The 72,089-nt window shown below is 43.3% G+C and overlaps 1 protein-coding gene across 1 annotated transcript; it reads right to left on the bottom strand.

Moving 5' to 3' along the window:
- Positions 1 to 26,155: 26,155 nt before the first annotated feature.
- Positions 26,156 to 28,249, bottom strand: LOC115473220 (histone H1.0-B). The gene has a single exon (XM_030208003.1). It carries the CDS (start codon positions 27,871 to 27,873, stop codon positions 27,280 to 27,282), a length of 594 nt encoding a protein of 197 aa, XP_030063863.1. The 5' UTR covers positions 27,874 to 28,249; the 3' UTR covers positions 26,156 to 27,279.
- Positions 28,250 to 72,089: the final 43,840 nt, after the last annotated feature.

Here is a 72,089-nt window from a genome sequence, read left to right as displayed (position 1 = left end):
CCTCATTGAAATTTGGCCATGTAAATTTGTATTCTACTGTATAGTAATATTATTTGAAATAATGGACTGCATATGTGTGGTCCATCTGTAAAAAGTCAATAGCTGCTCCTGTTGGATATGCAGTGCCTTAAAAGGTGGAGGACAAAATATATATTTTTTTAATTTTTACTTATTTGACATATTTTTAATGTATTTGAAAGCGTCCCATATGTAGATATAAATATGAAATAAAAAAAAGACAGCTTCAAAAATTATTGTAGCTGGTGGAAACAGCACTAATAAAGGCTGTATGTTTTGCTCATTTTTCTACACACAGCATAACATACAGCCTTTATTAGTGCTATTTCCACCAGCTACAATAATTTTTGAAGCTGTCTTAGTGGTATTCAGTTTTGATTTCATGATACTTATATCTACATATGGAACGCTTTCAAATACATTAAAAAGCTGTCAAATAAGTAAAAAAAAAATCGTTTGTCCTCCACCTTTTAAGGCACTGCCTATCCAACTGGAATAGCTTTTGACTTTTACAGATGGAGGACGCATTTGCTATTGTTTTGGGTGTACTTGTGACTCCGCCTACTGCTAGCAAGTTACGCCTACTGGCTTCAGCCACTCCTGTTCTCAATCTAACTTCCTAAAGTGCTGCTCCCGAGCTTTAAATATGGTGCTGCAGCTTCCTCCGCCTTTTCTTTTCTTTTGGGGAGGGGAGATCCTACTCACCTCCCTCCTCCAGGCTCCCTGTCTGACTCCTTTATAGACAGAGACACACAGTTTCAAGCTGCTTGTCATGAATATTATGCGCTCTGAGCAAATCTTCATTATTTATTTATTTGAAAACCATATTCCGGCTCAATCACAAATGACCTAGGCGGATTACAATTATCCACATACACAATCAATTATACTCTCTACAAGACAATTAAACATTACAACCTATTTTGCTTTTAGTGGAAATGCTCTATACTTTTTTATTGTATTTTTTTTTAACTGAAATTATATTTTTATCATATGTACAAATAGCACTCAGAGAAATAAAATAAGCCCACATTAACGGGAAAACCAATTTTGCAGAAAAATAATGATATCAAGAAAATACTGGAAATTATCCAGCAACAGACCCTGGCATTCTTTATGACCAAATTAAACTTCACGTTTAGCTGACTTCTTGAAAATTATTTAGCTCCTCTATCAATAGGTATTCGTTCAAGGTGTACTGGGTCATAAAATACATAACCCGCCTCAGGAAATTTTATTGGGCGTTTGCGGGGAAATTTAAAAAATAAACTAGCTCCCACTGTAAAAGCCCATGACTTTAACTGAAGAAATAACTTTTGACGAGAGCCACATCAGGAAACAATTGCATTTTTGTACCACCAACAGAAATCTCTCTCTCTCTCTCTCTCTCTCTCTCTCTCTTTCTTTTTTAATATACTTTGATCTTTTTTTTTTTTTAATTCTGTCACAGTTTTTGTCTGCACCACCTCCACCAGGATGGCATTCCAGGCATCCACCACCCTTTCTGAGGAAAAATATTTCCTGCTGTTGCTTTTAAGGTTAGTTCCTTGCAGCTTCATGTCATGTCTTCTAGTTTCTGTAGCATCCCCGTTTGTGAACAAGATTTGTTTGCTCATTAATATCCTACAAGTATTTTATGCAGTAGATTCAGTAAATGGCACCTAAAAAATTTGGCACTGAAAAAACCCGCTAAAGTGTTATTCTATAAGCCACGCCTAAGTTTCTACGTGGTTTATAGAATAATGCTTAGGTGTTATGGTTGTGTGTAAATTTAGGCACCACCATTTGCACAAGAAAAACATGGGGGGCTCCTTTACCAAGCTGCAGTAAAAAGGGCCCTGTGGTGGCCGTTTTTGCTGCGCGCCAGGGCCCTTCTTACCGGAGCGGGTAAAAAGCCCCAAACAACACATGGCCATGCAGTAAGCTTGCACTTGCCACATGCAGCACTTACTGCCAGGCGCGTAGCTACGTGGGGCCACAGGGACATGGGCCTTCGTAGATTTGGCCCTGGCCCCCCGCCACCAACCCCTTCGACCCCCCCCTCCTGCCGCCAACTGTCCCCTGCCACAGGACGTCAGACTCACAGAAACATAAGCCTGCCCTTGCAGATCAGCAACGCGGCCACGCCGGAGAAGAGGACTTCGGCTGGTGGGGGTTGGGGACCCCCGCCAGCAAAGGTACCCGTTGGCGGCAGGGGGGAGGGTTGGCAGCAGCGGGAAGAGGGGGGTCGAAAGGGTTGGCGCCGGGGGGGGGGTCAAAGGTGGTGGTGGTGGTGGGAGGGGTCAAAAATGGTTGGGAGGTGGGGTTAAAAATGGCGAGTGGGTCAGAGGCGCCGGAGAGGGCTAAAACGTGCCCCCTCACCTCGGGCTCTGGACCCCCCTCCCGCTGAAGTCTGGCTACACCCCTGCTTACCGCCATCCATTGAGGTGGCAGTAAAGGCTCCCACGCTACCCTAGCAGTAACCAGGCAGCACACAACGCTGCTTGATTACAGCTGGGTAATCCCCTGTGGTATCCTTTTTTTTTTTTTAAATCCAGTAGTGCAGTAAATTGCACGCACTGGTGGCGAAACTACTTCTGGTGACCACATTGGGTCAACTGTAGTTCCGGATTGTGTGGCAAGCCCGTCGCTATACACAGTCCCATGGTGCAAATGCCCACTCCTAAATTTACACGCGGAGCACCCTTACTCTGTAATTATGTGCATAACTCAAAACCATGCCCTGTTCTGCCCTACAATGCCCATAAGCATCCCCTTTCTACGCCCCCTTTTTCGGACTGTGTATAAATTTTAGGCACAACTCATGCACCTAACTTTACGTACATAACACCCAATTAAATCTAATGCCAACAATTTTGGCACTAATTGGATCATTTTCTTATTAAATTGCTTGCGCAAATCAACACCTATATTTGCACACTCGATTTTCAGTGACCTTTACAGAATCAGGGGGTATATTTCTGTATCATATCACCCCTGTCTCTCCACTCCTCTTTCATAAACTGAATGGCCTGAGTTTTCATTGCATTTATTTAGGGGCCCTTGTACTAAGCTACAGTAAAAAGTGGCTTTAGCAGGCCCTTGCTCAGGTTTTTCCCACACCTTAAGGCCATTTTTTTACTGCAGCTGTAAAATAGCCGATTTTCTATATTTTGTATTTAAAGTTACCACATGAGCACTTACCACCACCCATTTTGTAGGTGGTAAGGGCTCATGCAGTATTCCCGTGCTAATCAGTTTGCGTGTGCTAATGTAGATATGCTATTTAGCGCAGGAATGCGCATTCCCCACCCCCTGACATGCCTCCTCCCCTCAAAAATACAAAAAAACTTTGAGTGTGTGGATTAGCTGCAATATTTTGGCAGTTACCACAACGGGTAAAAGGCTGTCTTGTATCTGGAAAAGAAATGGCAGTGCGGTAAGTGAACCACTTGCCATATGGACATTTCGAGGGAACACGTATTGCCAGCCATTCATGTGGTGGTAACAGTGGCGTAGCCAAGGGTGGGCCTGGGTGGGCCAGGCCCACCCAGTAGCAGCACACCTATGGTGTGGCTGGCAGGGATTCCCAAGCCCCACCAGCTGAAAACTCCCAACAACTGTTGTAAATAGCAGATAGCATGCAGGTGAGACAAGGAGAGACCAAATCACCTGTGGGACAGGGAGGGGTTCTTCTGCCCACCCATCTTGAGTCCAGGCCCACCCAAAGTTGGGTGTCTGGCTATGCCCCTGGGCGGTAAGGGCTCCTGCGCTAACCCCGATTACCGCCAGGTAAGCACCGGCGCTGCAAAAAAAGTACATATTTTTGTAGTGCCGGAAATGATGTGTGCTGGGAGTGGGAGATAGTGATGAACTCTTGTGGTAGCCTGGTGGTAGTTCTGGATTGGTGCACGCCAACCTTTTAGTAAAAGGGCCCCTGTATAGCTATGGGCCGCATGACACTTAACAAACACTAATTTGTTAGCACACACTACATCTGTTTAGTTTATGAAAATGTAATATACCGCCTTTCATACCATCAAGGCAGTTTACCAATAAATAATGTCACGCCTGTGGGGCAGCACTTTACAAAACCAGAACACTGTACCAGTGATTTCACAGTAAGAATCCTGAAAGGCAACTTTAAAACAATACAGGAACGTAAGACCTTTGAAGTCAGAATGATTAAATATTTTGACACCCACCAGACAGGACTTAACAAAGATCTGGGTTTTCTAGCCCATTATAAAGTATAAAAATGTACTGCTTTGTTTGTCACCCTCCTGTCTCCATGCATATCTCCCTGTCTCTCTCCTATCCACCCCCATCCTGTTAGACTGCCACTGAAATGCTTTGATGTTTCACTTATATATACTGTCATCTACCAACATTTGCTTATTTCTGATCTGACAAAGAAGGGCAACCTTCGAAAGCTAATCAAGAAATGTATTAAGTTATGTCCAATAAAAAAGGTATCATCTTATTTTCCTTTCCATGTTTTATTTTGTTTTATTTCTATTGATTACCTTTAAAAGTGGACTAACACGGCTATCACACCTCTCTATTCAAATAAATTTACAAAGCATAAAAAACAGGAAAAGAACTCTAATTGAAATTAAAAGAGAAATCAGCGTTAGCCAGAAATTAAAGCTAGGTGACAATTTCCAAGCCTAAAAGGGGTAATTTACAAGACTATATTTAACGGAATGTTCTCCTATCAATCCCCATATTGGTGGAATTCTGTGCCTTTATTTATACAGCAGATATCTTGTTATTTGCCTTTTAGAAAGGCTCTCAAAATGTAACTCTTTGAGTTTTTTTTTTAAATAAATAATGCAGATTTGTATTGGAATTCTTTGTTGTTATACGTTTAACTTGATTCCTGTAAATCCTGGGGCTGTCCAGTATCTTTCTTTTAGATTGTATATGTGGTAACATAGTAAATGAGGGCAGATAAAGACCTGAATGGTCCATCTACTCTGCCCAACAGTCACACTCATTATCAATTCATGACTAATTCAACAATGAGTGTGATTATATACTTTATCACAAGTCTTTCTTTGTTGTTTTTAGGACATAGACCGTAGAAGTCTGCCCGACTATGTCCTTATTTTCTACCTACTGGAGTTGCCATCAAAGCCCACAGCCTATCTGAATATGTCTTGTCATTTGTGGGGCACAGACTGTAAAAGTCTACCCACCACTGTCCTCGGTTCCAGTTAATGAAGTTGACATTGAAGCCCTTTCCAACCTATCCTAAACTATTTATTTTTGTTTTATGCCATCTATTTTCTAAATACAGTTCTTCTGTATTCATCCCATGCCTTTTTGAATTCCATCACTGTTTTTGTCTCCACCACCTCCCTCGGGAGGGCATTCCAGGCATCGACCACCCTCTCTGTGATTCAGAATTTCCTGACATTACTCCTAAGTCTACCACCCTGCAACCTCAGCTCATGTTCTCTAGATTTACCATTTCCCCTTCTCTGGAAGAGATTTGTTCCTATATTAATACCTTTCAAGTATTTAAATGTCCGTTTCATATCTCCCCTGTCCCTTCTTTCCTCTAGGGTATACATATTCTGGTCTTCCAGTCTCTTCTCATACATCTTGTGATGCAAACCCCATATCGTTCTTGTTGCCTTCCTTTGGACCACTTCTAGCCTTTTGACATCCTTAGCAAGGTACGGCCTCCAAAACTGAACACAGTACTCCAAGTGGGGCCTCACCAGCGACTTGTACAGCAGCATCAATACCGCCTTTCTTCTGCTGGTTATTCCTCTCTCGATGCAGCCTAGCATTGAACTCTTTTTTAGGGAACTTGCGGGATAGAAATATAAATTGTAATTGTAATAGGATAAAGAGCCTGAAACTGCCAGCCAGTTAAGCCAGTCCGCCAGCCTCAAAGATTGACAGGAAAAGCTTTAGTGAACAGATGAGTCTTTAGGGCTATTTTAAAACGTTGGTAAGACTATTCCATATGGATTGCAAAAGGCAGAGAATTCCATAAAGAGGGACTTATGCAAAAAAAGCAGAATGACGAGTAGCTTGAAACCTAGTGTGCTTTAATGCAGGGATAGACATTTGGTTACCAGGTGAGGACCTCAGAAAGTGTATAGGTCTATAAGGGACAATTAAAGAGGAAATGTAGGCAAGAATTTCTGAGAAAAGAACTTTGTACATAAGTACATAAGTATTGCCATGCTGGGACAGACTGAAGGTCCATTAAGCCCAGCATCCTGTTTCCAACAGTGGGCAATCCAGGTCACAAGTACCTGGCAAGATCCCAAAACAGTAGAATACATTTTATGCTGCTTATCCTAGAAATAAGCAGTGGATTTTCCCCAAGTCCATTTTAATAATAGTCTACGGACTTTTCCTTTAGGAAGTCATCCAAACCTTTTTTTAAACCCTGCTAAGCTAACTGCTTTTACTACATTCTCTGACAACGAATTCCAGAGCTTTATTACACATTGAGTGAAGAAAAATTTTCTCTGATTCATTTTAAATTTACTATTTTGTAGCTACGTTGCATGCCCCCTTAGTCAATGTTAGATTTTTATACTGTATACGAAAGGTAATCAGGAGCCAATGATGTCTAAGTACATGTGTAATATAATTAAACCAACTTTAGTAAAAGGACCCCATGGTATGATGTATACTCCTTTCCCATATGTATCTTTGTCAATCTTCTGCATTCCTTCTTGAGGATTTTCAAGGCATGGATCAAGTATTTAACATTTCTGCTTATTCAGCATCACTTTCCACACATCAGTCCTCAGTACCTCTGAGTCTTGCAGTGCCATCTCTGGCCTTCTTCCTCACCCAAGATACCTGAAAAAAAAATCTTATCACCTTGCTTTAAATCTTCAACCATTTATTCCTTTTGACTATGCTTTTGCAATCCTGATTTTTTTTTGTCCCTTTCAGCTTTATCTGACATTCTTTCCTGACCTACATAACAGAAGAATAGAACAGTTTTGTAACCAAATTGATGGAAGAGAGCAGGCATGACGGGATGAGGGCAGTTGGTAGATTTGTGTTACTTTTGTATGTTTATATTGATTGCTTTGTTGATTGATGATTTTATAATTATGTATGTTTTTCTTTGTACTCCACCTTGGACAAAGACGGAATATACTAATACTAAACTAAACTTTGAAAATAAATAAGGGGTCCTTTGTACCAAACAGCTACAGTAAGAATGTGTAGCTGTTTATTGTAACCTGGGAAAGGGCCCCGTTTTAAAATTTGAGGCTGCCCTCAGAAAACTGTCTTCTTAAAAAGTGTCCAACTTCTCACCTGTTTGTCCTTTCTGAGAAAATCTCTTTTCTTCTTGACAGCTCAGCACCTTGCCAGTGCTATTTATAGTCTCATCTGCTAAGCAGATCCTTTTGGCAATGTGCTGTGGATCTGGAAAAGGTAGAGTTAACATTTTGTCTGAAAAATCTAAGAAAACGAATCGTGTACATTTACATTATTTTAGCACAAGATAATATTCATCTGGTGATAAAGTATTGATCATACCAATAAGAGTGAATACAAGCAGGAAACAAAAATGGAAGCAAAATGCAATTTTTTAAAAATGTATTTAACCCAAGACTCACAGATTAATAGGTGCTGATTGGCTTGTGAAGCAAGCTTCTGAAGGCTGATTCCTGGATTAATAAAGGTTTTTTTTATCAAGATTTTTCATCCTTTACTTTCCTGCTGCCTATGCTCCTGTTAGTGTGATTTATTATTTGGAATTTTGTAATCTTCTGCTGCCTCAGGCCTGTATTGATGGCTCTACCCTTTACCATTGATTGTAGACTTCTTCGACCACTTACCTGAAGCCATCAAAGAATCCCAAGTAACAGAGCACATTAAACTAACCACGTTCTTTTAGTTCAAAACAAAGAGAAGGAAAGGAAACTAAAAGGATTTTGAGACCCAGTAACCAGACAGATGGTAAATATAAGTTACTTCTTTATTTTAAACTCAATTTGGAGTATAGAAAAGTTGCTCAAGTTAACAAAATCGGTTCTTTTGTTTTATAAACATATTTCTTCTGGTAGAACAATTTAACTAACAACTCATATTTCTGTAACAGGTACAGCAATACTGCTCTGGAACAACAGAGAAACCGTTAGATAAGTATCTTTCTTTCTTTTACTCTATAGCTATAATTTGTTTTATAATTTCTTTTGTATTGTGTGTCTTAAGAATTGATTCCTTGTGATCTATTTTATCTTTTTCAGGTGCAGACACTCAGAACCAGTCACTTCAGTGACTTCTCAATGTCCTTTCCTTGCTGTATATGGAGGTAGACATATCTTTACTTTGTTCTCTCTTTGTGCCCGGTTTCTTCCATCTTTCATTTCGATAATATGGTCAGGGATGCCCAAATCTTGACATTTAGGTCGACCTTAGAGATGGTCATCCTCGGTTTGCGGCAATAATAGAAACCAAAGACATCTATCTCAAAAACGTCCAAATCCAAGCCCTTTGGTTGTGGGAGGAGCCAGTATTTGTAATGCACTGGTCCCCCTGACATGCCAGGACACCAACCGGGCACCCTAGGGGACATTGCAGTGGACTTCACAAATTGCTCCCAGGCACGTAGCTCCCTTTGGGGTGCTGAGCCCCCCAAACCTCCCCCCAGGTCCACCTGCCTGAAGTACACTGCACCCACTACAACTGCTCTAGGGACCTGTATACTGCTGCGATGGACCTGAGTGTGGCATTTGAGGCTGGCAAAAAAGTATTTTTAAACTTGTTTTTTATGGTGGGAGGGGGTTAGTGACCACTGGGGGAGTAAGGGGAGGTCATCCCCGATTCCCTCCGGTGGTCATCTGGTCAGTTGGGACACCTTTTTGAGGCTTGGTTGTGAAAAAAATGGACCAAGTAAAGTCGGCCAAGTGCTCATCAGGGACACCCTTCTTTTTTCTATTATCGGCCGAGAACGATCATCTCCTAATCATGCCCCAGTCCCGCCTTTGCTACCCTGCCAACATGCCCCCTTGAACTTTGGTCGTCCCCATGACGGAAAGCAGTCGAGGGTGTCAAAAAATCGGCTTTCAATTATACCGATTGGACGACCTTGGGAGAAGGATGCCCATCTCCTGATTTGTGTCAAAAGATGGGCGCCCTTCTCTTTCGAAAATAAATGTGACACAATTGGTTTCTCTCCTTCATTCTTAATTTCAAAACTTTCAAACAGCACACAAGTAATAAGAAACCAGTTTTCAGATTTTTCTTTAACAAATCCCACACCTTTCACTTCCAGCTCACTTTACCTTCGCTTAGTACTTAAGCACTTGGAGAAAAACTAACTTTCAAACACTTTTTGGCCCAGAAATCTATCACATAGTCAGAGCTCTCTCACACATGTCCTCACTCTTCAGTGTTTTCAGCCCCTCTCCTAACTCCCAAGCAAGTAGTTGCTAAAGGAGACGGTGACTCTGATTGCATCAGCAGCCTCTGCTAGCTAATCAAGTCTCAGGTCACAGAATATTTTGAAGCATGGACCCTAACTGAACTTTCCACAATCTCCATTTTGAAAGAAAATTTCCACATAGAGAATAATAGAAAAGTTGACATTTTAAGAAAAATACTATAAAAATTACTATGGAATTTGTTCAAAATGTCCTTTTTTCATATATTTTAGCACAGATTTAAAGATGTTCATATTTTTGTCATAAATTATTCTCAAAACCCCAATAAAACCAGAGATTCCACTCTAATAAAATTCTGCACTGCCCCACGCACACCCCTGAATGATGCCTGCTAAAAAAACAAAAACAAATTTAAAGCTCAGAACTGGCCCAAACAAAAACCTTCTCATTTGACCACAAAAATTATTATTTTCAAAAACTTTCAAGTACTAGCCCACCTAAAGAGGTTCTCAGGAACCCATAACTACCACCAAATTCCCCCCAAAAGTAACCCCTTAAACCTTGGCCCAATGGGACAAAAAATACATTTTAAAAATAAACTAAACAATTTTTTGGGCCATCAGAAGGGTCATCACTTGACCTCCACCACTGGTCTGGGTCCGAAAGGACCCTCCACAGTAGCAGTAAAACAACATGATTTATTGTGGTTACTGCAGAACCTCACCAGAGTTCCTCTAAAATCTAGGCCCCAGCTTCACTTCAGGCCTAGTGCTGTCTCGGAAGAGCTAGCATGCATGCCCAACAAAACACACATGATCAGACCCTCCTTACACAGGTCGATGTCAGCCATTTTTTTTACTCGCTGAGAAAGCTCACTCCTCGGCTGGGCAGCATCGGCAATGGTCGCAGGTGGCACGGCCTCCTCCCTTGAAGCCCCAAAACTTCCTCCAGAGGCCAAATGGAGGACAGCACTGGCCACCAATGCCTTCCGGAAACCCAGAGCCCCCCCCCCCCCTCCAAAAAAAAACCCAGGCAAAAAATATATAATTTAATCCACTGGGTTACATTTTGCTCACACCTTTTTAGTACTAGCTCAAGGTGAGTTACATTTAGGTAGTTCAATATCCCTGAAGGGCTCACAATCTAATTTATGCAGTTGAGGCAATGGATGGTTAATGACTTGCCCAAGATCACAAGGAGCAGAAGTAGGATTTGAACAAGGCACTCGTGGATATCAACCCTACTTCTCTAACCACCAAGCCACTCCTCCATCTATCATCAGTGGAGGTTGTCTCCTCTTCTTTTTCATTATTTGGCTAATACACTGCTCCCAGTACCAGTCAGCACTGCACCTGGTTTCTATATGAGACCCAACACTTATTGCAAGCATTGAAAATGTTCCTCAGTATATGCATATGACCCTTACCTTCTATTATGGTGATTTTAAAATCTACAGGTGTCATGATCTTACCATGATTCAGGATCTCAGGACCGCACAGCTGACAGGCTCGGAGGGAGTGGCTGCCTGGACTGTGCTGACAGTGCGCAGCACTAAGGAGTCTCCACCTTGCATCGTGGGACTTGTTGCCCACCTGGAGATAACATCAGACGCTGATGGAAGAGCAGCACTTAACCCCACTGGTCTTCTGCCTAGATGCTCTTGCATCATTAGCCATCCTAACTGCTGTCTTGCTCCTGTGGGTCTTGAGATGCTTTTGCTGCTTGTGTGAGTGGGTTCCATCTGCCTTCCATCTGCCTGTCAGAGTGGGTTCCAGTAAAGCCATGCTTCTTGAGAGAGTGGGTTCCTGAATATGTCTTGTTTTCTATGTGAGTGGGTTCCAGCACAGCATCTTGCTGCTTGTGTGAATGGTGTGAGTGAGTTCCAATAAAACCATTGCTTCTCGTGGGAACAGCTTCTAGTACAAGCCTTGTTTCTTGTTGAACGGGTTCCAGTAATGCCTTGCTCCTTGTGTGAACGGGTTCCAGTACTAGCCTTGCTTCATGTATGATCAGGCTTTGGCCCAGTGTTTAGCTTCTTGTGTGACTGGGCTTCTTACCACCATCAGTGCTTTATTTACAGCTGCCTGTGGTCGCTTCTCTCCTCTGCTTGTGTGGATTCAATACCCTTGTGCCTTATTGAACTACCTTCCAGAACCCGATGGCCTACTAAAGTCGATCCATTTATACCCTTGTCCGGTCCCAATAGGATTCAGTCCATCATAGGCCTTCGCTATGAACCAAGGGCTCACTATCCGGAAACATAACAACGGGTTAAAGAACAAAGCTGCTTTGAGTCCCAGCTTACTTACGCTGATGATATTAAATGTGGCAACTATCTTTGCTGGTGTCCTTCTACCTAGGTTCAGCAGAAAACTGCATAGTCAGACAGAGAATAGTTTTATAAAGTTATTTTCAAGTGCATTTGCCAATATAAGCTCATACAGCCCCAGATTCTATAAATGGCGACAACAGTTTCATGTGTAAATCAGTACATGTAGCCGATTTGCACACACAACTTAATTGCTTAAGAAGCCAATCAGCACCAATAATTGGCTACTAACAACCAATTATTGATGTTAATTGACCATAATTAGGACTTAAGCACAGACCTTATTCTATAACAATCTGCTCATAAATCCTAATGCATGTAAATTTTGAGGGCGACGCTTGGGGAATTTCGGGAGCATTCCAAAATTTTACACATGTAAATACAGAATTCAGATGAACTGCAACTAATTTAGGTGCTGCCATTTACACCAACTTTTAGCAGGTGTAATTTGCCGGTGCCTAAAGTTAGGTGCAGTTTATGCCCTAAGCGCTATTCTATAAAGCACGCATGTACCCTTTATAGAATAGCCGCATAAAATTTTCAGCACTGATTTTTAGGTGCCACTAATAGAATTTACCCCATAGTGTCTCTTATAAAATTACCTCACATATGTGCAATGGTACACATATTCAGTATAGCTGGGATCAGGGGCAGAATGTGGGCGGAGCTGTGATTTACACGTGTACTTTATAAAAATATGCTTAATTGTGCATCTTGAGGTAATTCTATAAATGCTGCCCAAAAATGGGCACCGAAAAAAATTGCCACTAAGAGCTATTTATAAAGGGCATATGAACGCTTTTCTGAAAAACAATGGCCCCTTTTTTGGTTGTCCAGTTCTAGACCTTCACTTTCCTCTTCTACTACCCAACGCTTTTCTTTCTTCAGCATAGGTCACACTAGACCCTCATTAAGGGCCTCTTTTACTAAACTGAGCTAGTGATTCCCAGTGTAGCCAATGCGCTGCAGCCCATTCATTTTGAATGGGCTGCGTCACATTTGCTGTGCAGGAATCACTAGCACAGTTTAGTAAAACAGGCCCTAAATCCTTTAAAAGTGGAATTTCTAACGACGATCTATGTTGGTCTTCTAAACGTCAAAAAAGGGACACTTAAACCCACGTTATTTGATTGTAACAATGTTTATGTTACGATTGTGGTCGTGACCCCTCTCAAACTTACCTTATTTCTGGTGGTCAGCTTCTTAGCTGGCTGCTGTCTGTTCTTCCTGAGCTAGCTCTGTCTCTGTGTGCTGGTTGCTTCCAGCGTGGCTTTAATTACTCCACTATACTGCACCTGTGTGGGTTAAGCCTCTCAGTGCTTCAGTATGCTTGCTGCCTGTGTCCAGGAGTTGTGACATCATCAGTCAGGGCCTTGATAAGGAAGTGGTGTTCTTCTTTACAATGCCTTTGCAAACGCCAAAGTTCCAGGTTAGTGTTGGTGCAGTTTGCACTTCTGCGTTGTCTTGCTTAGCCTTGCTTTATAGTTTATGTTCCTAGTGGGTATTCCTTGTTGTTTGTCTCCTGATTCCTTTCTGGAATCCAGTTCTGTTGGGTCCCTTTCTTTCCTGTCTGAGAACCCTGAACCCTTTGTGCAGTTAGCACTGCAGCCTTGCTTTTGCCTAGGTGCCTGTGGGCACTTCTGAACCCTGTCTGCTTTTGGCTTCCTTTCCCTTCTGTCTGAGAACCTGATTCCCCAGTGCAGTTTGCACTGCAGCCTTGCTTTTGTCTGGGTGCCTGTGGGCACTTCTGTATCCTGGTTCCCTGTTCACCTTGGGCTTCTACCTTACCTTGGTTAGTCAAGCTTGTCTGATAGTCCTTTACCCTGTATAGTATCTGTCCTTCCTCTGTTTGTGGCTGTCTGTCTTCAGCTTCAGTTCCCCTCCTGCTTGTGTCTGCCCTGCTTGCTTTCAGTTTCCTTCCAGTCCGGTCTGTTGGGAAATCCTGATTCCTATCTGGATCCCCGTTTTGGCCAAGCTTGTTTGTGTCCCTTCTTGTGTGAGTTTCCTGGTGTTCCAGCCTGCTAGTTCCAGTACCAGTTTTCCTTCAAGTCCTGCTGGCTGCCTGCACCCAGGGGCTCAACCCCTGGGGGAACGGCAGCTAAGTGTAGGTGAAGCCTGATTCTAGCCCCGTGTGTTCCAGTCCAGTGTGTTCCAGTCCAGTGCGTACCAGTCCGGTGCGTTCCAGTCCAGTGGGTTCCAGTCGGTGTGTTCCAGCTCGTTGGTCTGCGTCTGCAGTCCTAGCCTTGCCGGTGTGCTAGCCCAGTGTTGGTTGGTGGGTTTTGCCTGCTGCTGCTGCTCCTCGTCAGCAGCCCAAGGGCTCACGATTACTCTAGAGTCTGTGCCTGCATGCTCCGAACCTGAGAACCTAACAGTTTATTTGTTTTGGTTAGACATTTGGTCCAAAATACTAGACATCCTGGGATTTAAAAAATCTTTGTCTTTTTCAAACATATTATTTGGAATTAGAAATCTCTTTCCTTAACCAATTCTCTTTCAGATGAAGATGCTTCATTATTTGATTTCCTCATTTCAGTAGCATTGAAGTTAATAATTTAACATTGGAAAGATAACTCTAACCTTTCCATTTTCTTAGGGTGGAATTCAATTCTGTTATATAGGAAATATGAAGATATTTCTTTAAAGTTTGTTACTCCAAACTGTAAACCTAAACGTAAGTGGCTTAAAATAAATATCTATGTCTACAACAGTTAATAATTTGCTGTAATGCCTTACTACATTTGTTCATACACGTTGTTATGCTTCATATTTGAAGCATTTTTCTTGTTCTTGTCCTTATACTTATTTCATTGAATGATCAATTTTGGCTCTTACTGTTATATTATATTTTGTTAAGTCTATACAATGCAATAAAAATTATATTTGAAAAAAAAAAAAAAAAGAATAGACCATAGCACTGATTCTTTCACCTGACTTTAGGTGCCAGACTTATGCCTGCTGAAACCTGGTGTGAATGCTGGCACCCACGTTAGGCCATATTCTATAACTACGGAAACAACTTTTCAGAATGCCCATGGCCATGTCCCCTTTTGAATTATGCACTAGTAGAGTTAGACAACATGTCTTATAGAATAACGCACAGCCAGAGGCGCATGCAGATCCTAAGTGGTGCCAACTATTGGTAGTTAAGGACTTGTAATTCACTTAATTTGCAGGCACATCTTGGGCATGCATACAAATTTGGGCGTGCAAATCTGGGTGCCATATATAGAACCTGGGGGATTGTACACACATATATTTATACCTGTTCTAGAGCAGATAAAGACGTATACAGGTTCGTTTTATTCAGGATTTCTGCTAGTATTTCATAAAGATACATAGGTCCTCAATGTGTCTATAAAATAAGCTGCAAATGGGTGCCTTTTGCCCTCTTAATACAGGCAACCAATCATAAAATTACCCTCAAATATTTGAAGCATTCCTTTGCTTACTGCTGACATTAAACTGATAAAAGAGTTCAATAGGATTTCATTGTTGTGTTATGAAAAGACAACTATAGCAAGCCTAAGAAAAAGGTTTGGACAAGTTCCTGGAGGAAAAGTCCATAGCCTGTTATTGAGATGGACATGGGGGAAGCCACTGCTTGCCCCAAGATTGGTAGCATGGAATGTTGCTACTATTTGGGATTCCAGAATGTTGCTACTATTTAGGTCACTCTTGGAAACAGGATACTGGGCTAAATAGACCATTGGTCTGACCCAGTATGGTTATTCTTATGTTCTTATGTAAGAATTTAAATTTAAAACTCTTATGTCTGATCTTCAAGGCCCTGAAAGGGAATGGCCCCAAGTACCTGAGGAATAGGATGAGCCTCCACACTCCGCCAAGGACACTAAGGTCCTCCCACGGACTATCCCTAACTACACCCTCTTCAAAAGATATTACACTATGATACCCGCAAGTGAGCCTTCTCCGGAGTAGCCCCTATACTCTGGAATGCACTGCCTGAAAGGCTCCGCTTAACACAAGACTATCTCTAGTACAGGATGCAGGTGAAAGCTTGGCTCTTCAACCAGGCCTTTAATGGAAGAAGTAACTAACTTGTTAGTCTCACACACACACACAAGGAGTGACTCAGGCTGTACATACTGCAGCGGGACATGTTTATCCACCCCTACCCTAGCTGAGATAATATTTAACCATCTCTCTGACCTCATTTGCAACTTTCTACTTTCTAACTCTTCCTACTCTCTTACCTATCTATATGTTACATCTTTGCTTTACCCTTCACTATCAATTAAAATGTTTTTATTACATATTGTGTTGCCACACTTTGTATTGTTATTTGAATATTTTTACAGCTGTGATTGCCTATTGCTCAATTCTTACTGTACACTGCCTTGAGTGAATTCCTTCAAAAAAGCGGTAAATAAATCCTAATAAATAAATTGCCATACTGGGTCAAACTGAAGGGCCATCAAGTCCAGTATCCTGTTTCTCCAACAGTGGGAAGCACACATGCACTGAGCTGGTGGACCAGCTACTGGAGACAGACATTTGGCAAGTTGCAGAATGGTAGAAACATTAAAGCTTCCAGACGGCTGATCCCTTTCTGCCCTTGTAGCACTCTAATCAGACTGATGATGTGACCTAAGTATTAAAATGTGCTGCATTCTGTGAGAAACTCTACCATGTCCATAGTTCCCCCCCTTCAAAACACCATACCCTAAAATATATTGCTTATTCACAAATTTGAAAAACAAGCCCTGTTTTGATAGAAAATTTATCTCCTCTTGTGTACCTATGCAAAGCGACGGGCATATGTGAATAAGAAGTGAGTGGTGGCTAAATTCTGGAAATATTCTCTGCCGTGTCTCCAGCTTCTTATTACATTCATAGTTCCTGTAAAAGTTAAATGTTAGAGCCTCATGGTGTCTTAAGAATGAACAAGAAAACCGCTGTATTAAACCGGGAAAAACATGCAAAAGCTATAGTAGCAAAATATATATTCTGCTGTCAGGCAAAAAAAAGTAACCTGACTGGGGAGAATTCAGACTAACCATAAGAAAGAATAGCCATACTGGGTCAGACCAATGGTTCATTTAGCTCAGTATCCTGCTTCCAACTGTGGCCAGTCCAGGTCACAGTACCTGGTAGGATCCCAAAACTTGGGAATTGAACTAGTTACTGTTTTCTCTGTACCCAGTATCTTTATTTTATCATTATTTTTTAACCAATTTCCCCCAGATTCTATAAACAGTGACTAAAGTACCACACGCAAATCAGAATGCATAGTCAATTAGCGTGCGGAACTTAATTGGTTAACAAGCCAATCAGCACTGATAATTGGATGTTAATAAGCAATTATTGGTACTAATTGGGACTAATTAGGATTTACGTGTATAGCTCACTAAGCATATTCTATCAAGTGACAACGTGGATCTCTAAAGGGGTGTGTGGCCATGGGCGGGGCATGGGCATCCCAAAAATTTACACACACTGTTACAGACATATTAGTTACAACTCCTATTGTGTAAAAATATGATTTGCTCTTGAAAAATTTTCTGCTCTTGCTGAAACCCTTGTCCTCTTTTGGGTTAGTCATTTAAACATTTTAGACATGATCTGATATGAATATAGGGTGGAAACATTAAACTTCTGAAACTTATTGTGAGCTGTTACTACATCTGATTTGCAAGCTTGTTCTGAGATGGTGTGCTTCTACTAAAATACAAAGGAAATGATGTTAAATCTCAATTTTCACAGCAAGCAGCTTACGTAAAAGTGCTTCATCAATTTATACTTTGGGGTATGTTTACTAAGGTGTGCTGTAGGTGCGTTAGCATTTTTAACATGCTTTAATGGTTGACGCGCATTAAATGCTAATGCGCCCATAGGAATGTATTGGTGCATTAGCATTTAACATGCCTTAACTTTAAAGGCACATTCAAAATACTAAGGCGTGTTAGTAAACATACCCTATATGAGTTATGTTGTCTGGGATGAAGTTGTACTAGAATTAGACTGAAAACAAGCCACTAAATCAGAGCTTGTTCTTACATAGATAGATATAGATATAGATGAACTTTCCTTCCCGAATACTTATTCCATTCTGTCTCCTCTACCTTAACTATGTATTTCTTTTTTTTTTTTCTTCCGGAACTGGTAATCACCATTACGGAAATATGTAAGCCACATTGAGCCTGCAAATAGGTGGGAAAATGTGGGATACAAATGTTGTAAATAAAATAAAATATAGGAGGAAAACTAAGTTGTACTTTCACATTCAGGATGTATTTTTCCATTGCCTGGTGGTAATAAAGACTTCTTAAAAAAAACATTTTTAAAAAGAAGGGGATCTCAGAATTGTTGCATGTGTTTCCAAAGTAATACAAAAAGGGCCAGATCCTATATATGGCACCAAAACAATTGGTGCTGATAAAAAAACACGCTTAGTGCTATGCTATAAACCTTGCCTAACATTCGGTGCGGTTACTAGAATATGTGTAGTGGCCATCCCATGACTAAAATTTAGGTGCAGACATTTACTCCAACTAAAACCTGATGTAAATGCCCATGTCTTATTTAGGCGCAGTTCGGGCATAATTTCTGAACACATCAGTGAATTTTGTTTTGTATCCTTGACCATTATACCAAGCAAAGGATTCCCAGATGGCCCACTGATTGAAATTTTCACTTATTCACTCATGTGGTGCACCATCACTACTCTATATGCCATCTCAATAAACAGTCCATGGAACCCAAACTGTAGTCTTTTGAATAGTCTGCATTTCCTTTGAAATCTTACTATGCTGTTGAATGGCCCCTGTACTGTTACTATTGTGACAGCTTACTTGGCATTTGTAAGAACATAAGCATAGCCATACTTGGACAGACTGAAGGTCCATCAAGTCCAGTACCCTGTTTCCAACAGTGGCCAATCCAGGTCACAAGTACCTGGCAAGATCCCACAACAGTACAATACATTTTATGCTGCTTATCCTGGAAATAAGCAATGGATTTTCCCAAGTTCATCTTAATAATGGCTTATGGACTTTTCTTTTAGGAAGATATCCAAACCTTTTAAAAACCCTGCTAAGCTAACTGCTTTTACCACATTCTCTGACAACGAATTCCGGAGTTTGATACACATTGAGTGAACAAATATTTTCTCCGATTTTACTTAGTAGTTTCATTGCGTGCCCCCTACTCCTAGTATTTTTAGAAAAAGTAAACAAGTGATTCACATCTACCTGTTCCACTCCACTCATTATTTTATATACCTCTATCATATCTCCCCTCAGCCTTCTTTTCTCCAAGCTGAAGAGCCCTAGATGCTTCAGCCTTTCCTCATAGGGAAGTCGTCCCATCCCCTTTATCATTTTCGTCACCCTTCTCTATACCTTTTCCAATTCAACTATATCTTTTTTGAGATGCAGTGACCAGAATTGACACAGTATTCAAGGTAGAGTCGCACCAAGAAATGATACAAAGGCATTATAACATCCTCATTTTTGTTTTGCTTTCCTTTCCTAATAATACCTAACATTCTATTTGCTTTCTTAGCCTCCGCCGCACACTGAGCAGAGGGTTTCAATGTGTCATCAACGATGACACCTAGATCTTTTTCCCGGTTGGTGACTCCTAATATAACATAGTAGATGATGGCAGAAAAAGACCTGCACGGTCCATCCAGTCTGCCCAACAAGACAACTCATATGTGCTACTTTTTGTGTATACCCTACTTTGATTTGTACCTGTGCTCTTCAGGGCACAGACCGTATAAGTCTGCCCAGCACTATGCATCACGTAGCTATAGTTCGGGTTCCTCTTTCCCCACATGCATCACTTTGCTCTTGCTCACATTAAATGTCATCTGCCATTTGGATGCCCAGTCTCATAAGGTCCTCTTTCAATTTTTTCACAATCCTCTTGCAATTTAACAACTTTGAATAACTTTATGTCGTTAGCAAATTTAATTACCTCACTATTTGTAGTAGTAGTAGTAGTATTTATTCCCATATCTAGATCATTTATAAATATGTTAAAAAGCAGTGGTCCCCTGCAGAATCCCACTATCAACCCTTCTCCATTGAGAATACTGACCATTTAACCCTATTCACTGTTTTCTAATCTTTCAACCAGTTTTTAATTCACAATAGAACACTACCTCCTATCCCAAGACTTTCCAATTTCCTCTGGAGTCTTTCATGAGGTACTTTGTCAAATGCCTTTTGAAAATCCAGACACACAATATCGACCGACTCACTTTTATCCACATGTTTGTTTCCTCCTTCAAAGAAATGTAGTAGACTGGTGAGGCAAGATTTCCCTTCACTAAATCCATGTTAGCTTTGTCTCATTAATCCATGCTTATGTATGTGCTCTGTAATTTTGTTCTTTATAACAGTCTCTACCATTTTGCCCTGCATCAATGTCAGGTTCACCGGTCTGTAATTTCTCGGATCACCTCTGGAATCCTTTCTAAAAATTGGCATTACATTAGCCACCTTCCAATCTTCCAGTACCATGCTTGATTTTAAAGATAAATTACATATTACTAACAATAGTTCTGCAAGTTCATTTTTCCAAATCAATCTTTTAGTACAGAGATGCTGATGCAGAAAGCTACCATGAGTCTAACCTGTTACCACAGGTTAGATATGCATGTTATTGACCGAACTCATGCAGAAAACATTGAGCACACACAGCATTAAAATGAATCAGGCATTAATGATTCCACTGCAATGCCCAGGAAACAGTGGCTTTTGACGTGTGCACAATGTGAGAATTCTTTCATCAGGTCCTGGACAGCGTAGGATTGGTTGAGAGGATTTCATGCTCTTTTTGGAGTTTAAAATGTCTTTTTTTTTCTTTTTTTTCTCTAGGCAGAACAACTTTAAAATGCAGACAGGAGGTAACATCACTAATATGTGCATTTCTGAACAAAAATAAAAGGGGGGCAGACTCAAGAAAAATGTCAGGAAGTATTTTTTCACGGCGAGAGTGGTGGATACTTGGAATGCCCTCCCGCGGGAGGTGGTGGAGATGAAAACGGTAACGGAATTCAAAAATGCGTGGGATAAACATAAAGGAATCCTGTTCAGAAGGAAGAGATCCTCAGAAGCTTAGCCGAGATTTGGTGGCAGAGCCGGAGGTGGGAGGCGGGGCTGGTGGTTGGGAGGCGGGGCTAATGCTGGGCAGACTTCTACGGTCTGTACCCTGAAAATGGCAGATACAAATCAAGGTAAGGTATACACAAAAAGTAGCACATATGAGTTTATCTTGTTGGGCAAACTGGATGGACCGTGCAGGTCTTTTTCTGCTGTCATCTACTATGTTACTATCTAGCTTATTTTCGAAGGAGAAGGGCGGCCATCTTCTGACACAAATTGGGAAATGGGCGGCCTTCTCCTAAGGGCGCCCAAATCAGCATAATCGAAAGCCAATGTTGGGCGGCTTCAACTGCTTTCCGTCGCAGGGACGGCCAAAGTTCAAGGAGGCGTGTCAGCAATGTACCGAAGGCGGGATGGGGCGTGGTTAAGAGATGGCCGTCCTCGGCCAATAATGGAAAAAAGAAGGGCGGCCCTGATGAGCATTTGGCCGACTTTACTTGGTCCCTTTTTGTTCACGACCAAGCCTTGAAAATGTGCCCAAATTGACCAGATGACCACCGGAGAGAATCGGTGATGACCTCTCCTTACTCCCCCAGTGGGCACCAACCCCCTGCCACCCAAAAAAAAAATTTAAAAAACATTTTTTTACCAGCCTCTATGCCAGCCTCAAATGTCATACCCAGCTCCATCACAGCACTATGCAGGCCCCTGGAGCAGTTTTTAGTGGGTACTGCAGTGCACTTCAGGCAGGCGGACCCAGGCCCATCCCTCCCCTACCTGTTACACTTGTGGTGGTAAATGGGAGCCCTCCAAAATCCACCCAAAACCCACTGTACCCACATCTAGGTGCCCCCTGTTACCCTTTAAGGGCTATAGTAGTGTTGTACAGTTGTGGGGAGTGGATTTTGGGGGCTCAGCACCCAAGGTAAGGGAGCTATGCACCTGGAAGCAATTTGTGAAGTCCACTGCAGTGCCCCCTAGGGTGCCCGGTTGGTGTCCTGGCATGTGAGGGGGACCAGTGCACTACAAATGCTGACTCCTCCCACAACCAAATGGCTTGGATTTGGCCGGTTTTGAGATGGCCGCCCTTAGTTTCCATTATAGGTGAAAACCAATGTCGGCCATCTCTAAGTGCGGCCATCTCTAAGGGCGGCCCAAATGTTGAGATTTGGCCATCCCCGACCGTATTATCGAAACGAAAGATGGTCGGGTACGCTTCTTTTTGGGGCCGTCCCTAGAGATGGGCACCCTTATAGATGAGCACCCCCATTCGATTATGCCCCTCCATGTTACCAGTACACACCTGTGGCTGTTGTCCTGTGCTTAGATATTAACCTCAGAAAAGTTTCATGGGCTAGGAATTTTTGCAAGGCTAATATTTACATGCAAACAGCCACAAATGTGTGCTGGCACTTTCATTTTCTTCAAGCATGCGCACAAGAATTGTAGAACAGGTAGATAAAGCCTGCACATGTGTCTGGCAAGGCATCCCCCAATTAGGACTAGATTCTATATATCGTACCTAAAAAATCAGTGCCAAAAAAAATACGCCTAGGCATATTCTATAAACCATGCCTAAATCTAGGTGTAGTTTATAGAATACACTCAACACCTGTTTTCTGAGACTATATTTAGTCACGGCCATTTATGCCAATGAAAACCTGGTGTAAATGCTGATGCCTAAATTATGTGTGAACAGGCATATTCTATAACACTGCATGTAAATTCTAGGAATGCCCACGACCACCCCCCGTCATGCCCCCTTTTCAGATCTGTCTTTTAATTTATGCATATCACTTTATAGAATACGCTTAGACATTTGTGCGTGTAAATTCTAATTAATTCCAATTAGTGTCAATAATTGTTCATTTAGTTCAATTATTGGCACTGATTGGCTTAAGCTAATTAAGTTGTGCTTGAAAATCCAGAATACAACCTGATTTGTGCACACAAATCAAGTCGCATTATATAGAATCCAGGAGTTAGTGCACAAGTTGTGTGCGTAAAATTTATATAGATTAGCTTTCTACATGGCAGTTTTAAGCTTGCTGTAGAAGCCACGTGTTCAGCCATATGCACGTGGCTTTCTGCATTGACCCCATAGACTACAGCATTGCATATTATATAGAACTATATAATATCTTCTCCGATAGTGAGTGTACAGAGCAATCTTGCATGTAGAGAATTGAAGCAATTTATTTATTTATTGCATTTGTACCCCACATTATCCCACCTTTTTGCAGGCTCAATGTGCCTTACAGGGTGTTAATATGAAAAAGTCATTACATAATCTTAGATACAGTCGGTAATAATCTGGAGGTAGAAGAGGAATAAGTTAGAAGGTGTTAGGTAAGGTCGTGTGAGGGGTGTTTTAAAGCATTTGGGTGGTGTAAGGAGTGATTTGTTTCATTAAGGATTATTTTTGTAGGCCTTGTTGAAGAGATGTGTCTTCATAGATTTGCGAAAGCTGGTTAAGTTGTGCGTGGTTTTCAGGGCCATGGGTAGTGCGTTCCATATCTGTGTGCTTTTGTACGCAAAGGTAGTAGCGTATGCCTGTTTGTATTTAATTCCTTTACAGCAATGCAATAGCAGCTCAAAAGGGAAGATTCTTTAAAAGGTAGCAGTTCTTATAACCAAACACAGTGGGCCAGAAGACCAAATAGGGGTCACAAAACCCACATTTGGGGTCACCACTTCGGATTTCCATAGGTGCATCATTACTCTGCACCTCCAGGGGGGTCACACAATTTATTTTTTGGCTGCAACCATAGGGTCATAGCCACAAAAAGATTGGGAAGCACTGGTATAGAAATAAAGGAGTTTGCTCTGCCACAGAGCCAATGTGTAAAATATCCTATCAGGGCGTCCAGTATACATACACATGCATTTCATTTCCTAAAGCACTGTACTTGAGTAGTAGAGTGCTGCATTATGGATAGCTGATAAGTAACTTATCAGTTGAAAATACTGCAGTTGTCTGTTTGCATTAATTTTTGCACTTATTGTACATTACTGTACACCACCTTGAGGGGCCCTTTTATGCAGTGGTAAACCCAACACAGGTTTACCGCCGGGCTACTGCAACAGCCTGGCAGTAGTTCCCTCCCCCAACATGCACCATTTCCAATGCTGCAAAAATATTTCTATTTTTGTAGCACTAGTGTGTACCGGCAGTAATCGAGCAGTGCTGGCTGGTTACCACTAGGTTAGCATGGGAGCCCTTACCGCCACCTCAATGGGTGGCAGTAAATGCCCCCCCCCCCCCCCCCCCACCGAAATGGCCACATGGCAAATGGTTCACTTGCCGCACGGCCATTTCTTTATGAAAAGGGAAACCTGCCTTTTACCAGCTGTGGTAAAAGGGGGGCATCGGTGCATGTCAAAAACAAGCACCGACATCAGCGCAGACCCCCTTTTCCCACGGCTTCGTAAAAGGACCCCCAAGTGAATTCTTTCAAAAAGGAAGTAAATACTAATAAAAACATAGCAAGCGGTAAGTTCAAAGGTTGTGCACTGTTGGAAATATGTCCACCCAGTGGCGTAGCGAGGGCAGCTGACATCCGGGGCGGGTCGCCAATGCTCACCCACCCCCCCACCCCGGGTGCAGCACAACGCACTCTCCTCTCTCCGGAACGCACCACTCCCTCTGGAATGCACCCCCCCTTCTGGAGTGCGTACTTACTTCGAAAGCGGGGCGGGAGGGCCGAACCGCCCCGAGTGCGTGTCACTGGGAGCTGCGTCGGCTCCGCTGGTTCCCTGCTCTCTCTGCCCCGGAACAGGAACCTGTTCCGGGGCAGAGAGAGCAGGGAAGCAGCGAAGCCAACACTCCCCCCAGCGGCATGCACCCGGGGCGGACCACCCCACAGCCCCCCCCCCCTTCCTACACCAGTGTGTCCACCACTGTTGCCCACAGTTACCACACAGAAATATGTTATACTGTGTACTATTTGCAATTAGCACAGATGCACTCGGGGCAGTTTTGTGACAGGGTATGCCGTAGGAGCCTGCCAGATGAAGGAATGCAGGCACCTACTTTTCTTTATGGGAGCAGAGGAGTAGACGGTTGGAGCAGTATGCTGGGAACTGCAAAGCCCAGGTTCCAGTCCCACAGTAGCTACTTGTGGCCTTGGGCAAGTCGCTTAACCCTCTATGCCTCAGAAGGAAATGGCAAACCACACCTACATCATGCAAAGAAAACCACAAGGGGCTCACAAGAAGTCATCTCTGACTCAAGGGCACATCTGGATCTGGACTTTTCTTTAGAGAACACTGGTTTAAATGTGGTAATTTTAAAAGACACATTATCCCAACCATAGAGGCAAGTCCAAGCACTTAAGTGCAGCAGGTACAAGCATAACTAACAAGTAATCTGTAAACTGCATGTATTAAATGGGAGCCCCCACCTATGTTTTGCCCCTGTGATTGCCCCCCCTAGCAAATATGCACTGTACAAGTTAAGCAGGTATTTGTTTGCAGAATAGTACTTAGGCAGTATGCTACTCCTGAATTCTATAACAATTGCACTTGCAAATTTGGGCACACACAATTTAATTACTTAAGCCAATTAGTGCCAACGTTTTACATGTGGCTCTATAAAAAAGGGGTGCAGAGATGGGAGGGTCAAGAGTGTGGTTTAGAGTTACACACGCAATTATGGAATATGGGCTCCACATGTAAATTTAGGAGTGGGCATTTGCACCACATTTTCATTGGTGCAAATGGCGGTGACTAACATGACCTGTGGGCAGTATTCTATAAACTGTGCCAAACTTAAGCTCAGTTTATAGAATAGTGCTTTTTTTGGTGCTGTATATAGTATCTAGCCTTTATACACATAATGCATGCATAAATGTTGGCCCTTGACTATAGAATTGCCCCCTTTATGCCTCCAGTGTACCCACACTAACTGCATATTGTTAAGAACTGTGCTCTAAAATGCCATGTACACTACTTGTCCATTCTCCACCCTGTTCCTGTGTCCCCTAATGCAGTATGCAGTTAAGAGAGGTTTTGTTTTTTCTTTATGGATCCCCATTAACTTTTGGTGCATTTCATAAACAGGCTCCTTATTCTACTATTGGGAGTCTTAAAGTTGAAATTCCCTATTTTAAGTTTTCAATTTCTGGAACAGAAAAATATACATAATCACTTACCCTTCCCCTTCTTTACTAAGCCATGCAGCAATGCTGTCAGCATTAGCGAATGGCAGGCACTAGTATGGCTTAGTAAACAGGGGGGGTTATATAGTTGTGTGCCATTGTTTTTGTATTTAAACAAACCCATCTAAAAACTTCATAACGTGCATTTTCAGTCATCCTTTAAAAATATAGTATTAGTTTGTACAACAAAGACAGAAAAAAGAAACTTACAAATCAATGTGTATCCATCAAAACTTTTTATTCAAACTAATTACAAAGGATTTATTTTTGCATGTTCTAGTTACATTAAAATGAACAATTTTTATTATAAATTAGACATGATTTTGCGCAATAGCTTCTAATTTCATGAGTATTGTAACTGAAAAATAAAACATTTGATCAAAAACAAAGCTATTTTAAATTACCCAATGCATTCTTGAAGCGTGACCTGGTTTGAGACCATGCCTGGACGGCACACAATGTTCTCTACCAACGCAAGCCTGCTGCCTTGCACATCCACTATTCTCTCGTATCATTTTTCATGGTAAAAATCTTTGAAGCATGGTAAACAGTTGCTTAACTTTGTATAAAAATCGTAATCAAAATAATTTTTACACTTCCCATTTCCGTAACTGATGGTTCCAGGATATTAGGGGTGTGACAGTTGTTCCCCATCTCACCCTCCCTGAAGCTTTACTGCACACAGGTACAAAGTCCCGTTTTATAGTTTATGCCAAAACAGACTTGCAGATACCAGGGTGCAGCGTGTTACAGGTTAGACGATGATCCTCTGCACCTAGTGACCTAGAGTCACCTCCTCAATTCCTACCCCCTCCCCCCCCCCGCCCCAAATAAAAACCGCCCATAGTTCCTACTTTAAGATACATATTTAGAACACAAGCTATGTGTGTATTTGAACATAATATAAAAGAAAAACTAAAGAGATAAGTAACACATAATACAAATTCAAGTGTAAAGTCCCAAACGTTGCATGCAATTCAAAGACCCCAAAAGCACCGACCCTCCCACTAACCTGTACAAGTCACTCACCTCACTTTTTTTTTGTTTTCCCCATGGTGAATTATCCTCCCAAAGACAGCCCACAATTTAACTTTTAAGCGCCGAGTACAAAACAAGAAGTGTCATAAAAAGTTTAAAACAAAAAAAATACACTACAATTTTTATACACATTTATATAAATTTTTAGTCCTCAGCTACCAGAGGGAAATAAGTCTGTTTTATAAAGCTGGAATATTAAAGAAAATAAAAGATTAAATAAAAGCTACTGTATTTACAGAATTTTTTTTTTTTTTACTGGAAGTTTAAGTGTCCATAATGTCCCTTTTTTTACAAATTTAAGTCATTCACTTCTTCTTAGCTGCTTTCTTTGGAGCGGATTTCGCTTTGGGTTTGGAGGTCTTGCCTTTCTTGGGTTTCGACGCCTTCACCGGCTTCGCTTTCACCGCCTTGGGCTTCTTGGCCTTTTTGGGGGTGGGCGCCTTCTTCTTCTTCTCGGCCACCTTCTTCACCTTCTTCTCGGCCACTTTGGGCTTCTTGGCCTTGGCCGGGGATTTAGCCGCCTTCTTGGGTTTGGCCGCCTTCTTAGGCGCCGCCACCTTCTTCACCTCCCTCTTGGCTTTCTTGACGGGTCTCTTGGGCTCGTCGCCTTTGGCCAGGCGGAACGAGCCCGAGGCCCCCACCCCCTTGGTCTGCTTGAGGGTGCCGGACGTCACCAGCCTCTTGATGGCCAGCTTGATCTGGGAGTCGGCGTTCTCGCCCACTTTGTAGTGGCTCTTGATGTACTTCTGGATGGACTGGCGCGAGGAGCCCGAGCGGCTCTTCTCCGCCTGCACCGCCGACACGATCATGTCCGAGTACTTGGGGTGGTCCGTGGCTTTCTTGGCCGCCTTGGCCCGCTTGGGCTTGGAGGCGGGCGGCGCGGCTGCGTTCTCGGCCATCGTTCACCGAGTTTTCGGGTCGGGAAGAGAGTTTCTGCGAGAAGCCCGTGTGCCACCTGCACCGCCAGGAAAGGAAGAGCTGAGCGCTCAGTCAGAGTGGGGGGAGGGGGGTGCACCGTGTCTCAGTCTCTATCACCCCCGGCTGCTGCGGTCCCTTACGAGCAGCTGAGCTTAGTCAGCTTTTTTTTTCCCCTCTGCCTCAGTATCTGTTCCTTTCTGTGCAGCGCTCTCTTTTAATTCCTCGCGAGTCCTTTTGTTGTTATTATTGTTTTGGCTTAATAAAGTCACTCAGTGGCCGCAGCTGGCTCTGCTCCTGTCCGTGGCGCGCGCCGCTCGCGTGCTCTGTCCTTGTCTCGCGCTCTCTCCGGGCGGCTGCAGTCGGGCCCTTTGTAGCTCAGCGGCGGACCGCATTGAGGACAGGGCGTGCTGGCTGCTTGCGAAGGGGTAGAAATGGCGCCGCTCCGCAGCCATCTGTGTTTCTTGGCGGCAGCAAAGAGGCGATTTCTCCCCCTGCGCCCGACCCGGTCGCTCCCGGAGCGCCGCCCCCCGACTGCCCGGTCCCCGGGGCTTCCATCCCCGCCGGTCCCGGGCCCCGTCGCCTCCTCTCGCTTCCTCCAGGCTTCCAAAAGGCGGCCGGGTTCCGGCGGCCCCTGCCCCATTTGGCCCTTTCGGGGCTCCGAGCGCCGCCCGTCTGTGGCCCCTGGGGGTTGAGGGTCCGGCAGGAGGAAGAGCCATCCCTGGCCGAGCGGAGGCACCCCGGCTGGGGTCTCTGAAGCCTCTTCTGCCCCGGCTGGAGCCCCGAAAAGCGACCCCAACTAACACAGGGAGCTGAGAGCTCAGTCTCTTACTCAGGGACGGTCCCGGGCGGATTGCAGGGAGTGACCCCCCTTGGAGCCCCCCCAACCAGTTCGGGGACCCTCTCCAGGGTCTTCACTCCCCCTGCACCCCAATATTGCCCTTCCCTGAAGGCCTTTTGCAAAGTCTTTGCAAAACTTTCCTGTCTTCATTGGAAGTTTTTTTGGCATTGGTCCTTTGTACTGTTAGATCAAGTTCTAGGGTTCGCCCGTTCTTTACCCCTCTCACCCCTCAAAAAAAGAAGTGATCACAGTGGGGGTGTATTACTGTACAGGGGGAGAGGAAATTAGAGATCTGCACTTTTTAATGTTAAACAAGCAATTACAAAAAGCATCATTACAGAACTCTCTTTGTGCATGGCAGTTCACATGTTGTTTACTGCTTCTTAGACTTTGGGGGGAGGACCCCCCCCCCCATTACCCAATTTACCTTTCTATTCTATTGAACGATTTCTCTGTTTTTAGACTATTATTAGATTTGCTGTGTATTTTAAAGATTTGTTTGCTGTCTCTTCGCAGTTTTATTTTTGCTTATACAGAGTGCAAGTTGGTCAGTTTTACTTTGCGAAAACACAGCTTTTGTCCTATTTTAAATATAGTAACGGGGCATTTTACATCTCATGACTACATTTTTGGGGGGTGAACGGAGCTCTGCAGGTAGATGGGTGCAACGGAAACGGGTGGGGGGGTCACCGAAATAATCCTTAGGGATTTAATTGCTTTGCAAAGAGGATTAAAGCTGCCATCGCCATCTTGGTGAAGGGAGTTTCTATTTTTTTTTTCTTGCACTCTACATACAAAATAATGAAACAACTTAAAAAAAAAATTCGAAATAAACTCGGACTCTTCATTTGTAACGTAAGATCGGCAGGTAGGGGAAGGAGGTAGAAAACCAAGACTGTACAGTTTTAAGCTGCACTTTATAGTGACCAAAACAAAACCAGGAATCTTGTAGCACAGCCACCAAATGTTTCAGAAATCATATCATCTGCAGTTTGCAAAGGACAGGCCAAAACGACCTTGACCACAAATTCAAAGATTAGCTACATGAAAAATTAATAGCTCATTGCTATTACTAATACTAAAATGATCTAGAAAGCGAATTCTATTTCATTTAATGCCATTCATTGCCTATCGTCTGTGACTTGCACCAGCTGCTTGCAACATGCAGGAGCTGTTCTTTCTGTGTGATCACTCCTACTTTTAGAAAATCATTCATTAGCCTTATTTGCAGCTTCTGGGTCTCTCTCCTCTAACATTTTTTTAGACTTTTGGTTTCAAAATAAGGGTCATGTAAAAGAAGGTTGTACACTTAGCAGATAAAACAGAACGGAATGGAACAGTTCATTTTCCAAGCTGACGATGATGATGCCATAGCCAAGCCACACCCAGTCACACATAAAGTTGTTGTAGATCTTTCTTTCTATAGAATGGTGGTGGGTCAGAAAGGAAGTTTGTATTTATAGGTTTTAGTGTAATATTTTAGTTTAAAATTGTATATCAATATAAAAGTGCTGCAAATGAAAAACACTGCTGGAGTATTTTAACTGTACAAGATAATTTGGCTGCACAGTATCTTGCATCTCTAGAGTACAGTCCAATGATTTAAGGTCACAAGAGAGTTAGAACATACATTCAGCCACTTGTTGGATGCATTTGTCATCCATATTGGATTGTGCATTCTGTGACTGCTTCTGATAGGGAGAACAAACAATATTGTTATTACCAAGTGCAATACTTGTTTAAGGTAGCTAAGAATCAATGGCTGAGTTACAGCTAAAACTCAGAAGCTTCTCTATCTGTAAGACCTGCACAGTAATTGTGGGACCACGCCTTCTGTTGTGCAGTACATGAATTTCCCAGGAGATGAAGCTCCCAGAGCAAAACATGCCCTTCGCATTCAAATGTTCAGTGTTGTTTATAGACCTTAATACCTGTCGTCAAATCTTACAACCAATGGTACGCTCTTAGGCATGCATAGTGATGTCAAATAGTAGGGCTGCTTCAGTAATACAAAATAATGCCATAGGTTGTGTGATTTTTGGTCTTATCTGATAAACAACTATACAAATCCCCAAAGCAAAAACGTTAAAATAGGTGTTTATTGGATAAACAGTGGAAAACCACCACTTTTACACCCCTTGCTTGTCTTGACTCCTCTACTTTTCTGCCCTTCCACAATTCCAGTTCCCGAGCTTCATAAATGTATGCATCTGATTCCACCGGAAAAGGAAGTTTGCAAAGATGTCTGCCGGGCAAACTCACTAACAACCCCTAATTAGCTGGAAAATAAACACCTAAATTTACAATATAGAAACATCTAAGAATAGAAGCCCTAGCCATAATGCAAGTGTAATGTGTCCATATGAAATTAATCTTTAAATCCATTTAACTGATAAATATCAATTTACCTGAGTAAATTGGCTGTCCAAAAATTGATGTCAGAGAAATTTGGCTAAAATTACATGAAGGGTTTTAGCCAGACTGAGGGGAGGTGCATTTAGGGAAGTGTTGGAAGAGAGTGTTCATAGATGGGACTTTCAAATCCATGTGAGCTGTTTGGCAACAAAATATCTGCTGCAGGTGCGGTGTACCTGTGAGCAATTTTCACAGGGCAAGAAAGCACGTACTTTCCTTTTGAAGGTCAGGTGCAAGGTTTATACCTCTGGATTTTGCCTCTGGGCAAGCTGTTTGGAAAATGTCTGCAGTTTGCACATCTATACCAGGACTAGACAGTAGAGGATTTGTACACAAGTGATTACATGCAGCCCCAGGCATAATGCTTTCTGGGAAATGTAGTTATCTATGCAGGTTTTATCAATGTAGAAAACAATGCAATGTTATGGTATCTTGGGGGGGGGGGGGGCATAATGACCAGTGGTGTTTATTTAAAATATTTAGGTACTGTCCAAGAGCAGTGAAAATGAAGGTTAACTGTAAAAGTCCCTTTCTTCTCAAGTAAACTTTACAGCCGGATGACATCTGTTTCATTTTCTGTTTCTATGCCATATATGCATGGCCCTTTATATATAAAAATATTCACATGAATGCTTATGTGGCTGGTTCATTCTTTTTGCTTTCTGGCAGTGCACAGTGCCCATGAACACTGTTAACAGTCCCAGGTGAAAACTGTTCTCCTGGTCCACTACTTGTGTGATATTAAACACTGCATGGGTGGTTGTTCAGAAGGACTATATTCCAGTGACAAAACAGGTCTCAAATGTTCTACAAAGAAATTACTTTATGTAATGCTTTCTGGATTCTCATAAAGCTGTTTATATGAGTATTGAACCAACAGATATGCCATTAACAATTTAAGGGGTCCTTATTCTAAGCTGTGGTAAACACTAATGCATGCTTACTGCAGCTTAAAATGCCTTACCATGGGGCTCACTTGGGCATCCCGCAGTCACATTGGCATCGGTGCATGCTTCCTATGCACTAAAAATTTTATATTTTTAGCGCTGGAGGTGGGTCAGGGCAGAGAGTAGGTGCGTTCTGTACTAATTGGTTAGCGCAGCTACATTGCATCGCACCAACTGATTAATGTATGACTAGCGTGTGAGCCCTTACCGCCTAAAAATAGATGTCAGCAAGGGCTCACCGCTAATGGGAAAATTAGTACGTGGCCTTTAAGTCAAAAAATAGAAAAAGCAGCCATTTTACCTATGTGGAAAAAAGACCTTAGCTCAGGAGATGGACCCGCGTAACCACGCGCTAATGTCACTTTTTACCGCAGTTTGGTAAAGGGCCCCTAAGTATGTACTATAGGCTGTTAATTTAGTTGGATAAATATGTGTGGGCTCAAAGGACATATTTAGTAGTTTATTTTAAGTGCAAAGGTTTTCTGTGTTTAACAATTCAAAATTCTATTTGAGGTAGTTAGGTTTTCTAATTAGGGCACAGACTGTACATGAAACTCCTCCTTTTGTAAGTTGGCACAGGATTTCCATGTATATGCCGAGGGACCCTTCATGTTCCTGTCTCTTAGCCACAATGTGGAACACTGAAGAAATTAAAAAATGAAATTTTCCATCTGTTGGGGTTGGCAGTTGGTGCTTTGTGAGGGAAGCTGCCACAAAGATACAAGAGAGTGAGACACGGGCACATTGTCTCTTCTCAGCCTTGTCAGAGACTAGGAAGAGTTATGTATCAATATCTGTATTAACACAAGAGAGTTTAAGAAAACTAGACTAGCGACATAACAGCTGTGGAAAACAGCTGGGAATTTGGAGAGGGAAAAGAAGCTTAATACCAGAGGTAATCCATTTTAACATCCTGGCTTCAGTCCTCATAAATACCCAGGAGCTGCACCCAAGACACAGAGAATGAGGAACCACAACAAGCATGATGCACCCATTGAAGACCTGAATACCTAACAGTTTTTATAGTTTTGCATACCCACCACAAGCACTGTTTAGAATAAGTGGGCCTCATTTTCTTAAGAAAGTATGGTTCCATTAACCAAAAATAAAAATGATTGAAAAGAAGAGAAAAACATCCTTTTTAAAAGAATGTTTATTGAATTTTATAAGTACAAGTACATAGTAATATAACCATAATACAACATTGAACTACAAAAAAAAATAGATCTTTGAGCTACTCTCCTACAACTTGTAAGTTTTGTGGCTCATGGAGTAGACTCCTAAACCACCTGAAAACACTCAATAAATTGTGTTAATGATCATCTTCAAATCTACTAATTGTTAAGTGCTATCAGTTGTTATTCCTTTTTCTACACCTATACTCACCATTTACTTTTTGATTTCACTCTATCCTTGAAATAGTCTTTTAAAGTTTTCTCTCAAACGGTACTGGTTCTCTTATGTATCAGATCAGAAGATTAGATGCTATTTCTTCCTCTAATCTGCTACTTCTCTGCCTTTTGGCTAAGATTCAGTTGTAAGATCAGAGCTAAGGATGGTCTCTTCTTAGCCTTGTGGCTGAGACTGGAGCCTGTAAGTTGTGGGGGACAGCGATTAAACACTATGGGGCTTATTTTCAAAGCACTTAGCCTCCCAAAGTTCCATAGAAACGTATGGAACTTTGGGAGGCTAAGTGCTTTGAAAATATGCCTCCATGTCACCCACGTACACTGAAGAGACAACAGCATTACCACCATGGGCAAACCTAGAGAGCTATATCTTGTTTAAAAAAATAAAAATCTGGCACTTGTTGACTTTCTGAATTGAAAATACAGTTGGGCCAGTTAAACAGCCAACTTCCCTTATGGCAAACATCTTAGCTTTTCTTGATAAACTAGGAAAAAATGCCCGTTTCTGAGCGGAATGAAATGGGCGCTAGCAAGGGGCCCCCTCCCTCCGTCCCTCAAAGCTACTTGCCTTGTTCGCTGTGGGCCGTTTCGGCCCTCGAGTGTCAATAGCTCCGCCCTCGACGTCATGACGTTTTGACGCGAGGGCGGTGCAGACACTCCAGGGCACACCGGATATCTCAGGCGCCTCAACTTCCGTGGAGGCTTCAGAACGTTGGGGTTGCCTTTTATATATTAGATGATAAAGGCCGGATATTCAAAGGGACCTTCTATGTAAATTCTGCCTAAAGTCAAGCTGTGAGCATTAATGCCTGTTCAGAAGCAGGTGGAAATGTTCATGTGTAAATGTGCCTATTTTATAAGGTACACTTTGCATATCAAATACTCTTCTAAGATCGTCACTGGTTCAATAGCCGCCACCTTCCTATATAGTTTTTTAATAAACTTTTTTTTAGAAATAGACTTAGTAGACTGCCTTATACTGTTCTGTGTTACTTGATACTCGTCTTTAAAATATAACACTTGATCTAGTCGGCTTAGGGGCATTCTTCTCTGACAAGGGACGTGTTTTGCTGGAATGCTCTTTCAAGGATGTTCCCTACAAATCAAAGGGTAAAATAGTTAAAAACCCTTCCCTTATCCAATGATCAAAATTCTGATATTGAAACTTTAGACTTTACCTAATATCAGCCGCCGCTCATCCTGCCGACATTCGCCAAATGTGGTCAAGATGGTGGTGGCGTACTCCTATTTCTATTGAATAATTAAGAAACTATATAGGAAGGTGGTGGCTGTTGAACCAGTGATGATCTGAGTATGTAAGACACTGTGCATAAGTGTATAAAGGCACAGCGCGTTACTACTGAGGTTCATTAACCAACTCATTTACTTTTGTTTTTCATCTGGATCCACAGTGTGCTTGTTGAACAAATCCAGGAACTGTTTAGAGTGAAGCCATATTTATTTATTTAAGGTATACATGTTAATCATGACTCCACCCCAAAACATACTTAACACTAAAGCCACGTGCAAGTACATACGTTCTTGCGAACATGCATGCTAGTATACTCAGGGTAATTCTTTTTTTTTTTATTTAAAGCATTTCAAAAATAGAAATCAAGCAATATTAAACTTGAACTGTAAAGCTTACAAGTATAGGCGAACTAATATCCAAATAATGCAACCCAGTGGGGTTTAATTTTAAAAAATTTAAATAACTGTGGTTCAGGGCTGGTGTGGATTGAGGCTGTGGCTGCGGTCAGAGCAGTCCTGGAATGGCATTGGTGTAGGACAGCCAGAGCTCAGAAGCCGCAGGAGTACCATGGTGACAGGATGCTCTGCTGCATGTCGGGGGAGAGAGAGTCTGCGCTGGTGCACGTTCGCAGGTCTACCGCATGTGTGGCGGCTGTAGGGAGGAAGACAGAGCAGGCTGTGCTGGGCCTGTTGCTTTGTTATTTGCTTGTTATTTCTATTGTATTCTCTATTCTATAATTGTACCTTATTAAAGATTTATTGTAAGCCACTTTGAGCCTGCAATCAGTGGGAAAATGTGGGATATAAATGTAATAATAAATAAATAAATAAAATGGTTGTATTAGGATGGTGAAAGGGTTTAAAATGCAACATGTGCCTGGAACTTTGACAGGGCTGCATGCAGGGTTCTGTCAGAGTCCTGGGCAGAGTTCAAAACGGCAATGGAAGGCAGTTGGGTGGGTTTTCTTGTCAAAGTAGGGTGTATGAGTGCTGTGTGAGAGAACTGAATTTTAACTTAATTTTAAAGGAATTCTGATATTATCATTCAAGAGTGCCTGAAGTAGTTAAGTTGTGAAGCCCACAGTGACATTTGGCTTCAGGGACAGGAGTGATTGATTTAGTGTCTGTAAAAGAATTTTCTGAAGTAACCTCTCTTTATATTTGGGCCCAATTTGAGGAAAGAGCCTTCTGAGAGGTAGCCTGATGTCCCAGGTGGCAGAGATAAATTTCCATGAGAGATTTAGGGAAATTTTAACAAGGGCTGCATTCAGGTGTCCTTTTACTAAGGTACGCTGAAAAATGGCTTGCAGTAGTATAGGCGTGGGTCTTGGGCGCACACAGAATCATTTTTATATTTATATTTTATTGCACTTGTATCCCACATTTTCCCACCTATTTGCAGGCTCAATGTGGCTTACAAAGATCTGTTATGGCATCGCCATTCCAGGGTAGAAGGTACAGTTGGTGTTACAAAGAGATCAGGATGGAAGAGAAGAACTAAACAGACAGTTATAGAAAGGCGTCATTCAGAGTAAGGGTGGAGTGGTGAAGTGTTATAGTTAATCTATGGACTCTCGTGATAGGCCTTGTTGAAGAGATAGGTTTTAAGAGATTTGCGAAAGTTAGTGATTTCGTTGATTGTTTTCAAATTTGTTGGTAGTGCATTCCATAGCTGAGTGCTCATGTAGGAAAAGCTGGTAGCATGTGTTAGTTTGTATTTTAGTCCTTTGCAGCTGGGGAAGTGTAGATTAAGAAATGTGCGGGCCGATCTTTTAGCATTTCTGGGAGGTAGGTCAACAAGGTCTAGCATGTAAGTCGGGGCATCTCCGTAGATGATTTTATGAAAAATTGTGCAGATCTTGAATGTGGTCCGTTCTTTGAGTGGGAGCCAGTGTAGTTTCTCTCTTAAGGGTTTTGCCCTTTCATATTTTGTTTTTCCAAATATGAGTCTGGCTACGGGTATTCTGGGCTGTCTGAAGTTTCTTGGCATTCTGTTCTTTACAGCCGGCGTACAGTGTGTTGCAATAGTCCAGGTGACTTAGTACCATTGACTGTACCAGGTTGCAAAAGATGGATCTTGGGAAGAAAGGTTTTACTCTTTAGCGCACCTGTAAAAAAAGCCTTTTTATATGTTTTGCCGAAAATGGGCATGCAGCAAATTCAAAATTGCCGTGCATCCAGTTTGGGTCTGCGACCTTACCGCCAGCTATTGACCTAGCGGTGTCTCATTGGGCAACCGGGCAGGATGTGTGTCAAAAACGAAATTACCACAAGAGCCACGCGGTAGCCATACGGTAACTCCATTTTGGTGCGCGTTGGGTGCACGTAGACGCTTACGCGGCTTAGTAAAAGGGCCCCTCAAATTGTTTCTAGAAGAAAAAGAGACCAGCGCTGCTGTTTTAGTGTGGGTATTTAAAGCTGCTTGTCATTGGAGGAAAGCCTGTGTTTTAAAGTAAAGAAAAAGAATACTGTCATTGATTATAAAAAGCAGCAGCAGTAATGCTGTATAATACTGTTCTGGATACATGTGCATTGAAATTTAAATGTTAACATCTTTAGTAATAGAGAATTGGAATGTAGAAATGTTTTACTTTCATACTACATAATAGACAGCCCTGGCTGGGAAAGTAGAGAGCTGACAGGTGCTATAGCTTAAAAAAAAACCTGTTCTGACTTTAGCATCAAGAGTTGTTTACACTATCATTGAGAACTCAGTAAAAGTTGGTAGTGTATGATATTGGAGATTTTGCTTCTATTATGCTCCTGTTTAAAATAAATTGATGCATAAAGTTGCAGAGAGCATAAATAAATTATCGCTTTGACTTTCACATGAAAAGGTATATAACAAAAGCCTGCTCTGAGCTGGTAGTCTGTAGCTGGTGCCCTGTGAGTACATGACTGTTATAAGAGGATACATTTGTGGGGAGGGTCAGAAGGGACTCTTGAATTAGCTGTTTGTTTTCTTAGCATAGGGACATAATAAAAATGTCTTATGATAGTTCTAGTATAGCGTTAGGGTATTGCCTTGTTGATTTCTTAAAGTCAGGCAGTAGGGTTCCTGAGCAGAGAAACTTGGGAAGAACAGCTAAGAGCTCCAACTAAAGAAAGGAGAAAAAACGAAGAATAACAAGAAAGACCCAAAAGAAGAAACTGAGGTGACAGACAGATATTTAAATGTATGGAATAACAATTCAAATACAAAATAATACCTGATAAACTAAGTTCCTGAAGTAATTAATTCTGAAAGACAAAAAGGTGACACAAAGAATCATTTCTAGTTTAGACAGTGGGTTGATAACATTAAAAATTGTGATTAAAAAGGTGTTAGTGAAAAAATATTACTTATCTGATCAAGTTTTTTGTTTGCATAATATTTGCTTATAACTTGGTGTTTTTAAGTGTTTTTTTAAAAAATAAATTTTTATGTAATTTAAGGTTATCAATAGAAATCAAACAAAATAAAACATGGAAAAGAAAATAAGATGATACCTTTCTTATTGGACATAACAATACATTTCTTGATGTATTTTAAGAAAAGTATGTAATTTAAGAAAAGTAAAATTTATCCCATTCCTTCCCTGAACTTTCCTCATTCCTGAACCCATTCTCCTTCCTTAATTTCCCTATAATTTCTGTGAGACCGTCCTCCAGAAGAAAGCCACAGCTGAGGTAAAGGTCATTGACTACAAATAATAAAGTAAAGGTAAGGTGTGGTTGGCTCCCGGGGGCAGGGCTTACAATAGGAAACAAAACATTTATAGGAAAAGGAAAACAAAAATATGTTAATGTTCATAATACAGAGATTCCAATCTAGGAGGAAAAAGGAAAGAAAATTCTGGCACACAGACCAAAAGGTAATGAAATCAAAGAACATTGCATTTTACTTTTCCCCAACTTTGGGCTATGTTTACTAAGGTGCGTTAGCGTTTTTAAAGCGCATGTAAATTTAAGGTGCATTAAACACTAATGTGCCTATACATTTCTATGGGCATGTTAGCGTTTAATGTGCATACACCATTTATGCATGTTAAAAACGCTAACACACCCATAGCGCAGCTTAGTAAACATAGCCCTTTATCTTCTGAAGTTATATGTGAGGCACTGCCCTGGTTGACAAAAAAAAGTTGTAAAATAAGCAGACTCCCGAAAAATATATTTCACAGGTTATCTCACTACACATTTACTTGGGAACTTACGATGGAATGAGGCCCCCAATTGTAAAATTCCAACATGAAGCAGCAGAAACTGCTGCCTTCTCTTCTGCATTTCTCATGAGATATCTGTAAAATATATATATATATATATCAGTGGCGTAGCCAGACCTGACATTTTGGGTGGGCCCAGAGTTAATATGGGTGGGCACTAGGTGTGAGTAGTGTTTTTTGGGATTGCCCTGAATGTGACATTCAACATATGTATTTTTTTTTCAAAATGCTACAGTCAGCATTTTAAGAAATGGGGTTCACTGCTGCCATTAAATATTGATCCGCTTAGTAGCAAATGGAGAATACAAAAAAAGTTAAAGTCCCAATAAGGCTATGTGTTGGCATATTGACTATACCAGGGGTCATAAAAACAGCTCAGTCTATATTCATAAATCTGGTGAGTGGCTAAATAGCCAGCTAAAAACAACTGCACAAACCTGCATCTACATTTTAAAACCCCATAAAATATCTGTATATTATATGTCTATCCCTAGACAAGTATCTGCATATGCAAACACACACTAGCCCCCAAATGGCACTATTTAAAACTGATATGGCTGCCATACAACTTGATAGTAATTAGAGGGAGAGATACCCAATCAGCAAATCATACAAAATACAAGGGGTTCTCTTATAAATAGTAAGCAAACGTACCAGCTCCGTCGACGAAGAGATGACCCTCTTCTGCCACCCGGCACCCAGTCTTCAAAACGAAAAGCGAAGAAGCGCCTCGCGTCAGCTCTGCACTGTGCTCGTCGCGTCGGCCCTTCAATCACTGTGTCCCGCCCTTGAGGAAATAGGAAGTTACATCAGAGGGCGGGACACAGTGATTGACGGGCCGACGCAATGAGCGCAGTGCAGAGCAGATGCGACGCGCTTCTTCGCTTTTCTTTTTGAAGGCTGGATGCCATTGCCGGGTGGCAGAAGAGGGTTATCTCTTCGTCGACGGAGCTGGTAGGCAGGTGCGGGTGGGGGCGGGGCGGACGTTGGTTGGGCAGGTCTGGAGGGAAAGTGGCTGGGCCTGGGGCCATCCAGGCCCACCCGTGGCTACGCCCCTGATATATATATATATATATATATATATATATATATATATATATATATATATATATATCTTTTCCCTTTAAACAAGTTGCCCCATAACAAAAAAATATATATTTTTAACAAGTTATCCCTCTGAGCACTATTAGTTAAAGTCACTACCAAGGTAGTCATGCACCGATCTGCAAGTCCAGAATGTTCCAGAGAATCAGTGGTAATATCGCCTATTCAAACCATTCCTTTTCTCTAGTAAATAATAAGCATAAACAATACTTACATATACATGGAGGGGCATTTTCTATATGATGTCTAAATCCAACTTTGAATGTTTTGTGCAAAATGTCCAAAATTCAAGTGGGGAATATAGCCATTTTCAAAACAGAAGAACATCTATTTGTTTCAAAAATTGCTATTTTCTAGAAGTTTTTTGCGCAAAACGTTTATCTTTTTGGTCCACTTTTGAAAAAAATAAAGTCCAAGTGAAAAATGTAGAAAATCAAGCCATTGGGATATAGGAGGGGCCAGCATTTTTAGTAGACTGGTCCCCCAGACATCCCAGGAGAGCAGTGGGGCACCCTAGGGGGCACTGTGGTAGACTTCATATAAATGCTCCCAGGAACACACCTCACCATTGCTCCCTTATCTTGCCTGCTGAGCCCTCCAAAACCCACTACCCCAACTGTACACCACTACAATAGCCCTCATGGATGAAGGGGACACCTATATGTGGGTACAGTATGTTTCTGGTGAGTTTGGGAGGATTCACAGTTTCCGCCACAAGTGTAACAGGTAGTGGGAGGTAAGGGCTTGGGTCTACCTGTCTACAGTTCACTGCACTGACCACTAGACTACTCCAGGGACCTGCATGCTGCTCTAATAGACCTGGTCATAACATCTGAAGCTGTCATAGAGGCTGGTAAGTCATATTTTTATTTACATTTTTGGGAGGGGATCAGTGACCACTGGAGGAGTAAGGGGGGGGGGGTCATCCCTGATTCCCTCCAGTGGTCGTCTGGTCATTTAGAGCACCTTTATATGCCTTATTTGTTCTAAAAACAGGTCTAGACTAAAATGTTGAAGTTTCAGCCCTAGACATTTCCATTTTGTTCCATTCCGTCTGTAAAACGTCCAAGTGTTAGGAATGCAGTAATCCTGTCCTTGACATGCTCTCTTGTGATTTGGATGAACTGCAGACGAATTGCGTAGATAAACATCTGCAAAGCAGGTTTTGGAAATACTAATTTGGATATTTTGTGAAAAAAATGTTCAAATGCTGCTTTATGCCTCTTTTTAGTTGTTTTTCTCTTTTGAAAATGAGGCCCATAGTAACATAGTAGATGACAGCAGATAAAGACCTGTAAGGTCCATCCAGTCTGCCCAATAAGATAAACTCATAACATAAGGTAGGATGTGATACCACATATGCATACTTGTTCTTGCTATTTTCAGGGCATAGAGTGTGGAAGTCTATACGGCACTTGCCTTATTCTCCAACTACTGAAGCTGTCGTCGAAGCCCACTTCAGCCCATCCAAAATCTTTCCAGCCACAATCGGGGCACAGATCATAGAACTCTGCCTAGCACTGGCCTACCTGTCCAGCTACAATTAGGGCACAGACCGTAGAAGTCTGCCTAGCACTGGCTTTGCCTCTCAATTACTGATGTTGCCATCTAATCACCGCTAAGCTTGTTCTATGTCTTCCATACAGGATTCCTTTGTTTTTATCCCACACATTTTTAAATTCTGTTACTGTTTTCATCTCCACCACCTCCCACAGGAGGGTTTTCCAGGCACTTACCACCCTCTCCGTGATAAAGTACTTCCTGACGTTATTCCTGAGTGCCCCCCCCCCCCCCCTGCAATCTAAATTCATGTCCTCTAGTTCTATCATCTTCCCTCCTCTGGAAAAGGTTTGTTTGTATATGAATACCTTTTATTTGAATGTCTGTATCATATCACCCCTGCCTCTCCTTTTCTCCAGGATATACATTTTCAGGTCTTCAAGTCTCTCGTCATACATCTTGTGATGCAAACCCTATACTATTTTTGTCGCTTTTCTCTGAACCGCTTCCGGTCTTTTTACTTCCTTAGCAAGATACGACCTCCAAAACAACACAATACTCCAAGTGAGGCCTCACCAACAACTTGTACAGGGGCATCAACACCTCCTATCATCTGCTGGTTATACCCTTCTCTATGCAGCCTAGCATCCTTCTGGCCATGGCCACCACCTTATTGCATTCCTTTGTCACCTTGAGATCCTCGGACACCATCACCCCAAGGTCCTTCTCCTGAGCTACGCTTATCAATCTTTCTCATCCTATCTCGTACATATCCTATGGATTTCTGCACCCCAAGTGTATCACTCAGCACTTCTTTGACCATTCTTCTAATTCTTGGAGATCTCTTCTCATGATTTCTACTCCCGCCAGGGTATCCACTCTATCTTTGTGTCATCCATAAAAAGGAAAACATTTCCTTCTAGCCCTTCAGCAATGTCTCTCACAAATATATTAAACAGAATCAGCCCAGTACTGACCCCTGAGGTATTCCACTACTCACCTTCCTTTTCTCCGAGTAAATTCCTCTGTCGCCTGTATAGCAACCAGTTTCCAATCCAGTTCACCACTTTAGGTCCTACGTTTAGCCCTCTCAGCTTATTCAAGAGTCTTCTGTGAGGAACCATATCAAAGGCTTTGCTGAAATCCAAGTAGATTACATTTAGCACATATCCTTTATCCAGTTCTTTGGTTGCCCAGTCCAGTGGCGTAGCCAGACCTGACATTTTGGGGTGGGCCCAGAGCAGATATGGGTGGGCACTAGGTGTGAGTATGGTTTCTTGGGATACTCCTTAATAATGCCTTAGAGTGCACTTGATGATGAATTTCTAAGTAAACAGTCTGTGCAACAGCTCTCCTGCATTAACATAAACCACATACCTGGTTCATGGAACACCGACATTTTTAAATATAATGATTTTATCCCATATCTTAAACCTTGCCAAATATGACTGCTATAAGGCAAACATGCCAATGGCACATATCCTTCAAGCTTTGCTTTGTAACAAATGCAAATGCCTGATTAAGCTGTGTTCATAAAACAGGTAAATTCTGGAACTGACATTCCCATTGAAAAAGCCAGAGAAGTCAGACTCATATAGATCCCCACACGAACTACATACTACTACTACTACTACTATTTAGCATTTCTATAGCGCTACAAGGCATACGCAGCGCTGCACAAACATAGAAGAAAGACAGTTCCTGCTCAAAGAGCTTACAATCTAATAGACAAAAAATAAATAAAGTAAGCAAATCAAATCAATTAATGTGGATGGGAAGGAAAAGAGGAGGGTAGGTGGAGGCGAGTGGTTACAAGTGGTTACGAGTCAAAAGCAATGTTAAAGAGGTGGGCTTTCAGTCTAGATTTAAAGGTGGCCAAGGATGGGGCAAGACGTAGGGGCTCAGGAAGTTTATTCCAGGCGTAGGGTGCAGCGAGACAGAAGGCGCGAAGTCTGGAGTTGGCAGTAGTGGAGAAGGGAACAGATAAGAAGGATTTATCCATGGAGCGGAGTGCACGGGAAGGGGTGTAGGGAAGGACGAGTGTGGAGAGATACTGGGGAGCAGCAGAGTGAATACATTTATAGGTTAGTAGAAGAAGTTTGAACAGGATGCGAAAACGGATAGGGAGCCAGTAAAGGGTCTTGAGGAGAGGGGTAGTATGAGTAAAGCGACCCTGGCGGAAGATGAGACGGGCAGCAGAGTTTTGAACCGACTGGAGAGGGGAGAGGTGACTAAGTGGGAGGCCAGCAAGAAGCAGATTGCAGTAGTCTAAACAAGAGGTGACAAGGGTGTGGATGAGGGTTTTGGTAGAGTGCTCGGAAAGAAAGGGGCGGATTTTACGGATGTTGTAAAGAAAGAAACGACAGGTCTTGGCAATCTGCTGGATATGAGCAGAGAAGGAGAGAGAAGAGTCAAAGATGACCCCAAGGTTTCGAGCTGAGGAGACAGGGAGAATGAGAGAACCATCAACAGAAATAGAAAATGGGGGGAGCGGGGAGGTGGGTTTGAGGGGGAAAATGAGAAGCTCGGTTTTGGTCATATTTAATTTCAGGTGGCGTTGAGACATCCAGACAGCGATGTCAGACAAGCACACAGAATCTTTTACGTCGGTCACATGCAGAACAGACCACCCCTTACAAACTGCAGAATAAAACACAAAAAATTAGAAATCACAGAGATGGCAAATTACCCAGTTCCAGGCTTGAGATTTTGTGTAGTCCTGATTTAAACTTTACAACCCAAATCAGTGTGGGATTTGCAGTGCCTGATTCTGCCCATGGAAATCAGTGCTGCAAGTCCCATAACAATGGGGTGGTCAGAAATACAGGACTGTGGAAAAATCTCCAGCCTGGAACTGTAGCCTGGCATCAACCCTGCCCTTCCCCCCCTCCCATAGTTTGGCATCAACTGCGGGAGAATAGACAGCGATCAAAGCAGTGGCGTACCTAGGGTAGTTGGCACCCGGGTTGGTCATTTTTTAACACCCCCTCCAAAATTCAGTACCAGGCATACCGAGAATACAAAACACTCAGGACCTATAGAGCAATTCTAGCATACCATAAGCAGTCATTTCTACTAGTCACACAAGGAAAAGGAAAGCATCTTAAACACTACAGTGAGCACTAGAACATCAATTCACCTATTGTAAAACGAAACCAGACAGAATAGTACAGATCGTCGATCCTGCACAGTCAATGCCAACTGAAAGCCATGTCTTTTTCACAAACACAGATACACCCTAATCCACTAGAATAAGTAATCATAAACTTTCTATTTAGACAAAAATTAAACTGAACCCCCAAGATGCCAGACTCTGCATACAATGCAACGCCACAGAAACAGAAAATGTCTCCTAGTACTGTGCAAAATATAAAGACAGCAGATGTAAATCTGAAAAAACTAACCAATACCAATCACTTTACAAATTAACAAATAGAAATAAAACAAATATAGAAAATAAAATAATACCATTTTATGGACTAATACATTTAGTTTTCAGAGGCCAAAATCTCCGTCCTCAGGTCAATACAGTATAGTGCTGTTACAGTATCCTATCCTGACCTGAGGAAGGGGGTTTTGTTCTCCGAAAGTTAGCCAAAATGTATAAAAATTAGTCCAATAAAAAGATTACCTTATTTACATGTTCATTTATAAACATTTATTAACACATCTACAATACTACTTTATCCTAAAGCAAAAAAATAAAAATATATTTTTTTTAGCAGTTTGTTGTCTGGTTTCTGCTTTCCTCATCTTCTTTTCACCGTCTTCCTTCCATCCAGCATCTGTCTTCACTCTCTCTCTGCCATCCAGTGTCTGCCCTCTCTGCCGTCCCTTCCATCCACTGTCTGCCCTTTCTCTCTGCCCCTTCAATCCACCATTTGCCCTCTCTCTCCCATCCATCCAGGGTCTGCCCTCCCTCTCGCTGCCCCTTCTTTTCGGCCCCCAGTTCCAGCCCCATTATCCCACCTGCCCCTAGTTCCAGCCCTAGCCCACATCTCCCACCTGCCCCTCCTTTTCAGTCCCCAGTTTCAGCCCCACTATCCCACCAGTCCCCAATTTCAACCCCAGCACTTTTCTCCCACCAGTCTCGAGCTTCAGCCCCAGCCACTTCTCCCTGTCCCCTTTTCAGCCCCCAGTCCGCACAGTTTCAGCCCCTGCCCCTTTTCAGCCCCCAGTTCTTGTACTAGCCCCCTTATCTCACCTACCCTCCTTTTCAGCCCCCAGTTCCCTTCATCCACATGCCTTGCATTAGGCTCCCCTTTTCAGCCCCAGACCCATTCTCCCACCTGCCCCAGGCATGGCCCCATTCTCCCTCCTGCCCCCTTCTCAGACCCCAGTTCCAGCTCCAGGCCCCTTCTCCCATCTGAGCCCACCCCACCCACACCCAGTCCCCTTCTCCCATCTGAGCCCCCCTCCCCCACCTGCCTACCAGCTCCTTCGACTGTTAGACGACCCTCTTCTCCAGCACCCAGCCTTTAAAAAAATCGGTGAAGCACCTCACGTCTGCTCTGCTCTGCACTGCTGTACAGCAAGCAAATTGCCTCATTGTGTCGGCCTTTCTTTCACCGTGTCCCGCCCTCTGAAGTAACTTCCTATTTCCGCAAGGGCGGGACACAGAGAAGGAAAGGCCAACGCGATGAGGCAATTTGCTTGCTGTACAGCAGTGCAGAGCAGACGCGAGGCGCTTCGCCGATTTTTTTTTTTTAAGGCTGGGTGCTGGAGAAGAGGGTCATCTGACAGTCGAAGGAGCTGGTGCGAACCGCCCCGCCCTTGGTACGAGCATGTTGGCTGTGCGGGCCTGGAGGGAAAGTGGGTGGCTACGCCCTTGGCCCAGTCAAAGAAATCAATCAGATTCATTTGGCAGGATCTTCCTTTGATAGAGGCATGTTGCCTTGGATCCTACAACCTGATGGATTCTTGAAAGTTAACTATCTTTTCCTTCAGCAGCAACTCCATTATTTTTCCTACCACCGACGTGAGGCTTACCGGCTTGTAGTTTCCCACTTCTTTCCTGTCCCCACTTTTGTGAAGAGGGTCCACATCTGCTTGTCTCCAATCCCATGGAACCTCACCTGTCTCTCAAGATCTATTAAATAAATCCTTAAGAGCTCCCTCTGGGACTTCTCTGAGCTCCCTCAGTATCCAGCCCCATAGCTTTGTCCACTTCCAGATTTTCAAGTTGTTTATGGTTTTTTTTCTGTGAATGGTGCAATATCCACTCCATTCCCAGATATACCCTCAGCAGCCAACCATGGTCCTTCTCCAGGATTTTCATCTATGAACACCAAACAGAAGTATTTGTTTAGCACGTTTGCTTTATCCTCATCATTCTCCACATAGCTATTCTCAGCGTCTGTCAGTCTTACAATTCCATTCCTAGCTTTTCTCCTTTCCACAATATATCTGAAAAAGTTCTTGTCACCTCTCTTTTCATCTTTAGTCATTTTTTTCTTTTCCTTGTGCTTTCGCTAGCCCTATTTCCCTCTTCGTTTCTTTGAGTTTATTTTGATAATCTTTTCTGTGATCCTCTTGTTGTGTTCTTCTGTATTTCTTGAAAGCAGGTTCTTTTGCCCTTATTTATTTGGTCACTTGTTTGGAGAACCATATAGGCTTCCTGTTTCTCTTATTTTTATTTTCCTCGTGTAAAGGTCTATTGCCATATTTAAAGCAGCTTTCAGCTTGGACCACTGTCCTTCCCCTTGGGAATAACCTGTGTAAGGACGTGCTAAGGCCATGTTTTACTGCAGTTTGGTAAAAGAGCCCTTTAGAGTGCATTTTCAAATCTGCATGCATTTTCATTCCTGCATAAAAAACAGGTTCAAATGTCCACAAGTAATGTGTACCCATGGCAATTTTCAAAGTGAAAGTACACATGTAATTTTGCTTTGGAAACATGACTTTGTACCACTGTGAACAGTTAAAAAAATTGTTCCATAAAAAATATTTCTATGGAACCATGTGGTAATATATATTTTGGAATTCCAGTGACAATTAACGTGCTTTTTAATAAATGAAGAAAAAGCCCTCAGAAACCGTGGGTAAAATGACCCAGGTTTAGTGCACGGTCATATAAATTTATGACACGTACCACGATTCGATCATAGGGCTAAAAAACTTCATTCTATAGTGAGCTTTCAAATTTCTAGCTTTCTACTATATTATTAATATTTTTTAAAGATTTTTTTCTCTTTATAAGATTTTTTTCTCTTTAATGCATTCTTTTTCTTTCCCACTTTGAAATAGTCATTTTCAATATTTAATTACTAAGGCATGAATTATTGTGCTACTTAGCTTTTGGTTTGAAATTCTGGCACTTTCTTTTATCTGATCACGCCGCTAGCTTTAGAATCTGGCACTCTCCATTGTCCGTTCTACGGGAACCCGTTTCGCCTAGAAACGTGGCTTCTTCAGGAACGGGGTGCTTTAGAGATGCTAGAACACAAAACATTGAATGCAATTATTATCGTGGAAAAAGAACAATAGCACAATATATGTCTAACCAAGACCAAACATACTTCAAAGAAATACGAACGTGATTCAAAGAATGGCGCCTTGGCGTTCTCGTAGATCCTGGCGTTTAAAAATGCTGAACTTTACGTTACGTGATGACGTTAGTGGAAATTATGCCAATGGCGCTTTAGCGTTCTCATAGATCTTGTTGTTTGAAATGCTAATCTTAACGTAACGTGATGACGTTAATAGAAATTATGCCAGTCAATGGAACTGTTTAGTCCATTCGGCTCTAAAGTATCGCATTCAAAGATCCATTTAGTTTCCCTTCTCAATAAATTAAGTTTTCGATTTCCTCCTCTGCGATGAGCTTCCACATGGTCCAGAACAAAACATTCAAGTTCTTCAAACTTGTGTTGATGGGAAATGCAATGTTCAACAATAGGCTCTTTAATAACTGATCTATGGATATTGGATCTGTGTTCTAGGATTCTTACTCGTAGTGATCTTGTTGTCATGCCTATGTAAAATTTTTTGCAAGGGCAACATATGACATATACCACATAATCCGAGGAACAATTTGTGAAATGAGTCAATTCATGAATTCTCTTCGTTTTCGGATTCGTGAAAAATTTAATCTGTTTGGTAATTTTGCATATCTGACAATGACCGCACTTATAATGTCCCTGTATTTTTTTGTCCTTGATCGTGGGGATTGTTGTGTCCGCTGGACTGATGATTTCTTTAATATTGTTTGTTCTAGCATATGCAGTGCGTAAGTTGGTTTTGTCAAACACGGTAATTGATTTTATGATGTCCCATCTGTTCTTAATCAAACTAGCAAGAAGGGGACTGTGTTCGTTATGCTGCATTACCATAGTTAATACATTTTCGTCCTTTTCTCGTGCTACTTTATTGGCTATAAGTAAATTTCTATCGTTGTATTTAGCTCTCCGATACGCATTTTCTAAAGTAGATTCCATATAGCCTCTTTTTAATAGATCTAACTTGAGTTGTTTAGCTTGCACTTTGAATGTTGAAAGATCAGTGCAAATGCGTCTAAGCCTTAACATTTGAGAGAAAGGAAGGCTGTTCCTGAGATGTGCTGGATGACAGCTTGTGTTGTGTAAAAATGTATTTCTGTCGGTGGTTTTTTTGTACACTTTCGTGACAAATTTTTTTGACACGATGTTGATCTCTACATCCAGAAAATGTATACAGTCTGCTGAGTGTTGTTCAGTGAATTGAATGTTCGGATTGCAGCTGTTTAGCCATATCATGAATTGCTGAAGGTCTGTCAATGTGCCCACCCAAAGCATGAAAATATCATCGATGAATCTCCACCAATGTAAAATAACACTCTGAAAGGGAGACTTTGCAACCCAACACGTTTCAAAACTGGACATGTAAAGGTTGGCTATTGATGGGGCAAACGTTGCTCCCATCGCCACTCCTCCTACTTGTAAATAGAATTTGTCAAGGAACATGACATAATTTTCTTTCATCGCTGTTCTGGCTAATATTAACAGAAATTCAGTGGGTATTGAGTGTGGTCTCGGTCTATCGTTGAAAATTTACTTGATGGTATCTAAAGCCTCATCTTGTGGTATGGACGTGTATAATGAACACACGTCCAAAGTGACCATCATAATGTTGTTGTGCTGTTCCAAATCCACGTGTTGAAGTTTATATAGGAAATGTGTGGTGTCCCAGATATACCCTCAGCAGCCAACCATGGTCCTTCTCCAGGATTTTCATCTATGAACACCGAACAGAAGTATTTGTTTAGCACGTTTGCTTTATCCTCATCATTCTCCACATAGCTATTCTCAGCGTCTGTCAGTCTTACAATTCCATTCCTAGCTTTTCTCCTTTCCACAATATATCTGAAAAAGTTCTTGTCACCTCTCTTTTCATCTTTAGTCATTTTTTTCTTTTCCTTGTGCTTTCGCTAGCCCTATTTCCCTCTTCGTTTCTTTGAGTTTATTTTGATAATCTTTTCTGTGATCCTCTTGTTGTGTTCTTCTGTATTTCTTGAAAGCAGGTTCTTTTGCCCTTATTTATTTGGTCACTTGTTTGGAGAACCATATAGGCTTCCTGTTTCTCTTATTTTTATTTTCCTCGTGTAAAGGTCTATTGCCATATTTAAAGCAGCTTTCAGCTTGGACCACTGTCCTTCCCCTTGGGAATAACCTGTGTAAGGACGTGCTAAGGCCATGTTTTACTGCAGTTTGGTAAAAGAGCCCTTTAGAGTGCATTTTCAAATCTGCATGCATTTTCATTCCTGCATAAAAAACAGGTTCAAATGTCCACAAGTAATGTGTACCCATGGCAATTTTCAAAGTGAAAGTACGCATGTAATTTTGCTTTGGAAACATGACTTTGTACCAGTGTGAACAGTTAAAAAAACTGTTCCATAAAAAATATTTCTATGGAACCATGTGGTAATATATATTTTCCCTGAGAATCCATTTTGTGCCCACAGCAAGGGGCCAGTCAGTGATGTCATCATGCCACTTTTTTTCCCCACAATGCACTGGACATTCTGACATCAGTGTCCTCCTATTTCAGAACAAAACACACACCCTTCTCATGTTGTCAGATTATGACTTCCTTGGGCCTAAATCTTGTTGTCCAGTCAGATGGGTGGTATCTGACTGAACAAGTAACCCTTCTTGAATTTTGAGAAAGGATTGTCTGTAACACAGAATTATTACCATTCCCATAATGCTTTGAGTTCTCTGCTTTTCAAATTTATATTTATCTTGTTGCCAATATAAATGATGGTTTTGCAGGAGTCTTTTTCTGTGGTGGTTGCTGGGCCTAAAAGTTAGGGTGTTGCCAGAGGATCAGTTTTCTAGTGGAGCAATCATAACTGGAAGGTGCATACAAATCTTAAGACTTACATTCTCTATTTGCAAGGAAGGGCCTTATGTACTAACTCTCTAAAGGTTTAACAGGTTAGTACCTGTTTTTCAAGATTTAGCTATGGAATACAAATGAGTTCCTGGGTCATCTGCATCCTGTCGCTATATTGGAAAACTTTGGTCTCTCATCACAGTGGTGACACTATCTAAAAGGTTTCCATGACCCCTTTTAGAGCTCCCCCAAACTCCTCCCTCACCTGGGTAGCCTTTGACCCCCTTTCTATCCCCTCCTTGTAGAGGACCTCAAAGCTCTGGTGGGAGTATCACCTCAACCCCTCCCTAACCACAACCATAAAATGCTTAAAGATACCCCTCTCCACTGTAGTCCTGTGTAGTCATGCACTAGTTTTGGACAGCTGCACAGTAAACTTACCATCACCTTCCCCACCTTCCTCCCACTGCCATCCCTACTGCCACTACTGCTTCTCCAGTTCAGCAGCAGCAACAGTGGAAGAAGCCAACATAAAGCAGTTGCAGGGATGCAGTGTCCATACATGTGACTGCCAGTCCTTCCACCTCTAAACAACTTCCTATTCCAGGGTAGAGACAGCAACTGCACATATAGAGATTGCAGCCCATGACTGCTTTTTGCTTTGTTGCTGCTGGTCCCTGGAAGTAAGTCCCATCCTGCGTGGGTTCTATTACCAACAGCTGGAATTGTTCTGTCTGTAGAGAATCTAGGAACTCCCCACTTCTAAAGGGCCCTGCAATAGGAATACCCCAATCAATATCTGGAATATTAAAATCACCTACTAGTAGTACTTCCCCTTTCATAGCTATATTTTGAATGTCTTCAATTAAAACCCTGTCCATTTCTTCTGTCTGTGAAGGAGGCCTGTATATCATGCAATGTAAATACATTTGCCATTCCCTCTTTGCAGATTGACCCACAGTGCCTCTTCCTTACCCTGTAGGTCCTGTGATTTTGTGGCTTTAATATTATCTTTAACATATAATGCCACTCCCCCTCCCTTTCTTTCTACCCTGTCTTTCCTGAACAGATTATAGCCCGATATAACTATATCCCAGTCATGATTCTCTGCGATCACCACTAAATCCAAATCGGCCTCTTTCATCACAGCCTCAAGATATAAAACCTTATTTCTCAAATTTTGAGCATTAGTATCTACTGCTTTCCAGACGCTGACCCTTTTTCCCCTTTGTGTGGAGGTATATAATGCTTTACTTACCTGAGGGCTTGCACTTAACCTGGGGGCTTTGATCACCCTGCCCCAATGATTGCCAGTCTGCTACTGAAGACGCTTCTTCCCTTCTTTGATAGATGAACACCATCTCTGCTCAGCAGCCCTTGGAAAAGCATCCCATGGTCCAAGAAGCCAAAATGCTCTTGACAACTCCATCTGGGCAGCCACATATTCATCTCCAGGATGTGAGCTTCTCTGCCTTCGCCTCAACAGGAAGGAGCAATGCTCTGTTTGCACTGTATATTTTATACATGGTTATTTTAACGGCTCTTTTATGTAGATTTTAAAATAGGTAAACCGCTTTCTCCCAGATTCTATATAGCGTGCCTAGTGTGCCGCGTCAAAATCCAAGCGTATTCTGCAACAACACATGTAACTTAATTGGCTTAACAAGCTGATCAGAATTGATAACAGCATTTAACAAGCAATAATGAGTGCCTACTGATGGGGAGAGTGTGGGTTCATTCAAATGTGAAGGTTCTAGACTGCAAAAAAACTAACTTTGTTCAGATGGGGGATTACCTCATGGAATTGTTGACTGGGTGGGAACATCTGGAAAAAGTTAGAAAGCAGTGGGCAGAACTGAAATGAGGTATTGTAAGGGCAACAAACCTTTTGTAAGGAAAGTAAATAAAACTAAGAGGAAAAGGAGGCAGCTTTGTTTCTCAAAAGTAGTAGCTGAAAAGATAAGGAAAAAGAGGCTAGCCTATATAAATTACAAGAAATCACAACAAGAAGAAGACGGAAAAGCTGGTAGAGTAGTCAGGAAACGAAAGATGCAAATTGAAGAAAAAATAGCCTGTACAGTAAAAGGGGGGGGGGGGGCAAGACATATTTTAGATATATTAGTGATAGGAAAGAGTGCAAAAATGGTATTGTGAGACTCAAAGATGAATAGGAAGAATATGTAGAAGCTGATAAAGATAAGGCAGAGTTGCTTAACAAATATTTCTGATCTGTATTCATAGCTGAACGGCCAGGAGCAGGGCCGCGGAAGACAAACACAAATAGGAATGGAGGGGTGATAGTCCCTGAATGATTTTCAGAGGACTGCGTTTGTGAGGAGCTTGCTAAACTAAAGGTGGACTAAGCAATGGGGCCAGATGGCATAAATCCAAGGGTACTGAAGGAACTTAGGTAAGTTCTAGCAGCCGGCTCCACTGGCTGATCTTTTCAATGCTTCTCTACAGTTGAGAGTGGTCCTCAAGGACTGGAGGAGAGCAGATGAGGTCCCTCTCCACCAAAGCGGAAGGAAGAGGTTGGGAACTACAGGCTGGTAAGTCTGACTTCTGTGGTAAGTAAACTAATGGAAACACTTTTAAAACAGAGCTGCGTACGACTGGTAGCGCTGTAGAAATGATTTGTAGTAGTAGTAGAATAGTAGATATTTGGAATCCAGTGGATTATAGGACCCAAGACAATATGGTTTCACTTGTCAGACAAATCTAATTAATTTCTTTGAATGGGTGATGAGAGAGTTGGATCAAGGGAGAGTGCTAGACATGGTCTATTTAGATTTTAGCAAAGCCTTTGACATGATTCTACATAGATGACTAATAAATAAACTGAGTGCCTTCAGCATGGGCCCTTAAGTAACTGACTGGGTTGGGAACTGGTTGAGTGGAAGGTGACAAGAGGGTAGTGGTAAATGGAGCTCACTCTCACTTCTTCCTCTTTAACATCAGCAAAATTCGCCCTTTCCTCTCTGAACACACCACCCGAACTCTCGTCCACGCTCTCATTACCTCTCGCCTGGACTACTGCAACTTACTCCTCACCGGCCTCCCACTTAGCCATATATCCCCCCTTCAATCAGTTCAGAACTCTGCTGCACGTCTCATATTCCGCCAGAACCGATATACTCATATCACCCCTCTCCTCAGGTCACTTCACTGGCTTCCGATCAGATACCGCATTCAATTCAAGCTTCTCCTTCTTACCTACAAATGCACTCAGTCTGCTGCCCCTCACTATCTTTCTACCCTCATCTCCCCTTACGTTCCCACCCGTAACCTCCGTTCACAGGATAAATCCCTCCTCTCAGTACCCTTCTTCACACCGCCAACTCCAGGCTCCGCTCATTCTGCCTCGCCTCACCCTATGCTTGGAACAACCTTCCTGAGCCCTTACGCCAAACTCCCTCCCTGCCCGTCTTCAAGTCTTTGCTTAAAGCCCACCTCTTCAATGCTGCGTTCGGCACCTAACCCTTACCGTTCAGTGAATCCAGACTGCCCCAATTTGACTGCCCCTATCGGACCGACCGTTCACTTGTCTATTAGATTGTAAGCTCTTTGAGCAGGGACTGTCTCTCTTTGTTAAATTGTACAGCGCTGCGTAACCCTAGTAGTGCTCTAGAAATGTTAAGTAGTAGTAGTAGGAAAAGGATGTTACCAGTGGTGTGCCACAAGGTTTGGTTCTTGGGCCGGTTCTTTTTAACATTTTTGTGAGCAATATTACTGAAGGGCTGTCTGGTAAGGCTTGTCTCTTTGCAGATGATAGCAAAATCTGTAATAGGTTAGACACCCCTGATGGTGTGGATAACATGAGGAAGGGCTTAGAGAAGCTAGAGGAATGGTTTGGAATTTGGCAGCTAAAATATAATGTTAAAAAATGCAGGTTCATGCATTTGGACTGCAAGAACCTAAGGGAACAGTTGTGAAGATCTTTTATGCATGAAAGAGGAGTGAGACTTGGGTGTGATGTTATGTGATGATCTAAAGGTGGCCAAACAGGTAGAAAAGTTGACGGTGAAAGCTGGAAGGATGCTTGGGTGCATAGGGAGAGAAATGGGCAGTGGGAGAAAGGAGGTGATAATGTCCCTGTATAAGACTCTGGTGAGACCTCATTTAGAATATTACGTACAATTCTGGAGACCCCACCTTCAAAAAGATATAAACAGGATGGAGTCAGTTCAGAGGGCAGCTACTAAAATGGTCGGTGGTCTTTGTCATAAAGCATATGGGACAGACTCAAAAATCTCAATATGTGGAGGAAGTGACGTCATCCAAGCAAATGGTAGCTTAAGTGAATAGCTCCATTCGGGACTGTTTACGATTTAAGCGATTCGCCATTTCTAGCTTCCCCGGTGTGATCTAAATACTTCAGGAGAGTGGTGATGCCTCCCAGAAAAAGTTTGGACAAGTTCCGATTTTCGGCGCGCAGGCAGGAGAAGATGGGAGCTGGAGCTGAGGGCGAGGCAGAGGAGCCTGGGAGTATGGCGGTGGTGCAATCGGAGTCAGAGGAGGAAAGCACGAGTGTGCAGGAACGAGTTCTGGAAGAAGAGGTGACGAAGCAAGAGCTGGTGCAGTGGCTTAAGGAGCTTCGGGAGGATATGGCAGGCGTCCGGAGCGATGTTAAGGAGACCTTGCATGATATAAAGACTGAGTTGGGTGAGCTGGGCACAAGAGTGGCGGCAGTGGAGGACTCGGTGGAGGAGGTCTATGAGGAACTGAATAGGGTGAAGGGGGCCTGTACCACGAATTCGGAGGCTCTTCAGGAGGTAAAAGATCAGCTTGAAGAGCTTGAGAATAGATCCAGGAGGAATAACCTCCGCTTTAAAGGCATTCCTGAGACTGAGGAGTTTTGTGACTGTTCCAGAGTGGTGGCAGACTTTTGCAATTATGTGATGGGGTCTGGAGATGAGAACGAGCCAACCACGTGGCAGATTCAGCGGGCCCATTGGAGTCTTGTCCCCGTGAGAGAGGGGACAATTAGAGACATAATTGTATGCTTTGCTGATTTCCAGACAAAGGAACGCATTTTGGCTAAAGCGCGACAACAGCAATCGTGGGAGTGACGAAATTGTAAAATCAGTGTGTTCCAGGATTTGGCGTGGGCCACGCTGCAGAAGCGGCGGGCTTTTCAGGAGGTCACCAGATTTATGCGGGAGCGTGGGCTGCGGTACCGCTGGATGTTCCGTTTGCGGTATGGATGTCTGTGGATGGAAAATCGAGGAAAGTGAAATCTGTATCGGAGGCATGGGTGGCCCTGAAGGACATGGGTTGCAAGGACCTGCCATCGGTTGGAGAACCCACAACACAAGGAAAGGAGTTGAGGTCAGCTTCCCTGTGGCGCAAAGTGGGGGCTGATGGACACAAACGACACAAGAGCTCCACCTGAAGGGACGCAAGTGTTTTAAACGGTGGTTAAGAGTGGACAGAGGGTATTTCAGGCTGAGGGGGCTTTGGATCTGAATTTGTTTGGACTTTATGAGTGTACTATGGAAGTTAGGGGAGGGAGGTGGATGGGATGATAGGTTGGGGAGGAGTGGTTTGAAGGGGGAGGGGGAGATGTGGAAGATCTTGATGTTTGCTTGGTGGAATAGAATTGGGGAGGGGGGAGAGGGGGGGAGGGGGGATGAGAGGTGTGATAGGATATATGTGATATGTTGGGGGTGGGAGGGTAGGGGTGGGGAGGCTTTAGATGATTATAAGGATGGTTGAGTGAGAGGTGTGGGGTGGAAGTGTGTGTGTGGGGGGGTTCTCTTCTCTCATGGGGGGGGAGGGGTGGGGGTTAGGGGTGAATCGGTTGTGGGGTTTTGAGCCATTTGGGAGATGTTATTTCCTCAAGAGATGGCAGGCTCATTTGGAGATGGGTCAGCCAGTTGGAATGGGGGGTGGGTGGACGGGGGGATGAGGGGGTCAGGGGGAGGAGGGGGGATTGGTATGGGATGACAGGAGGTGGCAGGGGGAGGGGGAGTCAGAATTGATGGCAATAGGGTTGTGGAATGTTAATGGGTTGAATAATCGGGGGAAGAGAAGTATAGTTTTTAAGGAATTGGGCAGACTTAAGTGGGATATTGTATTTCTCCAAGAAACTCATTTGAGATCTCGGGATCTACCGATGTTAAATAGGAAACCGTTTGAATTAGTGGTGGGTCACCAGGGACGGGATGGAAGGAGGGTAGGGGGGTGGCTATTTTAGTTAGGGAGGGGCTTGGTTTTGTGCCCACTCAAGAGTTTAAGGATTCGACTGGGAGGTGTGTGGCAGTACGAGGGGAGTGGCAAGGTATGGGAGTAACGTTGGTTAATGTGTATGCCCCTAACTTTGGTCAGGCAGGTTTTTTTAAGAAGCTGTTGGGGTAATTACAGGATTTTGTACAGGGGTCGGTTGTGGTAGGGGGTGACTTTAATGTCACGCCAAATGCGAGGCTGGATCATTCATTGGGGGGAGGTTACTGCAGTAGGAAGTGTAGGAGAGCGTTGCAAGAGTTCTTTCGAGGGTTAGAGGTGGTTGACAGCTGGCAATTGATGCATGCATCGCAGCATAATTATACATTTTATTCTCATGCTAGCAACGCATAAACCCGCATTGATGGTATATGGGTGCATCGCAATTTGTGTGGATCCATGAGGAAGGCTTAGATAGAGCATATTCAGATATCAGACCATGCTCCAGTATGGGTTACTTTGGAGGGGTCTTTAGGCCGAGTACAGAAGGGGTTTTGGAGATTGAATGAGTCTCTATTGGGTGATGTGCAGGTAGTACAGGAGGTACGGAAGGCTATTATGGAATATAGGCAGATTAATGATAATGGTGAAGTGAGGGATGGGACTCTGGGATGCAATGAAGGCAGTGATTAGAGGAGTTTTCATTCAGTGGGGTTCTAGGAGGAAGAGGGAGAGAGGTAAGCTGCATTTGGAATTGCGGCGCTGTTTAGTTGAATTAGTGAGTCAGCATAAGATGTTGCAGGATCCAGGGGTTTGGCGGGAGTTATGTAGGGTTAAGCAGGAACTTTCCAGGTAGCAGTTGAGGGAGGTGGAGTTTGCGATTGCAAAATTGAAGCAAGGATTTTTTGAATTCGCTAATAAAGGGGGTGCAAGGTTAGCAAGATACTTGCGGGGGAAGAGAATTAGATTGATTGTGCAAAAAATTAAAAATGGGAGGGGGGAATGGTGTTATACTGATTCGGCTATTCAGGATGGTTTTCTTTGTTATTATAAGGAGTTATATAGGGAGGAGGGGAGGAATTCAGGGGTTGAGATTGGGTTTTTTTTTGATAAAGTTAAGTTGCCTCGGGTCACAGACATAGAGAAGGGACAATTGAGTGAGTGTATTCGGATTGGGGAAGTAGAAGGGGTGATAAAGAATTTGAAGAATGGGAAGGCTCCAGGGTTGGACGGGTTCTTGGGGAAATTTTATAAGCTCTTTCAGGGGGAAGTGGGAGACCTTTTGGTTCAGGTGGGGAATGGGGTGTTACGGGGGAAGATTTGCCACGGTCCATGGTGGAAGCTGGAATAACAGTTTTGCAGAAACCGGGAAAGGACCCAACTACGTGCGGGGCATATAGGCCCATTTCTCTACTTAAGGTGGATGCAAAAATTTTAGTGAAAGTGTTAGCTAATAGACTGAGGAGGGTGTTGCCGAATCTTGTTCACTAGGATCAATCTGGTTTTGTGTCTAGGAGGACAGTGGGAGATAATATTCGACGCACTATTCATCTTTTGTGGACAGCCCATCAGAGGAAGGATAGGGTGGCCTTTCTAGCATTGGACGCGGAGAAGGCCTTTGATAGGGTGGTCTGGAGATTTTTGCAGGAAGTGTTGCAACGTATGGGGTTGGGGGAAAATTTCAGGGCATGGATATCAGCATTTTATAACCCGTGTAAACGGGTTAATAATAAATATACACCATTCTTTGAGATCAAGCAGGGAACCCGTCAGGGGTGTCCGCTCTCACCCTTATTATTCGCTATGTATATGGAGCCGTTGGCGATTTGTATTCGAGAGCATTGGGCAGTACAAGGGTTGTGGATGGGGGGGAAGGAACACAGGGTGGCATTATTTGTGGACGATGTGTTATTGTATCTTAGGGATCCGGGGTCTATATTGGGTATAGTGATGGAGATCTTCCGAGAATTCTGGCAGGTAGTGGGATTAAAAATTAATATGGACAAGAGTGAGCTTTTGGGAGTTAATATTTCTGAAGAAGAGAGGGCTCAGTTGCAAGGAATATTTCCATTTCATTGGGTAACTAAAAAATGTAGGTATTTAGGGATTCAGATACCGAGAAAGGTTCAGGATTTGTTTAGAGTAAATTATGAACCAGTGGTACAACAGGTAAGGGGGGATTTGTTGAGGTGGAGAGGGCTATGGTTGTCGTGGTGGGGAAAAATCGCAGTGGTGAAAATGAACATTTTACCGAGGCTTCTGTTCCTGTTTCAGACTCTGCCAGTGTCTATTCCAAAAAATATTTTGGGTAGGATTCAAGGTATGATTTATAGTTTTATCTGGTGGGGGGGGGGGAGGCCCCGTAAAAATCGAGAGGTTTTATGGGGAGCTCCGGAGCAGGGAGGTAGGGCGGTGCCTAACTTAGAGTGGTACTATCTGGCTGCGCAAATGAGGATAATTTTGGATTGGGATGTGGTGAAGGATAAGGCGGGGGTACTAATGGAACAGGAATTTTCTGTGTTGCAGCCTTTGGGTACGCTGCTTTGAGACTCACAGGGGGGAATAGAAATTTCAAGTGTGAAGGAAAAGAGAATCCTGGCAGGGCTAAAATACTCTCCAACTGGCCAGAACAGACATGATGAAATGTTAACAGAAATTAGAAAACCTAAGAAATTTGGCAACAGTATAATAATGGGTGATTTCAATTATCTGTAAATGACAGAAGAAAAAAATGAGAAAAAGACAACTTAAACCAAGAAAATTCAAAAAAATATATAGCTAATACAGACTAAAACGACTCCCCAAAAATATTTAGAAAAACACCCTTAAGAGGAGAAAAAGACCTCAATCAAAAACCAATCACAGGAAACTTAACATCTAAGGATGGAATAAGCGTTGGAGCTTCCCTATCATAGGTCATAAAAGTCCACTTAGACTATCTTCTTATATTCTCATAAATCCAAAAAAACCTTTTGCATTATAAACTCATATTGGAATCTTTAACAATCCAAAATAGAGGTGAAACTATTAGTTCCCCCCTCAAGCACAAACAAACTCAAATCAATTATTTTCCACACAATGTAAAGTTGTTTAAAGTACTTTTACCAAACTGCGGTAAAAAGTGGTCTTTAGCACATGGTTATGCGGCTCAGTCCAGTGTGCTAAGGCCATTTCTGCCACATGAATCGGTTAGTACACGGCTACTCTCCACCCCGCTCCACCCCATGTCTAAAAAATAAAATCTATTTTTTAGCGTGTGGGAAGCTTAGGGCTCCTTTTACCAAGCTGTGGCAAAAGGGGGCCTGTGCTGGCATTGATGTGTGTGTTTTCACGTACAACAAGGCTCGCTTATACCGCAGCGGGTAAAAGGAAAGTCTCTCTATCCTGCAAGAAATGACCGTGCAGCAAGTAAAGCACTTGCCGCATAGCCATTTCAGGGGGGAGCCCTTACCACCACCCATTGAGTTGGCGGTAAGGACTCCCACGCTAACCCGGTGGTAACTGGAGTGTACTGCTGGGTACACTCCGGCGCTACAAAAATAAATATATTTTTGCAGCGCTGGATATGATGACGCACTGGGGGTGGGAAGTACCGCTGGGCTGTTGCAATAGCCCAGTGGTACTTCCTGCTTAGTGAGCGGTAAGCCCGCATTGGGCTTACTGCTGCTTAGTAAAAGGAACCCTTAGCTATCAAACATGGAATTCTTCTCCTTATAGGGTAGGATAGCGTTCATCTTCCAATCAGAGGCCTCCATTTCACTAATTGCTGCTTCGGAGGAACTCTTCAAACCTCTTACTGCTGCGTATACCTTTTCAAAATGAGCCATTTGATTTGAGTACATTTGTACTTGAGGGTGGGAACTGATAATTTCACCTCTATTGTGGATTGTTAAAGGTTCCAATATGAGTTTATAATGCAAAAGGCTTTTTTGAGTTGATGAGAATATAAAAAGATAAGTGGAGTTTTACGACTATGATAGAGAATCTCCAACAGTTATTACATCCTTGGATGTAAAGGTTGCTATAAGCAGTTTCTGACTGAGGTCTTTTTCTCCACTTTAAGGTGTTTTTCTAAAATGTACCTGCATATAATAAATATAAACCACTTTGCAGCACAGAAAGGCGGTATATTAAATCCCATTACCTCCCTTACCCTTAAAATGATATAATAACGTTGTGGAGTCTTTTTATTCTATATTAGCTATATACTAGGAAAAAATGCCCGTTTCTGAGCGGAATGAAACGGGCGCTAGCAAGGGGCTCCCTCCCTCCGTCCCTCAAAGCTACTTGCCTTGTTCGCTGTGGGCTGTTTCGGCCCTGGAGTGTCAATAGCTCCGCCCTCGACGTCATGACATTTTGACGCGTCATGACGTTTTGACGCAAGGGCGGTGCAGACACTCCAGGGCACACCGGATATCTCGGGCGCCTCAACTTCCGTGGAGGCTTCAGAACATTGGGGTTGCCTTTTATATATATAGATTTTTGGGATTTTCTTGATTTCAGTTACCCAATATTGACTGGATAAATGTCATGTCAGAAAATGCTAGGGAGGTGTAATTCCTAAATGAAATAAATGACTGCTTCATGGATAAGATAATTCAGAAATTGACAGGAAGGGAAGCTATGTAGGATTTGATCAAGAAGTAATGGTTTTGAGTCCACTTGGCAATAGTGATCATAACAAGATCAAATTGGGTTAATAACTGGAGTGAAGACATTAAGGAAATTTTCCCTGTCAGCATTTAATTTTCAAAAGGACAACTATGATAAAATGAGGAGAATGGTTAAAAAAAAACTAAACTAAAAGATGCTGAAAAGGTTAGGAATTTAAATTAGGAATGGATGTTGTTTAAAGCTTAGAAGTACAGACTAGATGTGGTCCATGCAGGGCCAGCTTAACCTATAGATCAGGTGAAACTCCTGTCCAGGACGCCGGTGATAAAGGGTGCCAAATGCCTGGGCCAGTGACAACACCAGCCCTATAGATTAAACCCCCCAATTTTTCTCTACTTACTTTTGCTGCCAGTGCCCACTGTAGAGAGCATTTTCCAGTTACCCACCACTGTTCAACTCATTAGTATGAGCTTGAGCCATGCGCCTGTGCAGAACAGGAAGTTTTGGGTACTCTCATGTTCTCAAGGACTTGAAACCATGAGAGTACCCAAACTTCCTGTACCATGTGGCTCAAGCTCACACTAGAGAGCTGAACTGCTGCAGGAAAGAAGCAACGTGAAGGAAATTGATGGCAAGAGAGAGAGATGAGACTGGGTAAAAGCTGGGGAGTGGGGGGGGGGGGGCAGAAGATGAGACTGGGTAAATGCTGGGGAGGTGATGGCAGATGAGACTAGATAAAGACTGGGGAGGGGGAATATGTGAGAGAGAGAGAGAGAGAGAGAAAGAAAATGAGACTGGGTGAAGGCTGAGGAGGAGTATATAAGAGAATTAAATATTAGACTGAGGGGGATATAAGAGAGAAAATATGAAACTGGGTGAAGGCTGGGGAGGGGGATATAAGAGAGAAAATATGAGACTGGGTGAAGGCTGAGGAGGGGGGTATAAGAGAGAAAATATGAGATTGGGTGAAGGCTGGGGAGTGGGAATATAAGAGAATGAGACTGGGTGAAGGCTGGGGAGCAGGGAGAGGACAAAGAAGAAATCCTGCACGGCTGGGGCTGGGGGCAGAGAGAGAGAGAGCAAGAGAGAGAGAGAGAGGAGATGCTGCAGGGTAGGTAGAAAGGGAGAGAGAGAGAAGAGAAAAGATGCTAGCTGGCTGACGTGGGGGAAGGGGGAGAGAAAATCCTGCATTGTGGGGGCAGAGGGAGAAGAGATGCTAAGTGGAAAGCAGAGAAAGAGACAGATTCTGTATGGGAGGGCAAAATGAGGGCCAATATTGTTCCGGGGCAAGTTGAGAAGCTGGCTTATCTAACAAACCTTAAGCATAAGATAAGAGCATTGGTTTATTTTCACAATATTTTGGACAATATTTAAGTGGACACATGTACTTTGTTATTTTGTCCTAAGAAAGCATTTTTTTTGCCAATGATGATGAGCAGATCAGTCTTGATCATTATAGCTCTACTAGTAAAAAAGGCCCGTTTCTGTTTTAAATGAAACGGGCGCTAGCAAGGTTTTCCTCGGAGTGTGTATGTTTGAGAGAGTGTGTGTGAGAGTGACTGTGTGAGAGAGAGTGAATGTGCGAGTGTGTGTGTGAGTGACAGAGAGAAAGTGAGACTGGGTGCAAGTGTGTGTGTGAGAATGAGAATATGTGCCAGGGTCCTCCCTCCCTGTATCCACCCAGCGATGCTCTTCTCTCCCCTGCCTCCTCCCGCCACCCAGCGAGTCTCCTCTGTCCCCTGCTCCCCCTTCAGCCACCCAGCGATTCCCCTCTCTCCCCAGCCCCCCCTCCAGGCACCGAGCGATTCCCCTCTCTCTACGCCCCCCCCCCCCTTTTTGGTACTGTCTATCTAGTTAAAACAGCTTTTGCAGCAGCTCCTAGGTTTGCTTGCTTTGTTTTGAGTGTATGGCAATGATGGCTGCGTGGGGGAGTGGAAACAGAGATTAACCAACGTGCTTCCTTGCTTTCAGTGGACTTGATTGGTTCAATTCCACTCCTGTCTATTAAATGTCTGCTTGCAGGGCTGGGGGCGGTGACCTGGGGGGGCGTGGCATTGCGGCGAGGGCTCCTCCACCTTTTAAGGCACTATGCGGCTGTCAGCTGATGATCCCCCTTCCATCAGTGATGGGATCGTGAAACCAGTGCTAGCAGTACAGAGGGAGAATGGGCGGTCGGTCTCCGCCAGCCCACTTAAGCCTTTTGTTTTTACCTCAGCGGGGAAGGTGTTCGAAAATGAACACCTTCCCCGCTGAGGTAAAAAAAAGAAAGGCTTAAGTGGACTGGCGGATACCGCCCGCCCGCCCGCTTTCCCTCCCTACTGCTAGCGCTGGTTTCACAATCCCATCAGGAGAGGAGAGGAGAGGGAGGGCGTGGGGGGGGGGGGGGGTTGAGGGCAGTTAGTGTGTGCGGGTGGTTCGGGAGGTTGGCAGCCAGTCTGGAGCGATTCCTAGGCAGGGGCGGAGTAGGGAAACATGCGCCGCGTGTTTTCCTACTCCTCCCCCTGCCTAGGTCGCTGTTTGTTGCTGTTCATCGGGCTGGTGACTTCACCCGAGGCGCATCCAATCAGTGGGATGATCTACAGTAGGAATCAGACCACCTCCGACTCGAGGAGCCACGGTTCCAGGCAACTGTAGAACGTTGGAGGTGAGAATTATTATATAGGATAAGTCAGGATTAACTTGGAACTCTTTGAGGCTTTTTCTTTCCAAACCAAAGTAATTTTGGGTACCACTCCATTCCAACTGCCCCTTACATCTCAAATTCAGGTCAGAGACTCACAGAGACAACACCTACAGACACACACATATCAGTGGCTTAGCTAAGGGTGGGCCTGGGTGGGCACAGGCCCACCCATTCTTTCCTCAGCCCCCCCCCCCAGTCAGCAGCCCATGAGGCCCCCAAAAGTCTTCAGTGGCAGCCCCTCACTATTCTCTCGCCCTCTTCTCTGAGGTAGGATCGGGGGAGGGGGTTCAGAGAGAAATAGGCAGACGTGGAGTCATTTAAAAAAAAATACTATATTGTATGTGTGTACAGGGGTATGGGTGGGGGTGAAAAGGACCCACCCAGGTTAACTCTGGGCTCACTCAAAATGTCAGGTCTGCCTACGCCCCTGACACATATACACAGAGGCAACACAGATATAAAAACACATGGCTACTTAAACACATGCAGAGGTGGTGTACGTCTGGCGAAGGCGCAAGCGGAAGAACAAATGGCTAGAAATGTACGGAGGGGAGACAAAAACTTCTTCAGGTATATTAGTGAAAGGAGAAAGACTAAAAAGGGGATTCTGAGACTAAAAGATACAGCAAAACGCTATGTAGAAAATGATGAAGAAAAAGCCAATTTGCTAAATAGATACTTTTGTTCTGTTTTTACTGAAGAAAATCCTGGGGAAGGACCGAGAGGGACTGGCAAAAGTACACCTGAAAACGAAGTGGATAGAGCACCGTTCACGGAAGAGAGTGTATATGAACAACTTGGAAAGCTAAAGGTGGACAAAGCCATGGGGCCGGACGGGATCCACCCCAGAATACTGAGGGAGCTCAGAGAGGTTCTGGCGGGTCCTCTTAAAGATTTGTTTAATAAATCCTTGGAGACGGGAGAGGTTCCGAGGGATTGGAGAATGGCGGAGGTGGTCCCTCTTCACAAAAGTGGGGATAGGGAAGAAGCTGGAAACTACAGGCCGGTAAGCCTCACTTCGGTTATTGGAAAAGTAATGGAAGCCATGCTGAAGGAAAGGATAGTGAATTTCCTGGAAGCCAATAAGTTGCAAGATCCGAGACAACATGGTTTCACCAAAGGGAAGTCGTGCCAAACGAATCTCATTGAATTCTTTGACTGGGTGACGGGAGAACTAAATCAAGGACGTGCTATGGACGTCATCTACTTAGATTTCAGCAAGGCTTTTGACACGGTTCCCCACAGGAGGCTCTTGAATAAACTAGAAGGGCTGAAGATAGGACCCGAAGTGGTGAATTGGATTAGGAACTGGTTGACGGGCAGACGCCAGAGGGTGGTAGTGAATGGAGTTCGCTCGGAGGAGGGAAAGGTGAGTAGTGGAGTGCCTCAGGGATCGGTGCTGGGGCCCATTCTGTTCAATATATTTGTGAGTGACATTGCCGAAGGGTTACAAGGTAAAGTTTGCCTTTTTGCGGATGACACCAAGATTTGCAACAGAGTGGACACCCCGGAGGGAGTGGAAAACATGAAAAAAGATCTGAAGAAGCTGGAACAATGGTCTAACGTTTGGCAATTAAAATTCAATGCGAAGAAATGCAAAGTGATGCACTTAGGGAGTAGAAATCCAAGGGAGGCGTATGTGTTAGGTGGGGAGAGCCTGATAGTCACGGACGGGGAGAGGGATCTTGGGGTGATAGTATCTGAGGACCTAAAGCCTATGAAACAGTGCAACAAGGCGGTGGCCGTAGCGAGAAGGTTGCTAGGCTGTATAGAGAGAGGAGTGACCAGCAGAAAAAAGGAGGTTTTAATGCCCCTGTATAAGACGTTGGTGAGGCCCCACCTGGAGTATTGTGTTCAGTTTTGGAGGCCATACCTTGCGAAGGATGTTAAAAAAATGGAAGCGGTACAAAGAAAAGCTACAAGGATGGTATGGGAGTTGCGTTCCAAGACGTATGAAGAGAGACTTGCTGACCTGAACATGTATACTCTGGAGGAAAGGAGGAACAGGGGTGATATGATACAGACGTTCAAATATTTGAAAGGTATTAATCCGCAAACAAATCTTTTCCGGAGAGGGGAAGGCGGTAGTACGAGAGGACATGAAATGAGATTGAAGGGGGGCAGACTCAGGAAAGATGTCAGGAAGTATTTCTTCACGGAGAGGGTGGTGAACGCTTGGAATGCCCTCCCGCGGGAGGTGGTGGAGATGAAAACGGTAACGGAATTCAAGCATGCGTGGGACAGGCATAAAGGAATCCTGTGCAGAAGGAATGGATCCACAGAAGCTTAGCTGAAATTGGGTGGCGGGGGGAAGAGGGGTTGGTGGTTGAGAGGCTAGGATGGGGGAGGGCAGACTTATACGGGGTCTGTGCCGGAGCCGGTGATGGGAGGCGGAACTGGTGGTTGGGAGGCGGGAAATACTGCTGCACAGACTTATATGGTCTGTGCCCTGAAAAAGACAGGTACATATCAAGGTAAGGTATACACATGAGTTTATCGTGGGCAGACTAGATGGACCGTGCAGGTCTTTTTCTGCCGTCATCTACTATGTTACTATGTTACTATGGTGTTGGAAAGAATTCCATGAGTCATGTTCTGCATGCTTTCCCCACTTGTGTTTGTACTGTTTACAGAGCAGATATTTCTCAACTATTACTCCAATCTGACTGCATTTTTCTGAAGCTGATGTCTTCCTATTCCAGGAAGCCTTTCTTTACTACAGCTGCCATCATGGGAACTTCTGCAGGCTGACCCTTGCACGTGGCTTCCATTTCATCTCATGTACAATTTCTGAATAGCTTGACTTGATATCTTTGAAGTGCAACAGCTTTTCAAGGAAGACATCCCCAGAATAAGTACTATAATAGCACTGAGTGTTCAACTTTATTTCAGTTGACTTACTGGCACCATCTAGTGTCATATTACTGGCATTTCTTTTTATTCTGGTTGCATGGTAAACAAATCCAAATGATCCACTTCATGATCTGAGATGACTGCAGTATATGTCCCTTGTGGTTAACTTAGGGCTACAGATAGAGGCCAAGTGTCCCATTTTCTTATAGAAATTGCAGTAATATTTCTTATATTGACAATTGAATTATGATTGCATTTTTTCGTCACAGTTATTATAGTTTATAGATTATTAAAACTTGATATACTGTATATAACAGACTGATGGATCTAAGTGGTGCACAACAAATGAAAAATAACAATAGTTTAAAAAAAGAACGCCATTAAAAATATAAGATAGTACAGTCATTCTTTCAAGAACAAACATCTCACTGTGCCACCCAACCATCCGACTGCTCCTAAGAGCCCCATCCATGTCAACCAAAAGCTAACGGGTGCTTTTACAAAGGCACGATAAACATTGACCTGCGGTAGTGTGGGCGTGTGTTCTGGCCGCGTGCTGGGCCTATTTTTTACCACGTCTGGATAAAAGGGGTTTTTTAATGGGCTGGGAAATGGACGTTCGGCAACATTAAAACTAGTGTGCGCCTACTTATGGCCTGAGCCCTTAATGCCACCCATTGACTTAGCAGTAAGGGCTCACACGCTACCCGCAACTGTGCAACACGTACCAACTGCCGATTACTGCCAGGAATGCCCCCAAATTATTTTCTACCACAGGATTCAGGGCACGCCAAACTAGCCCAGCGGTAGTACCGATTTGGCATGTGCAACCTATGCGTTAGCCCTCCTGCGCCTTTGTAAAAGGGTCCCTTAGTGAAAAAGCAGGTTTTTAACAAAGATTTCAATTTTGTCATCTTGCTCATGCTCTCCTGACCTACGGAAGGAGGTTTTGACCCCCAAAGTTTAGTCGAAAATGCAATTAGTCCAATAAAAAGAGTTATCACTTTATTTTCATTTGTTTTATTTTTATTTATTAAGCGGGTTGATATTCAAAGGAAACAGCCGGAAATGGCTCCTGGCCATGGCTAACCAGGCATGTTCAGTGGAACCAAACTAGATAGTGCCACTGAAAATGCGCGGTCAGCACCTTAAGCTGGAACTAGCTACTTCGTGGATGCTCAGACAACAGATTTTGGGTGGGCCTAGGCAAGAATTGGGTGGGCACCAAGTGTTCTCCCCCCCCCCCCCCCAAAAAAAAAATGATCTCAGCTGGTGGGAAAACACTTCTTTCCACCTTGGCAACAGGCATGCACTGAAAACTGAGCATGAGCAGGTGCCGGTGTCATGGAGAGCAGCATTTTTGTTACCATCAGGGGAAAATCTTCAACTAGTGGAGCTTGGGATTCCCACCAGTTACCACTAAACATGTGCTAATGTTGGGTGGGCCTGAGCCATAAATGGGTGGGCCAGGCCCACCTGTGGCTACGCCACTGCTCCAGGGGCAGTCAGCACTTAGGGGCCCTTTTACTAAGCTGTGTTAAAAAGGGCACTATGCTAGCAGCGGGGGCCATTTTTGCCACATGCTGAGGCCCTTCATACCACAGAGAGTAAAAAGGCGAACCAAACAAACGGCCATGTGGTAAGTTGGCGGTAAGAGCTGTTGTGTTAACCCAGCAGTAAACACGTAGCATGCGGTGCTGCCCGATTACCGCCAGGTTAGTGGCTGTGGAAATATATTTAATATTTCTGGTAGCGACGGAAATGCCGCATGCTGGGGTGGAACTACTGCTGGTGTCTGTGTTGGGCCAGCAGTAGCTCCAGATTGGCCTGGTAAGCCAGCGGTGGGCCTGCCACCACTTAGTAAAAGGGCCCTTAGCCAGCTAAGTGCTAATATTCAGCACCCATCCAGCTAGAAAACCACATAACATACAGCTGTATCTTTATGAATTGTATCATAGCCTGTCTCTTCTGATGTTTTACCTTTTGATCAGTGCGAGATCTAGTGTATTTTGGGGCGATTTTATAAACAGGCACTTGGAAGTGTGCATCACTTGTGTGTCATTGGCGCTATTAAATAAGCTAGCACCTAAGTGCACTAGTGAATGACTAAGGTGGGTGTACACATGGGTGGGCCATGGGCAGGGCTTTTTTTGAGGGGGTACTTGGGGGTACTGAGTACCGGCATCTTTTCCATTGTCTGCTAAATTTGATCCACGGACCCCAAGTTTTAATGAAAGAGCTCAGGCTCTACACACCAATTCTGCCTTGTCATAGATTCTGTGACTGGTTGCAGGGGGCCTGGCTTTTGTGAGGTGGGTCCCTCAGTGATCACCCCACCCCTGAAGGGTGGCCTGGCATTTGAGTACCGGCACCTTTTTCGCTAGTAAAAATGCATTGGCCATGGGCATGTCACCAAACAAAGCACACAACTTGATGATTATAGAATACAGTGAAGCACCGATAGTATGCAGTAGATGAGAGTCAAAACCTTGAAACCACATACTATCGGTGAGCATATAAGTGAATCATCAGACATATTCAAATGGCAGAATGTGGTCCACAGTCCTAAGCCTGAGGGTGCTTTTTTTTTTTTTTAATCTGATACTGCGGCAGGGACAGACTGACTCCATCCCTCAACCCCCTCCTCTAGCCCCAGGTCCGGCGCTCCCTAATCTTAAATTCTTTCTCTACCCAGGTTTTTGGCAGCGATTCACACAGGTCATCTGCCTGAGCTCAGAGCCCCCTTCTGACCTTACTTCCTGCTTCTACAAGCACAGGGCACAACAGAGAGCAACTCCGAGCTTGGGCAGATGGCCTGTGAGAATCGCTACCACTGCCGAAGGCCTGGGCAAGAAAGGGATTTACGGTAGGGAGTGCCAGACCTGGGGCCAGAGGAGGGGTTTGAGGGAGGGAGTCAGGCTGGCCCTGTACTGTACCGCATATAAATGAGACCTGCATACAAACTTGACATCATCGGGAGGCATGTTGCCATCATGCATAATCCTGACACGTACAATAACAGTGCGTGTACTAGTGGTGTTTTACCGATTTAGCTTACACCTGCCATTGATCTGATGTAAGTGATCACACCTAACGTTTGGCAGGCCAAGGTCTGATTTGCACTAATAATATTCTATAAAGGCTTAGGTGCCATTATTTTTATTTATTTATTTGTTACATTTGTACCCCACATTTTCCCACCTATTTGCAGGCTCAATGTGGCTTACATTGTACCATGAGGCATTAGTCGCCTTCGATGATGAAACAAATACAAGGTGATGTTATAATCAAAGAGGTTCATGTCTTACAGACACTTTAGGAGAATCGTATAGAAGAAAAGTTATTCAGTGCTCATTACAGCTTTGGATTTATTGTGTTGCTGGGTTCAAGGCACTTAAGATGAGTCAGTAGGGTATGCCTTTTCAAACAGGATGGCCTTTAGTGATTGTATAGAATTGGCACTAAGCTCACTCCATTGTGGCACCTGCTTCTTGGTACTAAATTTCAGCATTGCCCCTTCTGCCTTTCTGTCAGTCCTTAGACCACCTGCTCCATTAGGTAATCATTTATGGCATCCAGAAATGTTACTTCCTTGGCATGTCCCAATGAGGATTTTACCCAAACAAATACAAATGTCTTGGATTCAAAGGTGGGATTTTGTATTTTACCTTGAGTATGTGCACACGTTTACGATCTGGCATCCTCCATTCCTTTCAGTTTCCTGGAAAGATTTTCTCTGCCATTTCCAATGCCAGAGCTATTTCCAAAGGTTTTGTTTTATGATGTGGAGGGGCATAATCGAAAGGGGCGCCCAAGTTTTCCTGAGGACGTCCTTGCAGGACGTCCCGGCAAAGGGGCGGGGAAACCCGTATTATCGAAGCAAGATGGGCGTCCATCTTTCGTTTTGATAATACGGTCGGGGACGCCCAAATCGCGAAATTTAGGTCAACCTTAGAGATGGTCGTCCCCGATTTTAGGTGATAATGGAAACCGAGGACGCCCATCTCAGAAACGACCAAATCCAAGCCATTTGGTCGTGGGAGGAGCCAGTATTCATAGTGCACTGGTACCCCTCACATGCCAAGACAACAACTGAGCACCCTAGGGGGTACTACAGTGGACTTCAGAAATTGTTCCCAGTTGCATAGCTCCCTTACCTTGTGTGCTGAGCCCCCCAAACTCCACTCCCCACAACTGTACACCACTACCATAGCCCTTAGGGGTGAAGGGGCACCTACATGTGGGTACAGTGGGTTTCTGGTGGGTTTTGAAGGGCTCACATTTACCACCACAAGTTTAACAGGTGGGGGGGATGGGCCTGGGTCCACCTGCCTGAAGTGTACTGCACCCACTAAAACTGCTCCAGGGACCTGCATACTGCTGTGATGGAACTGAGTATGATATTTGAAGCTGGCATAGAGGCTGGAAAAAATATTTTAAAATTTTTTTTGAGGGTGGGAGGGGGTTAGTGACCACTGGGAGAGTAAGGGGAGGTCATCCCCGATTCCCCCCGGTGGTCATCTGGTCATTTAGGGCACATTTTTGTGGCTTGGTCATAAGAAAAAAAAGGACCAGGTAAAGTCGTCCAAGTGTTCATCAGGGATGCCCTTCTTTTTTCCATTATTGGTCGAGGACACCCATGTGTTAGGCACACCTCAGTCCCACCTTCGCTACGCCTCCGACATGCCCCCGTGAACCTTGGTCGTCCCCGCGACAGAAAGCAGTTGAGGACGCCCAAAATCGGCTTTTGATTATGCCGATTTGGATGACCCTGTGAGAAGGACGCCCATCTTGCGGTTTGTGTCGAAAGATGGGCGCCCTTTTCTTTCGAAAATAAGCCTGTTTGAGTCTTAGTGCACAGACAAATCTGTTCTTCAAAACCACTTGCAAAAGGTTCCAGTGTG

The sequence above is a fragment of the Microcaecilia unicolor genome, chromosome 1, assembly GCF_901765095.1.
Source record: "Microcaecilia unicolor chromosome 1, aMicUni1.1, whole genome shotgun sequence".
NCBI classification, from domain to species: domain Eukaryota; kingdom Metazoa; phylum Chordata; class Amphibia; order Gymnophiona; family Siphonopidae; genus Microcaecilia; species Microcaecilia unicolor.
This window is presented reverse-complemented; position numbering and strand designations above follow the sequence as displayed.

Excerpts from the sequence above, each read along its gene's own strand:
- LOC115473220 (XM_030208003.1), bottom strand. The coding sequence starts at position 27,873 with ATGGCCGAGAACGCAGCCGCGCCGCCCGCCTCCAAGCCCAAGCGGGCC.